At 42.4% G+C, this 70,231-nt stretch overlaps 3 protein-coding genes and 1 long non-coding RNA gene across 4 annotated transcripts in view; 1 reads left to right on the plus strand and 3 right to left on the minus strand.

The window, feature by feature from the left end:
• Positions 1-12,202: 12,202 nt before the first annotated feature.
• Positions 12,203-37,691, minus strand: prr12b (proline rich 12b). The gene is made up of 17 exons (XM_067233585.1): positions 37,609-37,691; positions 28,876-29,033; positions 28,263-28,424; positions 23,515-28,007; positions 22,973-23,176; positions 20,645-20,719; positions 19,102-19,891; positions 18,433-19,004; positions 17,266-17,382; positions 16,723-16,856; positions 16,170-16,457; positions 15,226-16,106; positions 15,015-15,134; positions 14,169-14,266; positions 13,869-14,000; positions 13,593-13,688; positions 12,203-13,336 (listed from the first exon to the last, which is right to left on the minus strand). Exons 1-17 carry the CDS (start codon positions 37,689-37,691, stop codon positions 13,202-13,204), a joined length of 8,538 nt encoding a protein of 2,845 aa, XP_067089686.1. The 3' UTR covers positions 12,203-13,201.
• A 1,403-nt stretch (positions 37,692-39,094) lies between these two features.
• On the minus strand, positions 39,095-42,028 carry prrg2 (proline rich Gla (G-carboxyglutamic acid) 2). The gene is made up of 7 exons (XM_067233246.1): positions 41,846-42,028; positions 41,311-41,406; positions 40,852-41,015; positions 40,456-40,489; positions 40,099-40,231; positions 39,812-39,952; positions 39,095-39,651 (listed from the first exon to the last, which is right to left on the minus strand). Exons 2-7 carry the CDS (start codon positions 41,396-41,398, stop codon positions 39,612-39,614), a joined length of 600 nt encoding a protein of 199 aa, XP_067089347.1. The 5' UTR covers positions 41,399-41,406; positions 41,846-42,028; the 3' UTR covers positions 39,095-39,611.
• A 215-nt stretch (positions 42,029-42,243) lies between these two features.
• Positions 42,244-47,791, minus strand: rras (RAS related). Its single transcript, XM_067232501.1, has 7 exons — positions 47,648-47,791; positions 46,985-47,061; positions 46,652-46,739; positions 45,773-45,875; positions 45,102-45,210; positions 43,861-43,979; positions 42,244-43,644 (listed from the first exon to the last, which is right to left on the minus strand). Exons 1-7 carry the CDS (start codon positions 47,658-47,660, stop codon positions 43,557-43,559), a joined length of 597 nt encoding a protein of 198 aa, XP_067088602.1. The 5' UTR covers positions 47,661-47,791; the 3' UTR covers positions 42,244-43,556.
• A 22,259-nt stretch (positions 47,792-70,050) lies between these two features.
• The window catches only part of LOC136940379 (uncharacterized), a 1,379-nt gene continuing 1,198 nt past the window's right edge, over positions 70,051-70,231 (plus strand). The window contains exon 1 of the long non-coding RNA XR_010876387.1: positions 70,051-70,231. This exon is cut by the window's right edge and continues 9 nt beyond it. This is a non-coding gene — a long non-coding RNA (uncharacterized lncRNA).

Below are 70,231 nucleotides of genomic sequence, written 5' to 3' on the forward strand. Positions count from 1 at the left end.
ATCATTGAGTCCATCCTCACCTCCTCCATCACCATCTGGTACACTTTTGCCACTGCCAAGGACAGCAGACTGCAGCGTATCATCCGCACTGCTGAGAAGGTGATCGGCTGCAATCTGCCTACCCTCGAGGACCTGCACACCTCGAGGACCCTGAGGTGAGCAAGGAAGATTGTGGCCGACTCCTCCCAGCCTGGACACACTGTTTCAGCCACTCCCCTCCGGCAGAAGGCTGTGGTCCATCAGGACCAAAACCTCACACCCCACAAACAGTTTCTTCCCATCCGCTGCTGGCCTCTTCAACAAGGCCAAGGACTCACACTGACCTGACCACTTATCACTTTATTTGCACAAGACACCTTGCCATGTTGCCCTATTTGTACTATAGCCATTTTATATTTTATTTCATTCTAAATCTGATGATGTTTCTTGGCGAATAAAACCCATTCTGAAAAGTATTAATAATTGAAAGATGTAGAAACAGAAAAAAGTTTGAACAGTGAAGAGAGTTGGCCAATCGGATTGGTTCCTTGTTTCTTGTAACGTAGCAACCGTTGGTCATTGGCAACATTTCTAACCTAGAATCTAGGTTTCAGATTCAAGATGGAGGCAAGGCAAGGCAAGTTTATTTATATAGCACAATTCATACACTGTGGTAATTCAATGTGCTTCACATATACACAACAATGTGCTTCACATACATAAATACACAATGGCAATACAATGTGTAAAAAATAAATAAAAAATAAATAAAAGCAAAAGGTGATCATCAAAACATGATCATAACAACAGTAAATTATAGGAAATAAAAGCATGAGAACATTAAGGCATAACAACAACAAAAAAGCTTCGTAAATTAAGAGTATTTACTTTTTATTGCCGATATTGACAACAGAGGTTAAGGAACGTTTTCAATTTGAAGCAGTAGATCTAGCTTACTGTAGGAAATCTCCCATTGCATCCTCTCTTTAGCTTCGCTTCGGCTGAAGATGGACGACGATGACGAAGCATGCATTATTCACGCCTACGGTGTTAATACAGTCTGTAAAAATACCACTTTGACACACTTGCAAGCAATGATCTGCTGGTTAGATGTAGCATGATCTGATGATTATTTACTACCCACAATAGTTCACCTTTTTTTGCAGCAGCATTTTAATATGAGTTAGAGTAGCTTTTGCAGTTGCACAACAAAGTCACGTAATGTGACGAGAATGAATTTAAAAGTATAAAAAACTCACCAGGGACAACGACAACATCGGCAACCCTGCACTATGGATTATTATTTTGATGTCATCTTTAAATTAAGTGTCTGAACAGGACTGGGTGTGCAGGCACACATGAGTAGTTTCTCCTCCATCTTGAACTTGAAACCTAGATTCTAGGTTAGAAATGTTGACAATGACCAACAGTTGCTACGTTACAAGAAACAAGGAACCAATCCGATTGGCCAACGCTCTTCACTGTTCCACTGTTCAAACTTTTTTCTGTTTCTACATCTTTCAATTATTAATACTTTTCAGAATGGATTTTATTTGCCAAGAAACATCACACAGACAAGGAATTTACTGTGTCAGGAAGGTGCACACATTAAACATATAATAATCTTAAATAAGAAGTGTACAAGTCTAACTAATACTAAGGGGCTAAAAATGTAAAAGATTTAGAATGAAATAAAATATAAAATGGCTATAGTACAAATAGGGCAGTCGGTGACGGTCTGTGTTTATTCTTAAATAACTGCTGGTGCACAAACGCAAGCATTGTCGAAAAGTATTGCTGCCCCGAACTGGAACTTATGCTTTTTAAGTGCAGGCCCTTCTACTTACCGAGGGAGTTTGGCATTGTTTACTTTGTTTATTGTGCTGTGTACATCCCTCCGGACGCTAATGCTAAACTAGCATTAGTGTAACAGACGTGGTCTTGCAAGCTCCGTCAGAGTCAAACGAGACCAGGTGTACACTAATGTTGTCAAGGCTTACAAAGTACAGTCTGACTCCCACCTTAGCTTGTTTGACCGCCTCTCGCTGTTCCTGTACCCCTCATACCAACAAAGAATCAAAGTGACAAAGCCTGCCACCAAGTCCATAACAGTGTGGAATGAGGATGCCATCCCTCAGCTACAGGACTTTTGACAGCACGGACTGGACGATATTTAACAGCCTGGAAGCTCCTGTTGACCCAAAAATGGCACTGGAGGTATATACATCTTCAGTTATGGACTACATCAACTTCTGCGTGAACAATGTCACGAGAAGGAGGACTGTGAGATTGTTCCCCTACCAAAAGCCATGGATGTGCAGAGAGGTGCGTACACTATTGAAGGCCAGAGACGCAGCCTACAGATTAGGTGATGCACCAGCGTACAGCGTAGCAAGGGCAGCACTGAGGAGAGGCATAAAATCTGCAAAAGCTAAGCACAGGCAACGTGTTGAGCAACTTTTCCACACTCACGCCAATCCGAGACAAGTATGGGAGGGAATAATAATTTACTACAAAGGGACTGCGTCATCCCCCCAAACCATCAACCCCAGGAAAGCGGCAGGACCAGATGGTGTGGCAGGCCGCGTACTAAGGAATTGCGGTGACCAGCTGACAGAGGTTTTTACAGACATTTTTAACCGCTCTCTAGCCCTTTCACATGTCCCCCCATGTTTCAAAGCATCAACCATCATACCTGTGCCAAAAAGACTGCGGTCACATGCCTGAATGACTATAGGCCAGTGGCTCTCACCCCTACACCTGCTAAATGTTTGGAAAGGCTGGTCATGAAACACATAAGAGGCATTACACCAGCTTCCTTTGACCAACACCAATTTGCCTACAAAGCGAACAGATCTACAGAGGATGCAGTAGCCTTGCTGCTTCACACTGCACTGGAGAACCTGGAGCTAAAGAACACTTACATTCGTATTCTATTTATAGACTACAGTTCTGCTTTCAATACGATCCTTCCAGGCAAACTCATCTCCAAACTTCAGGACTTAAACCTCAATGCAACATTGTGTAACTGGGTATTGGACTTCCTGACCAATCGCACACAGAGTACAACTGGGGAAGCACCACTCTTCGAATCTGACCATCAGCACTGGCGTCCCACAAGGTTGTGTGCTCAGCCCACTATTATACACTCTCTACACCCATGACTGTACTCCCTCCTGCCCATCCAACCATATCTTCAAATTAGCAGATGACACAACAGTGCTTGGCCTCGTCTCCAACAACGATGAGGCTGCCTACAGGCAAGAAGTGGGAAACCTGGCAGTCTGGTGTTCTGAGCACAACCTCAGTTTCAACTTAAAGAAAACAAAAGAGATGATCATTGACTTCCGGAAGTCTGCCCAGCACAATCAACATCTCCCACTCCACATTAACGGCGAAGAGGTTGAGCAAGTCACCAGTTTCAAGTTTCTGGGTCTAACGCTGACGGAGGAGCTGTCCTGGGACAACAACACATCTTCAGTCTTGAGGAAATCCCAGCAACGCCTCTTCTACCTCCGGAAGTTGAGGAAAGAACACCTTCCTCAGAGACTACTGAGCAACTTCTACCGCTGCGCTATAAAGAGTGTGCTGACATACTGCCTGAACGTATGGTTCTCCAGCTGCACAAAGGCGGAGCAGGCAGCCATCCAGAGGCTGATTAAAACAGCGGGAAGGGTCATCGGGGCAGAGCTGCCCAACATTTATTCCATCTCCTCCTCCCGATGCCTGCAGCGTTCAAATTGCATCCTCACGGACCCTTCCCACCCTGCCCATTATCTGTTCCCACTTCTCCCGTCAGGGAAAAGGTTCAGATCGACAAAAGCGCGCACCTCCAGAATGGCAAAGAGCTTCTATCCTAGTGCAATAAGGCTTCTCAACAGCTTACCCAAAACCACCCACCCACCTCCCACCCGCCCCGCCCCCATGGACTGTACTCTTAACACTATCCTGCAACTATTGATACAACTCAATGTATATTTATTTATATATTTATTAATTGTTATGTATTATTATTTAGCTGTGGCAGTTAATGTCCACAGCAACTTAAGTTTTTAGCTGTTTGTTGCTGCCTCTACTGTCTCGTTGTTTTTGTGACAATGACAAAGGAAGTACTTACTTACTTACACTACCGTTCAAAAGTTTGGGGTCACTTAGAAATTTCCTTATTTCTCAAAGAAAAGCACTTTTTTTCAATGAAGATAACATTAAATTAATCAGAAAAACATTATACATTGTTAATGTGGTAAATGACTATTCTAGGTGGAAACATCTGTTTTTAATGAAATATCTACATAGGTGTATAGAGGCCCATTTCCAGTAACTCTCACTACAATGTTCAAATGGTACATTTTGTTTGCTAATTACCATAGAAGAATAATGGATGATTTTAAGAATTAGAATTAGAATGCCAAAGGTCTCCAATGCTGTAATTGCTGCAAATGGAGCATTCTTTGACGACAGCAAAGTTTGAAGAACAAAATTAATATTTCAAATTAAAATAATTATTTCTAACCTTGTAAATGTCTTGACTATATTTTCTATTCATTTGGAACTTATTTGATAAACAAAAGTGTGAGTTTTCATGGAAAACTGTCTGAATTGTCTGGGTGACCCCAAACCTTTGAACGGTAGTGTACTTACTTAGGGCAACATCTAACCTCTGTTGTCAATATCGCCAATAAAAAGTAAATACTCTTCATTTACGAAGCTTTTTTTTTTTTTTTTATGCCTTAATGTTCTCATGCTTTTATTTCCTATAATTTACTGTTGTTATGATCATGTTTTGATGATCACCACTTATTTATGTATTTTTAATTTATTTTTTACACATTGTATTGCCATTGTGTATTTATGTATGTGAAGCACATTGTTGTGTGTTTATGTGAAGCACATTGAATTACCACGGTGTATGAATTGTGCTATATAAATAAACTTGCCTTGCCTTGCCTCCATCTTGAAACTGAAACCTAGATTCTAGGTTAGAAATGTTGCCAATGACCGACGGTTGCTACGTTACAAGAAACAAGGAACCAATCCGATTGGCCAACGCTCTTCACTGTTCAAACTTTTTTCTGTTTCTACATCTTTCAATTATTAATACTTTTCAGAATGGGTTTTATTCGCCAAGAAACATCAGATTTAGAATGAAATAAAATATAAAATGGCTATAGTACAAATATGGCAACATGGTGCAATATGGCAAGGTGTCTTGTGCAGATAAAGTGATAAGTGGTCAAGTCAGTGTGAGTCCTTGGCCTTGTTGAAGAGGCCAGCAGCGGATGGGAAGAAACTGTTTGTGTAGCGTGAGGTTTTCGTCCTGATGGACCGCAGCCTTCTGTGGCTGAAACAGTGTGCAGCCTGGGAGGAGTCAGCCACAATCTTCCTTGCTCACCTCAGGGTCCTTGAGGTGTGCAGGTCCTCGAGGGTAGGCAGATTGTAGCCGATCACCTTCTCAGCAGTGCGAATGATACGCTGCAGTCTGCTCTTGTCCTTGGCAGTGGAAAAAGTGTACCAGATGGTGATGGAGGAGGTGAGGATGGACTCAATGATGTCTGTGTAGAAGTGCACCATTTGGTTGAATTTCTTCAGTTGCCGTAGGAAGTACATCCTCTGTTGTGCTTTCTTGGTGAGGGAGCTGATGTTCAGTTCCCACTTGATGTCCTGGGAGAGGATAGTTCCCAGGAAGCGGAAGGACTCCACAGGGTTGACTGGGGAGTCGCACAGGGTGATGGGAGTGACTGTCTTAAGAGCATTGAGCTCTAACATAACGCTTTAACATTTATTAAATTAAATAAGATACCCTTTTCATCACTTTTTTGTCTCGTTTTTCAACCGTAAGAAAATATTGCAAGGCATAACAATGACAGACATGCTTTTAACATTTTGTCTCACCATTTTGGTTTCAAAGCAAATCTTTTTTTCACCTTCATACTGCTGATATACTTTTGTATGCTATGATATTGATAACTGTTATGCAATATACCCTTCATAACTATATTTTCTCATTTTTCTAACTTCAAACTTTTTTCTGTTTCTCAGTCTTTCATTTTTTAATACTTTTTACGCTTAAACACTTATGAAAGTCAATAAGATACTCTTTTCGTCACTCTTTTTTCTCCTTTTTCAACAGTAAGAAAATATCACAATGCATAACAATGACAGATATACTTTTAATACTTTTTCTCACCATTTTGTTTTTAAAGCACATACCTCTTTTAAAATCTTTGTAAAACCTTCATTATTCAAGCCATCAAAACAAAATCGTTTCAACTGCATTCAGCAAACACACATTTTCTTCAGGAAATGTACCTTTTTTAGTTTTTTTTACACTTTCAACTGTAATATCTTAAAACGTTTAAGTTATCAGTGAGAAAAGTAATAGCACACTAGAGCAGTTCAGACTTTATCAAATGACGTTTGAACGGTGTTTCTAGCTCAAACGGTGTACTAGTAGGCAAGCAAAAAAAGTGGTCGTGGAGGAAAATTAATAATAAGTATGCAGAATAACAATAGTGTTTTTGCAAACACAGTAAATATGGTTCGTGAGAACAACGCTATCACACTCCAACAAATACAAACTAGGATCCTGGCTGACCATGCTACATTCAGGAACGTCCAGACCGTCAGCCTGTTCTCTGTGTGTACCGAAATAAAACTTTTTTTGCTGCATATTTGTGTGCTGTTTTATGTTTGACTATGAAAAAAGTAGGCCTATACTGAGACATTTTACAAAAGGAGAAATGGCTCATTCTCCAGAGCCATTGTCATTCATATGGTGTGTTCCATTTCTATAATTGTGTTTTCAATTTTGCACTACAGTGTGCTGTGAATGCTTGGTAGTGTGCAGCAAATGCTTAGTTGTGTGTACTGTTATGAATGGTATGTGTGTGTCATTTGAAAATATGGCTGTGTGTACCAAATGAGAACACGAGTTCCATTTTGTGAACAGTTAAGAGATTTGATGGCAAGGAGTTATCTTGCAAAGGGCGTGTCAGATTTAGCATTTTGTGTGTGAGGTTTTCAGTTTTGTCTGTGCAGTTTTGAGAAAGCCGTTATTTTTTTGAGAAACGTGTGTTAACAATTGTGAAAAACTGTAAGATGCAGGGTTGGTCTCCTGTCACTCTCAGGAGGATGCTGTGCTCTATCGCCGCCTAGCTGCAGTGCTACGCCATTGCCTGCTTCTCTCTTGTGATGGAGAGGACCTGACTGAGGAATTACAAGGGTAACATCACTTCTGTTTCATTGTAGTAAAATAAATTGTAATGCACAAGTACACACACACACACACAATTCAATTATTTTACATATGGTTGACATACCATCCATAGACACACGGTAAACATCCTCTCCACCCTGCCCCTGAGATGTCTGGATGTCCTGCTGTCTGTGCGCCTGTCTGAGGGCTCCCGTGAGTGGGAAGGGGTCAACATGGACTGTGTCCACACCCTCCTGCTCTTCATGGAGAAGCGCCTGGACAGGGTGAGCCTGTGGGACTGGCTGGGATGGGAGGTAGAGGAAGCAAAGAGGCAAGCATCCTAAGAGGCTAACTCCTCTCCATTCTCTCTGTCATCTAAATCCTTAACTATTTGTCCAAACCTAGGAAAGTATCAAAAAGAAGTTTCATCAAAATTCTGCCTAAACTTGTCCAGCTTTTGATAAAGGGAAGTAAAAAAATGTTACTTACTTATTTTGAATGTTTTTGAGCAAAACAAGTTACTGTGTTGAAAACAATACTAAATCAGGAAGTGTTTGCAGTGTTTGCAATGTTCTGAATTGTTATAGAACAGTTGGCAAAGATAATACAGAATTTTCCCTTCATTAATTTCCATTGGTGTATCATTATAATATACGTATATCAAATGACTCTTTTAACAACAGGCAACACCTTACATTACTATAAGAGAACAGTAGAAAGAAGGGTCGCAAAGTTGACACACACATCTCTGTACTCATATTAAAGGCAGGGTGGGCAAGTTTCGCGAACCTAGCAATTGTAGCTCCAGTTTGAAAGGATTCAAACCAAAAGATCCTACCCCTCTCACATTTCAAAGCCACTCCTCCAAAACACATAAACACGCTACCTGACAACTGCCGGGAGGTAAGTAGACTAACAAACAAGTAATCATTGAATTCGGTCTGAATGCCGTCAAATCATTACTCTGACTTGAGCTGATTGGTCGTGTTCATTGCAGTCCTGCGACGTCCACAGATATTGGATTGATTTCATTTTACTGTCAAACCTTTAGATTTATTGGGATGTTTATTTCAACAAATACAACAATAATTACTTCTCAACAACATTACCTACCCTTCCTTTAAGGGTCAAAGGTTGAAGGAAAAACTGACCCCTGTGCTAAACTTGTTGACTGAGAGCTGCCGGGTCCACCAGGAGACGCGTCACTACCTCAAACAGCAGGTACTTCACCTCCTTTCTCTCGCATGCTTTTTTCATTTTTCTTTCTGCATTTTTTCCACATGCAACAGGTATACCTGAATGTGTATCATACACAGTAGCCCTCTTGACCTCCTCATACAAGCCTTTTTCATCTCACCAGTCTGTTTCACCAACAGCATTATTACTTACTTTCTCTTTCCACCACCAACATTTTTGTCAAATGGGCCTAACTAGGTGTATCTCATGTTTGTGTGATCAACCCCCCTCCACACACACACACACCACAAACTCAGATCTTACCCCCACTGAGGGACGTTGCCAACAGACCAGAGCAGGAGTCAACACTGAGAGGCTGTCTGGTCAGGCTGATGACCAACGTGGACACCGCCATCAAACACTGCGCCGCCGAGCTTCTCTTTGTGCTCTGCAAGGAGAACGGTACCCATGTGTCCCTAGAATGAATATGCAGTGTTACTTACATTAGTTATTAATTACTGTCATTACTGACATTCGTTATTAATCACTCCATATTGATGTGAACCTAACATACAGAGTGTTACTGTGACCATTATTCTTGCCTTAAGTGTGAGAAACAAATGTTACCAGACGTGTTTGTGCTCTGTGGCTTTGTTGTAATTTATGTCCTTGTCATTCGCAAATAACCACTTGATCCATCCTTCTCACAGTGTCTCGTTTTGTGAAGTACACGGGATACGGGAACGCCGCCGGTTTGCTGGCAGACTATGGTATGCTGGGCGGCAGTCGACCATCAACCAACACCCAGTACTCAAGTGATTCCGACTCAGATACGGAGGAGTACAGAGAAGCCAAAGGTCGCATCAACCCGGTGACCGGGCGGGTGGAGGAGGAGCAGCCGGACCCCATGGAGGGAATGACGGAGGAAGAGAAGGAGGAAGAGGCCCGGCTTCTCATCAGCATGTTCAACAGGCTCTCACAGTAAGAGTGTGTACGTGTGTGTGTGTGTGTGTGTGTGTGTGTGTGTGTGTGTGTGTCTGTGTATGTGCCTAGGTGTCACTATGTGTGTGTTTGTAAGTCAGAGAGAGAGATCTCTCACACAAAATGCTAATTTAACACAATATTTCTTTCTCTACCTCAAACCTCCCTCTCATTCCTACCCAGGGACAACATCATCCAGCCAATGGGATTGATAGCAGAGGGGAGATTAGCTCCACTGTGTGGTCAGATGTTGGGGTGTACTCTAGAGGAGGAGGAGGAAACCGAGGGAGAGAGTGAAGATGAAATGGAGCACTAGGCAAGGAGGGTGAAATGAGAGAGCAATATTAAAACCTACAAGATCTTGTACACAGGAAAGACAGGAAGTGTTTCATTTTGGCAAGATCGCTTGTATTTGTATTATATAGCCCCTTGTGTCTATTGTTAAAAAAGCACTTTACTTCTCTAGCTGTGTTTAAGATTTGAATCAGCTCCCACAGATTTGGTAGTAGCTTGACATGAAACAACACTTATAAGCCATGCATACAATATAACATATATAGCTAGGCAGCTTCCAACTGGAAAACAACTAACACTTTTGCAGCTAAATAAATTGGCACAAGATGTACTATTTTATTCTCACCATGGCAACCATAGCGTATCTTTTATTTTGTCCATTATCTTTCACATGCTGGTCTAGTCTCAACCCTGAGTGAATAGCACCAATTATGTTCAAGGCTATGTTACCATTTTACAGGAGAGAGGAATGTATTTTGCTTGACTAATGTTTAAAAGCTCTTATCAACTGTTTTATCAGTGTTAGGAACCTCAACACACCAGATAACAGTGGATAGTGATTTCCCATGTTAAAAGTGATTTTATTATTTTCTGTGGTAGGTATGTCAGACTTGGATAGGAGTTGTTAAATTTAACTTGGAAAAAAAGCATTGGGCCTCATTCACCAATATCTTCCTAAGTTATTTCTTAAATTTGTTTTTAAGAAAGCTCCTAAGAAAAGTCTAAGTGTGATTCATGACGTGTTCCTAAACAGCAGAATTGTTTGCAGGTGTTGTCTTAGAATGATGAATCCCAATATGTCATAAATTGAAAGCTCGTACCCCGTTGCTCTTATTTAGCATAGGTAAACACCCCGTTAATTCCCATAAAAGGACATGAGATGGCAGGGCTGTGTGCACACTCAGAGAAATGTCGAAAAGACGTGGTAAAGACGGTGGAGGCCTTGACTCCAAAAAAAAGAAAAACATAGTAATTATGTCCCAACAGGTAGCCTAATCGTCACTCTCTGCAAATAAATCGGTATGGTCACAGAAGATGCGTTCCCTCCTCAGGGCATGATCTGCAAAGTTTTGCAGCAGCAATAAATACGCCATTGTGTGGTGTAGTCCTAGTGTGCGGAAGAGGCCTACTTTGGGCCTATGAATACCGTGATAAGTCACTTATTATTGTATGGCAAGGTTTACCGTTAACATAATTGATGTGAATTGAAGGCAAAGCAAGGCTAGTTTATTTAAGGCCTAGCACAATTCATACACAAGTGCTTTACAAATATATAGAAGTGTAAGTGTAGTGTGTATTTATTAACATGACATGTTCACTTTCGGAGGTTATTTAACATTAATATGAGTTCCCCTAGCCTGCCTTTGGTCCCCCAGTGGCTAGAAGTTTCGATAGATGTAAACCAAGCCCTGGGTATTCTTCACCGCCTTTGAGAAAATGAAAGCTGAAACGCTCGGTTTTGAAAATCCTCTCCTTCTGTCGTCATAAGGAGGAAGGTTACCTCCCCTTTCTCTGCTTTGCCCGCACAGAGAATTTGGCCCACCAATGAGAAAATGAGCTACGACCGTGCGAGCACGATATTGGTTTTTCCTCGAGACATCGCTTGCAAACGACCGAAGCATGGCAGTTAGCCCCGCCTCTTTATTCCTCATAGCATTTAAAGCTACATACACAAAAACGGCACGTCCTGAGAAAAGCTCATTGTGGGACTGCTCGTAGTGGCTGTAATTCTGCACCAAGGCTGAATTTCGGGAAAGAGACTTCAGATACAGTATTAGGGGACCACTAAGGCCTATATAAAAGCATCCAAAAACAGCATGTCATGGGATCTTTAAAACAAACAAACATATAATTGTGTAAAATAATGACAATTATTAGTTGCAAAATTATAAAGGAGAGAAATATTCAATTTTAAATTAGAACGGACGAAAACGGTATAACTACTTATTTTGCACAAACACGTCAGCTCTCAATTGTGTGTAAGAGTGCTCTTGTGTGTGCGTAAATTCTGTTCTTACCTAAGAACAAATCCCAAATAAGTAAACATTGGTGAATGCCAGAATCTTCGTGAAAACTGCGTAAGTGGGGTTAAAGAACACATTTGTTCTTAAGAACATTTGGTGAATGAGGCCCAATGACTGTTTATGTGTTTTGTCAACATCTATGTCAAAATTTGACTCAACATTCCATTGTATGCAAAACTGCAGATATGTTTGGCAGAAGATAGGTCTCATTTGTTTTATTATTTTCTCTCAATATTCCTGTATCTATTGGATTAGCGTTGACTTCTTCAATGTCTTTCCTATTTTGTTTTCTTCTGGGGCCTTTAATTTCAACACCTCTTGCAGACTATTGAAGGTACAGCTAAATTAACTCATACTATTTATAACGGTTTTGAATTGGCTCTTATTAATTTTATCATCATCCAATTTGAATGTCTCAGAATAGCTTATAATACAAACTCTTCTTTTCAGGAAATACATTTAAATTCCAGTTTGTTCTTTAAAGGTGTAGGGAAAGCTAAATAACTTGCATGGTACCAGTTATTCACGTCATTTTCATACTTTTTAGCAGTTTTATTAGCTGTTGTCAAATACAGGAAGTTTCATGTACAGAAGAGGGAATGGGAATTTGACTGAAGAAGCTGTACAATATTTACAAACAAAAATGCTCTGTAAGAGTTTCAGCAAATTATAATTATCATAATTAACAACAGATAAAAAAGACATACAGTAAACACGCTTTATAATCGTAATTCCAACACTGACACACTTGCTTTCAGAAAGTGCACAGTTACTTTATTTTTATTCTGGCATAAAATCCTTTCTTATTGTCTTTTGAAGAACCAACAGAAAGAAGTTTGCTTAACTTTAAATACACTTTCCAAATGTAAGCAGACGGTAAATAAGGAACATCAAACACTTGTTTGTTTCGTACCACTCAACTCTGCTTTTCATAACTGTTCCCCCTTCAGCTGTCAAAGGGGGTTATAGCCAAGGATTGTGGTTGGGCCATTTCATGTATACCCAAATCAAATATTATCATTTAAATCAATAACTGCAATCCCATCTGGGGACAATAATGTTAAAAATGTCCTTGTATAAATAATACAAATCATAATTATTAATACATATTTATATATTGTGTGTATGTGTGCATGTATGCATGTTTGAATGTAGGTCAAAAGAGTAGTCTCTCCTGTAGTGCTAGCCGATTCACCATAGTGCTCCTGCTGCCCTCCACAGGTCAGGACAGAGCCCTTCACACATTCACAATTTTCACATTGCCTCCTCTGCTCGTCTTCTCTCATTGAGCCAAGAGATACTTTATAAGGGAATAAACTAAGTGTTAAAAAGAGTTTGTAGCACAAATTTAAGTTAAAATCCATCCTTCTTAAAAAAGAAAAGACAAAGAACACCGGCTGTTTCCTCGCTGGGCAAGGACTGAGTGGGTTTAGGACGTCCGTTTTTTCTGTCTTGTCTTGGTACAGTTCAGTTTTCTCCGCTTTCAACCTCTTTTTGTCTCCCAATACGGTTTATTATGTCTTCATTTCATTCCTGGCTAGTGATCTCCTGTTCAGGTGTTGGTGCTCAGAGTGAGCAACTCTATGAAGGAGTTGAAAAGGGTCTCCAGCCAGCCCTGGTTGGCCATACATTGCTGAACTACCTCCTCCTGGCCAGGGTCCTCGGTTGCCTGCTCAATACTGTCCGTCTGTCAGATCACAGAAGAGAATTGGGGCTTAGTATACATAGGTATTATGGTACCACACCAGAGGTTTATTATTATTATTACAGTGTATCATATCTGACTGCACTTTCCTTTGCTTTTTACTTTATTTTTTGCTTTTCATAATATCAAATGTTATTATTAAATGTGTGTTAAGACCACAATGTGAATTTGTTTATCAGTTAGCCAGTTACAGACATGCTTCTTGCAACACTTTCGGGCTCATCCACACTAGTCTTACCTCCTTCTTGCAGTGCAGGAAGGTGTGGTATTTGTAGTGGTGGAGGGAATGGTAAAGGCTGTAGATTCGACACGTCTCAGTAGAGAGCTTTAGATCCTGATGTTGAGAGAAAGAGAGGGAAGGGTGGATACAGTTACAACACACATTGTAGTTTGATAAACTCTTTAATTTCTTTGCATTTTCCACCCTAGCATCAGAAGTGGGAAAATGTCTAAAAGGACGTGAACACTGTCGAACTAGCTATTTGGTGGGACAACACACAGATTTGCTTCATACCTGTTGCTTGGGCATGCTTCTCTTGACCCGGTTTAGAGTTTTGCGATTGTAGCCCTCACCCCCAAGGTGCAGTTTAACTGCTCCAGAGTCCAAGGTATCAGCCGTCATTTTCGGAAACATGTGGAGAACCTCCTGCAGGGAAATTAAAAAGATAGTGGTTTGTTGTTGAAGATTTCAGAACATGGAAGGGACAGACTGTTGGAGGAAAGTAGTAGAAGGAGCAGAGTATAAAAATAATAAAATATAATTAAAACAGATTAGAACAAGTCTGTTGAAAAATTAAGGGGCGTATTAACATACCTGGTGCTGAGCACTCATGTTGACTCTCCTCAACAGTCTCCTCTTCTGTTCGTTGAGGAGGCTGTCAATTTTCCTCATGGGCGGGAGGTACAGTTCATCTAAGGAAGGGCAGACAAGAGGACAAGTCTGCGTCACTTCCTTGTATTCCCAGGACTGACATCAACTCTAACATCATCCTCAGTTCATATTTTCTCTCTGTCATTCAACCACAAGTTCCCCTTTTCAATTATGTGGCCTATGTGCAAATAGCGCATATAGTGCTTATATAATCCTCATAACGTTACTTACAGTGCCAATAGGGGATCTAATCGTGTGTATGTTCAGGCAACTTTTATAATGTTACTAAATAACATCATTAGGATATTCAGAGGCCCCCACATTTCTATGTCCTAAATACACTTGGGACGTAGCTCTCGTCAATTGACACCACAGGTACGTAACCATGACTTTGTGGAGACTAAAATAACATTGTGGTCACGTTCTGGAATGTAATTTTGTTAGCTGGGACAACATCTTATCTCAAATACACCATTATAAAAAGGTGTAGGTATAGTTTGTGTTTACAAAGCATTGCTAAATTTCTAACTGCACTAAAACATTCTCTGAAAGCTTCCAATCCATTTCAAACGTTTACAAAAGTTGCCATGCACACATACATCACTTTGCCTAACAGAAAACTGCCCATTTATATTTTATTAATTCATTTATTAAGACCCTTTAACCCTAGTCCACAAGTATCTCTCACACTATAGCACTTTCACTCTCTTTATCACAAACTCTCATGGTTCGCAGTATCCATGTTGCCCTTCTCTCCCTCCCCTCTGCCCTCTCCCTCCTTCCTCTGACCGTGTGTGTCCTCCAGGGCCTGGATCATGTCAGGGTCCAGGGCGGTGCTGACTAGCATCTCCACATAGCTCCTGAACATCTCCCTCATGGCCCGGCTGTTCATGCCACCTCTCACTGAGGCTGCAGGACAGAGAGAGTGTTTTATCACCATGATGTTGATATTTTACCATTAAATGCATTAAACATACATTACAATATCTGGGTTCCTCACCTTCATCCTCACTGGGTTGGTCAGGGGAGGAGTCGGACTCCGAGGAGGAGGGTATATCCTTCAACCACTTCTTCCTCTTCTTGGGCGGTGGTTCAGCTTTTACTTTCATAGGCCTTGCCCTAGATGGACGATCCACCTTCTTCTCTCCCCCTCTTTTCTCCTGCTCTCTCCCTAGCTCCAGTCCACTACATCTCCTCTCTACCTTCTCCACCTGATGTTTCTTCTCTTTCTCCTCCCTTTCCCTCTGTTCTTTTTCTCGCTCTCTATCTCGTTGTTTGTCCTTTTCTCTCTCCTTCTCTTTCTCCCTTTCCCGGCGCTCTCTTTCCTTTAGTTCTCTCTCTTTCTCCTTCTGTTCCCTCTCTTTATCTCTTTCCCGTCTTTCTCTCTCCTTCAGCTCTTTCTCCTTCTCTTTTTCCCTCCGTTCTCTCTCCCTTAGCTCCCTCTCTTTCTCTCTTTCCCTCTTCTCTCTGTCTTTCAACTCTCTCTCCTGCTCTTTTTCCCTTTGCTCTTTTTCCTTCATCTCCCTCTCTTTCTGCTCCCTCTCTTTCTCCTTCATCTCCCTCTCTTTCTGTTCCCTCTCTTTCTCCTTCATCTCCCTCTCTTTCTCATTTTCCTTCTTTTCTCTTTCCCTCAACTCCCTCTCTCTCTCCCGTTCCCTCCTCTCCCTCAATTCCTTTTCCCTTCTCTCTTTCTCCTTCTGCTCCCTTTCCTTCTCTTTCTCCTTTTCCCTTCTTTCTTTTTCTTTGAGCTCTTTCTCTTTTTGCTCCCTTTCTCTCTCCTTCAGCAGCCTCTCTTTTTGCTCCCTTTCTCTCTCCTTCAGCAGCCTCTCTTTTTGCTCCCTTTCTCTCTCCTTCAGTTGCCTCTCTTTCTGTTCCCTCGCTCTCTCCTTCAGCTCCCTCTCATTCTGCTCTCTCTCTTTATGTTCCCTCTCTTTTTCTCTCTGCTCCTTCTGCTCCCTTTCTTTCTCCTTTTCCTTGTCCCTTTTCTCTTTCTCCTTCACCTCCCTCTCTTTCTGCTCCCTCTCTCTTTCTCTCAATTCCTTCAGCTCCCTCTCTTTCTGCTCCCGCTCCTTCTCTTTCTGTTCCTTCTCTTTCTCCTTCTGCTCCCGGTCTCTTTCTCTCTGTTCCTTCTGCTCTCTCTCCCGCTGTCTGTCCTTCTCTCTGTCATCTCTCTCCACTCTGGGAGGAGTCTGACTGAGAGCAGGAGTTGTTGGCTTAGGGAGGGACTGGCGCCTGTCAAGAGACAATCAGAAGACTCACAGTTTAGAGCTAACTCTTGAAAGGTTCATTATATCAGGGCCTGACATCCAATTGTTATGATTTGGCTACGTAAATTAAATACAATTAGTCATTTATATTTCAAATAGTAAAAAAGCTACTCAATATCCATAGAACTTTCACAATGTTTTTAAGTGTATTCATAATATATAAACATACAATGTATAACTGTTACGGGTCTTATTAGGTTGTACGGGTATGGCCATTGAGACTGACATACCTCAAAGTGAGACCAGGTCTGTGCCAGGGCTTTCTTGAGCAGACTCGAACATAATCCTTTTTATTTACATTCTCTAAGAACTTCACATACAAGCGCTGGTACCGCATTTTTGCATCACCAAAGTAACCCAGATACTAGATGGAAAAAGAAAAAGAAAAAAAAAAGCCACTTAACACCTAAACACACAAAAAAGTCACTTTCAAATGAATAATAAAAAGCATCAGAATTGTATTTGTCCAATACAATGTTTTTTATACAAGATCTATTACCAGCCTTAAAGGGAAGCAACAAGATTGTGGTCTTAACCCTTGTGTTATCTTCGGATCATTGTGACCCTTCAGTCATTGTGACCCCCCCACGTGTTTCGACAACTTTACCTCATACAAAAATAAAGTGAAGCATGTTCTTTTAACCATCGGGCTGTATCACACCCCCCACAGCCCGAAGGTTAAAATAAAATGCTTTTTATTTGTTTTTGTATTGGGTAAAGTTGTCGCAGCACAACGATGGGTCGTTGGGGGGTTAAAGAGAATGTGGACTCACATTGCTGGTGGCACAAAACTGTCTCTGTCCATCTTTAATCTCTGGGCTGAACTTCTGTAGCAGGGCCTTTTGGACCCTCCAGATGGGGGGGGGTTCCCGGCCTGTCTGTAAGGCCATCTGGACACACACAAAGTAGTTTGTCAGTATGTGTGTGTGACAGTTAAACAGAACAGCAGCTAAAACATGATTCATTTGCTGTAACAGCTAATTCACCAAACCCTGTGTGGCGTGGGTGGTCTTTGTGCAGCCCCATTGCACAACCACTCACTTAACACGGCAGTCCTGTCACAGGAAGAACACCCAGTCATCTTCATCAACAGGAAATGGACCCCATACAGAATGCCGATATACGGCCTTCGAAAGAGAGGCCCTGGCCATCAAGTGGGTGGTCGATGAGTTGCGTTACTACCTCTTTGGACATAATTTCCTACTAATCACCGACCATGCCCTCCTGGAGTAGAAGGCCATGGCAAAGGACACAAACGCCAGAGTAACCCGATGGTTCCTGTCTCTCCAAGACTACCATGGCAATGCAGACAGCCTCTCCCTGATGCATGCCCTCTGGTCAGGTCCTCTGCGTCCTCCTTGGAGTAGCGCATCATTTTGTGGGCGAGAGACAATGACGTGGGTGGTCTCTGTGCTGCCCCAGCACACAATCACTCATTTATAACGGAAAGTACAAGGACCCAGGAGCGCAAGGATACATCGGCCAGAGGCGGATGAGGCACAGATGACCCCAATGACCCCTGATCAGCCATCCTATAACGTGTGCCAGAGGTGCATGAAGAGAACTGGTAAGAGGACAAACTAGAAATTGTATTCTAACACGAAGATTGTACAGAAGACAAACCCAACTGCCCAGGCACCACAGACAGTTAACAGCCCGTTTCCTGCAGCGCAACGTCTGATCGCTAGCTACCCTCTCTGAGCTCTCCCAATAAATCTGCCTCTCTGAGGCTTTTGTGTTCAACCACTGTGTTGTGCACCTCATATTTCGCCACACCTGTGACTCCAAAAAACATTTATTATATATAAGGTAATAATTCAAGGTAACTGTGAATGTGTAGATATGAACGAATCACCTATAACAATCTTGAAATGAAACCCACAACAATATAGCCAGAAGCACCATGCTACACTCAATAAGCCAGGCAGTCTGCTGCTCACCTTGAGTGTGCCGATATCTTCAGTCCGGACCACAAATTCATCCCTCTCCCGAAAGATGCCCTCCCCACCACTCTCGCTGTCCTCCTCCTCGCTCTCACCAGCAATGGCAGCGTTCGCCTGCTTCTTAGCAAGATGAAGCGAGGTGATCTGGGGGGTAGTTGCGTCCTCCGGGGTGGGGGGCGATGGTGGGCAAGAAGAAGGGGAGGAGGAGGAGGGCTGGGCAGTCTCTGGGTCCATGTCTGGGTCCTGGTCCTGGTCAGGAGGGGAGGAGGATGGAGGTGGTGTGGTGGAGGAGGAAGGGGGGAGGGCAGGCAGAGGTGGAGAGGACGGCGAGGGGAGAATTGGTGGGGGGTTGAAGGGGGTTGGGGAGGAGGTAGCACGGTCAGGGTGGAGCTGTAGAGGATGCAATGCTCCCTGGAGTTCCTGCTCCTCTTCCTCATGGTGCTGTGGGGGAAGAGGTGAGGGGAGGGACAGTGGCGGGGGAGGGGAGGGAGAGGATGAGGTGGGTGGGGAGAGGGACAGGGATGGAGGGGAGGTTGGCACTGGGCCAAGGGGAGGCCCAGATGGGGAGTCTGTGGATAGAGGAGAGGAAATCAAATATTAGAATATTAAGAAAAAAGGCTAGAGAGAAAGACCAAAAAGATGGACACACACAAAAATGTAGATCACCTTCCACTTTAGGAGCATCTAGCATTGCAAAGTCATGGTCTCTCTCTTCTTCGTCCTCCTCCTCTACGAGTCTCCTTTCTACACTCTCCTCTTCCCTCTGCTCATCCTCCATCTCTTCCTCATCCTCCTCCTCTTCCCTCTCTTCTCTATCCATGGCCTTAGGCTGATTCTGCTCTGGGGACTCTATATGAGGCTGTGTGTCGTTGTGGGTGAGAAGCTGTGTGTGTGTACGTTCGTTTCCCTCAACCTCCATATGGCCCACATAAGTCTGTGCCTGTGCAGTAGGGGTGACTGGCATGGATGGGCTCACAGGCCGAACTTGTGGACTGGACGGGGAAGGTGTGCGCAGGGGCGGAGCCACAGCAATGGCAGCGACCAAAGAGTGGGGCGTGTCGTAAAGGGCAGAGATGGCCGAAGAGATGCTCTTCTGGAGGTCCTGGTTTTTGCTGACAGAGTCCTCCTCATCGGAAGAAAAAGAGGGCAGTGTCTCCAGGTTCCTCTTCAGTTCCTCATCCAGACGCTTGCAGGGGCTGGGGCAGTTGCCAAGGGCTAATCCCCCCTCTCCTTCCCCTTCCCCAAAGGCTGGTGGTGGAGCCAGAGGTGGTGGAGGAGGCGGGGATAGCGGGCGGATGCCACCCTTCAAAGAGATGGTGTCGGTGGACTGAGCCTCTCCCACTGGGCTCAGGCCCTGCAGGCCTGACCCTGGTCCTCCAGGCTGCTTCTTTCCTGTCTTGAGAAAGTCCAAGAAGGAGGCCATGAAGCCAGGCTTAAACTCTGTCTTGTCATCCGCCTGGAGCATTATGGCAAGAGGAGAGGAGAAGAAAGCAGAAGAGTAGATAGTAGAATATTGAAAATAAAATCAGAAAAAGGATAAACATTCGCTTGTAGTCAAATAATTTAATACTTAACATAATCTAATAATATTATAGCCATAGTATCAACTAATGGATTTTTCAATCTTCATACAATTATCATTGTGGGGGTTGCAACATTTCTGTTGACCTAAATTGAGGAAGTTTACTATAACCAACAGCAGGGGGAGTCCAAGAGCACCAAACTATAATTGAGTAACCGTGGCAACAGATACCCTGGCAACAGCCTTCTCTCCTCTCCCCCTTTCTCTTCTTTTGTCAGTCAGAAAGGTCTGGCCGTCAATCACTGCTCAAGTTTTAATTTCGCCCTCTATTGGCATCTAACATGCACACACAAACCCTCCTCCCACCCTCCTTAAAACAAAATATTAACAGGTTTTATCTTCTGTGCAGTACATGATCTTAATATTTTTTTGTTTAGGAACAAATATCACCAACTCCCTACATGTATCTTTAGTGACTGCCAGTGCAAATTGTTATTCAGAGATATATAGTTTCAGAAGCTTTTTGCCCATCTCTAAAGATTGGGCAAAAGATTAAGGTAGAGTCTATGGGTTTTTGCTGCACAACTGAAGGCACCTCTGAGTTATGACTTGCAAATATATGACTTATGAATTATAAATGGTACTATGAGCCGGGTTGTGATGAGTTGTAGGATTCTGGAAACTTACTGAACTGGACAGTTTCTGCATAGCAGCCCAGGCTTCTGGTGTGATCTGGTCCTCAATGTCTCTGTCCCATGTCATCTGTGTTGAAACATCAAAGGAAGACTGCTGTACACAAACTGCATTTTTTTTTTTTTTGCTAGCTATGCTGATTGCATGGTGGAGACAACAAACAATACAAGCATTGTCCATTTCAAGATATGCCCAGTTCAATTCAATTATAACTGAAAAGGATAAAAGGGGGTTACCCTGTTCACATGACTATACTTTTATGTACCTATATTGGAACAATATTCATGTGGCCTGCATGCTACAAAAAGCCAAATTAAAGCCCCTGCAGCATATAAAATGTTTAGGACTGATGTAGAAACACTGGTTTAGTATTTAGTGCTTGGGTAGTGGCTTGATTAAAGGCAGTGGTTTGATATTTAAACTCACCTGTTACAATAAGCATATTCAATCAGATAATAGAAAGACAGTGAGGTGAGTGTGGAGATATAAAAGAGGAGGGGACATGTTTCCCTTCTCCTCTTTGCCCCCTCAGCCTGTGCAAATTGCACTCACAGTCCACACCTCATTTCACTGGGCACTTTCCTGCATTCACATTCTCGCTGTTGCTGAGGCAACTACCTACCGCCATCTTACTTTTACTGCAACCAACTAGGAGAAATAAACAGATGGAAATCAGAACATCTACCTCAGACAAAAGACTGTCTCGAGCACCACTCAATACCTCCATGATAGACAAAGCAAAAAGGACATGTCAAGGAGCAACCATCAAGATTTCACTGATGTCTTCGATTTCCAGTGAAATTAAAAATAATTGTTAATAATTATAATAATAATAATAGTTTTATTTTGTGATTTTAAATTATATTATACTTAGTCTACTACATATTAAACAACAAATGTATCTTTTAGGCAATAAATTGTAAGATTATTTTTTTAGGAAAGGTGTTTCCTCCGAAATAACCCTAGAACTCCCTCCAAAGTGTAGGTATAGGATATTCTAAAACGGATTGTTCCAATCCTTGATTGTGATTGGCTATATCGCGTTCCATGCCGTTGTAAAATCCAGCATTACCTTTCAAGTTGTCCTCATAACAGTCTATTATAACATTCTATATTACTGTGCATCGAATATTATTAAAAAAGACGTTACAAGGTAGCAAGCAACCTAGTCGTAAAGCATTCTTAGGATATGTAAAGCAGCGAAGCCGCGATATACACAAATCACTGCTTGCGAAGCACCACCGTACAAAAACTCCCTGACGCTGGCCTAGAGGGGAGAGAGATTATGGCAGTGATGGGACATAGGTGCGAGTCATCACTGAAATCGTACTGGCGTCCAAATTACAGTGAGAGGAAGGAGTGGAGCAACATCCTTGCAACAACATCTGGGACACTGAAGCGTCAACATTAAGATACCCCTGTCGCTGTACCAGCAAAGAGGAGCCCGTTTGAAAACTATTTCAAAAATTAATGGCGATATACAAATTAATGTGAATAAATAAGCACCCTTTTTTGTCAGTAGCGCAAGTGTTCCATCTGGCTGTTGCGTTGCAACGATTTATGTAGGAACTATACTTTGTAGTGGCGGAAGAAGGATGGTTTATTATTAAACTATTTTGTTTCTTAAATGTAATTGTCTTTATTTATGAAACCATATCAAATATTTGCAGTAACAGTTTTAGAAAAGCAATAAGCCCCGCGAGTCCGTGTTTGCCTAAAACCCCCTTACCTGTTCTAAAATCAGCGCAAAAACACAGCCTCTTGGGGCTTATTGCTTAAGTGTGACATGGAAGATGACACACAACATTGTGATAACCCTCCCCTTTCTTGGACACCCTTAGTGCCATTTCTATAGAATCAGCAGTGAAATTAACATTAAATTGACTTTGACAATATATTATTCAAAAGTCAGTAAATAACCATATTTGCCAGACAAACAAATAACATTATATTTGTAAGCAGAGACTAATCTAAGATCCCCACACATCCCCACAGCAGAAACTGTAAGCAACTGTGAGAAGTATACACAAATACTTTTCCTGCTAGTCAGATAGACTCTGAAGTCAATGTTTCGTCAAACAACAATGTGAGTTGTGCGTGGACATACAGAGAACAATAATAAAATGAGAGTAAAAAAAACCAAACCATATTTATATTATCAATGTCAGATTATACCGGTGAAGCCTTCTAATCGTTGTGACTGAAGAAATAATACGTCTTGCAGACACAGATAGTATCAACTAGGCATATATAAAAAAATAAAATTATAATAATCCTACTGTAGTCTGATAACATCCCACATTACACCCGGTTGCATCTCACCTCTTGGGCTTTCTGCTTGATCTTCTCCTGGGACCTATTCATGTCGCTTTTGTTCATGTCAATCCCAGCTGTTGGTCCAGGACTCAAGCCAAGGGACGGAGCGGAGCCCACCGAACCATCAGACAAAACCGGATCAGTGCTGGACAGGGAGTCTGTCCTCAACAAGGAATCTGAAGGAGGTATCAAGGGGATAGGAAGCTTTATCTGAAAGAGAGGTAAGAAAACGATTATGGGGGATAGGGGTAAGGATACGTAAAGGCGGATATGACTAGCAAAGCAGCGTTTTGATGGGTAAACATGACTCAATGGTGCTCAATTGTCAATTAATGAAGCTCCTGTCTCCACTCTTTACCCATCTTATTTCATGCTTTGCATTGTTGGAGTCATTAGCTACCCAAATATTATGCAGTAAGCTCGCTTGACAGCTACTTAATTTTTAGATTTGTATTGTGAAAAACATAGCAGGCAAAACCACAGGGACACACACAAATAAAGTAATGCATGGATTTTCCTAATTGATTCAGGTTCAGGAAATAAATTACCTTTATAGGCCTAATGGGCTCTTGATGCAGGGGCTGTGGTTGTTGTTGTTGCTGTTGTTGTTGATGGTGCAGATGTTGCTGTTGGAGGTGTGAGTGTTGCTGTTGCTGCTGATGCTGGTGATGCTGTTGTTGGTGGTGGTGTTGGTGTGGGTGGTGTTGAAGGTGTTGCTGTTGGTGGAACTGCTGATGTTGATGATGATGTTGTTGTTGATGTTGTTGTTGTTGGTACTGAAGGTTTGGTACTTTGTTCATGTCTCGGTGCATCTCCATCATCCCTTCATCTCTCCTGCCACGACCCCTGCCCCGCCCTCGCCCCCTACGACTTTCACCACCCACTGCTCCCATCAGCCCCCTGCAGTAAGAGGGCTCTGGGAGAGGGCGGATGCGAGGTCGCCCCCGTGGCCGTGGTGGACCTTCGCGTTTGGGTTTGGTTGGCTTCCGGCCTCTTTTCTTGGGGCCGTCATGAGGAAGAAGCTGCGGAGGGGGGCCTAAAGAGGCGTATCCTGTGTTGTGGCAGAAGTCCATGTCACCCATCAATGGGCTGAGGCCACCTACGCCAGATGCAGCACCCTTCCTGCAGCTAGACACCAGGTCAGGAAGCAGATCAGGGAGGCGGCGACTGTTGAGACGAATGTCGGCCGGCACATTGGCCTTGTCCTCATCATCCTCAAACTCGTACTCCTGAGCGTAGTTCTTTTTGGCCTGGGGCTGCGGTTCACGCCGCTGCTTCAGAAGGTGGAAAGAGCTGGTCTTTAGCAGTTTTTTGGGCCGTGATGAGCAGAAGATTGGAGAAGTTAGCCCCCCTGCCCCTCCACCCTGGCCTACTATCATCTTGTTGACAGAGCCATCCGCAGGAACTCCAGTTGGACCGCCCATACCAAGGCCAGGGGTTTGAGACTGGATCAATCCAAGCTGTTCAGTGTTTACAGTGGAGGGTAGCTCGTGGGTCTTTAGAGTGTCCAAGTCCAGGTGCATGGTCCCATTTCCAGCTTCTGAAAGACCGTGGCAGTACTGACCATACCCTTGGTCGCTATGGTGACCCATCATGTCATAACCACCTCCTCCACCACCTGCCTTGATTGCTTCCAGGCCCTCTTGCCCCTGCCCACGGACTTGAGGGATGCCCTCTTGCACCCCGTGGCCTGCCCCAACCCCACCCGCACAGCTAGACTTGTATTCATCGGAGCAGAACATGTCTTCCATGCCTGGGAAGAAGGATCGGTCTTCGTCCTGGAGGAGGGAATCAGGGAAACAGATGGAGGTTAGAGGCACAAACCTCTGCTGCTGCTGTTGAGCTTGGTTCTGGCCTCCTTTCCCCACTGGGCTCACTGTGTCAAACTGGTGATCTTTGAGCTGCTCCAACTGGGATTGTGAGAGCTGAGCCTCTTGGTCCCTTTGTTGAGGCTGCTGCTGCTGTTGGGACCCCACATTGGGCGTTAACTGGTGGGCGTGTGGGTGGGCATGGGGATGTGGGAGCTGGTGGTGAGGGTGGGCTTGCTGTTGGTTGTGGACATGGGGATGGGCATGGTGCGGGTTGAGGTGGTGCAGGTGAGAAGGGGCAGAAAGGCCCAAGTCGGGCTCAGAGAGGAAGTCATGAAGCTCTGACGCCGTTTGTTGGGGATGGTGATGGGCTGGCAGCCTATGCTGCTGCTGTCTATGTCTATTGCTGCCACCCCCTTCCCCTCCCCCAACCCCGACACCTCTTTCCGAAGCACCTCCACTGTCTCTACTGTTGGCCCGTGATAGGGAGCGCTCCAGCATGTCCAATGGGGAGACTGAGTTCTGGCTGGCTTGATCTCTAGGCTGGGCTCCCCGGCCATAGTGGGCCTCCAAAGCCTGAGACTGGAGTTGGAGCTGCAGCTGAGAGGACTGGGACTGAGGGTGGGTGTCGACACCGCCTGGCCCTGTCCCTCCAGATGATCCCAGCAGAGCTTGCTGACTCATTGGGTGCTGCTGCTGCTGCTGAGGAGGAGCTTGCTGGGCGTCCATCTTGTTGCGGGTGGTATGGGACAGGACAGACTGGAGCATGTGTGCGGAAGGCGGCTGCTGGGGTTGGTCAGGGGAGGCATCCATCATTGAGAGGGAGGACTGGGACTGCCGTGGCTGCTGCTGGCCATCGGGAGTCTTGCGCAGGTATGGTAATTCTGATGGATCAGGGGGCTTCTTAAGCTCCATGTGGGGGTGACCATGGGCGTGGGCATGTTGGTGAGTATGTTGGGAGTGCTGGCCATGCTGGGCATGCTGTTGGTGCACAGTGTGATGGGGGTGTTGCATGTGTGGGTGCGAGTAGGGGTCACCCCGTCCATAGTGTACCACTGAACCCAGCGAGTCATGTTGGTGTGTGTGGGGGTGCTGGAGGGAGTCACCGCCCACGCGACCCGAACCTACACTAGACAGCACCCGCTCGTTCTTTGATTGCTGCTGCTTCTTCATTGACTCCAGGTGGCTCTCCAGCCCGCCACCACTGCCACCCACACCTGCAGTTACAGGTACCGTGCTGTTGGTTGCACTATTGGTGCGGATGACACTCTGAAGGTGATAGCGCTCTTCAGAGGCCTTGTTCATGTCGTAGGCCAGCCCTTTGCCGGAGTCTCTGGGCTGAGACATGGCCTGAGGAGGTTGCTGCTGTGTGGGCTGCTGCGTGTGGTGCTGGGAGGGATGGGGAGAACTCTGGGCGTGTAACAAGTGCTGAATCAGAAAATCATCGTCATCATCTTCATCCTCGTCTTGGGAGCGCTCCATTCCCAGCATGTCAGAATCTGGTTTAGGCTTGGGGGGCGTGGGGTGGTAGCTTTGCTGCTGCGGAGCCCGAGTATCGGGGTATCCTTGTGGCGAAGATAGGAAAGCAGGCGAAAGGACAGAGGAGAGGAATTTGCTGCCGCCCGGTCCCCCAGGAGACTGGGCAGGGCGGGCCGGGGCGGGGGAGTGTAGTCCAGGTCGAATAATAGCAGAGTTGTTGGATGGGGAGGGGCTGGAGTCAGGCAGGTGATAGGAGCCTGCACCCCCACTCCCTACACTGCTAGCCGCACCTGCCGATCCTGCAACCCCCCCTCCTGCGGCACCTCCGCTGACCCCTGAGGCAGGGCCGCTTCCCGCTGACCCTCCAGCTCCTCCAGATCCCAGGATCGCTGGGGAGTGTCCTTGGCTCCCGTAAACCAGGGAGGGACTGCCACCTCCTCCGAGGGAGGACGGCAGTGAGCCATACCCTGAGTCTGTCCCATAGACTACTTCAGCAGAGAAGGAGCGAGCCCCTGGCCCTAAGCCTCCATAACCCTTCGCAGAGACTCCCGTTCCAGAGCTCAAGTCCTGGGCCTGAGGAGAGCTGAAGCCTCCATAGGGCTGGCTGAGGTGTGAGGGAGGGGGCTGGCTGGGGGAGTAGGACTGTGACTGAGGCTGCTGCTGCTGCTGGGGAGGAGTCTGGCCAGGGACGCCTGGATTGGACTTGACGGAAGCAACAGGGGAGCCATAAACAGAGAGACAGGGCTTGGGTGGGGGCTGTTGGACAGGGGTGGAGGACACTGGAGGGGGTGGCAGTGGTGGGGGGGGAGGAGGCGGTGCAGACTGGGAAGGAGCCTGTTGTCTTGAAGGGGCAGAAGATGAGCTGGAGGCAGGGTTGGGGTTGGAGTTTGAGGATGAGCTTGAAGAGGTTGAAGAGGTGGAGGATGCTGAGGGGGGGGTGTGGGGGGTCCGGGAAGAAGAGGACGCAGATCCTGAGGAGGAGTAGCCGCTACTGGAGCTTGAGCTTTTGGCCCCCTTGGATCCTGAGGAGGAGGCCGAGGAGGTGTAGGGTGTCTGGATGATGGGACGGTACACCTGCTCGGCCCGGGACGAGGATTTGGCATCTGAGGACGGACTCTGGTCACCCAGAGGACTGCAAGACACTCCTCCATGCCTGTGATGTGCCATCTGTTGGTACCCAGTTGCCCCGCAGCTGAGGTAGTGCTGCAGGGGGTGGGGTGCCGAGGAGGAGAGCTGTGACTGGGCTGGAGAGGAACGCTGGTAGTGCTTGATGACGCTGTCCTGACGCGGAACAGCCCTCTCCTGCGGGGGCTGTGGTGGCGGGGCCGGCGCAGAGGAAAAGACAGAGGCATTGTACAGCTGAGATGACTGGTCTTGAAGCTGAGAGGACAGCAAGTTGAACTGGGGAGGGGGCAGGTGACGACCGGAGGGGTTGGACGGGGCCTGTGGTGGGGGCCCTGTAGGGTCCTGAGTCCCTCTGTATGCAACACTTTGCGAAGAGAGCAGCCTATCAAAGCCTAAGCTGGACTGGGAGGATGTCTTAATGTGCAGTAAGGGGTCATGGGGGGACAGGAGCCCGTTGGTAGTAGGGTTGAAAGTGGGTGTGTCCTGTAGGGAGAGGGATGGGGTGAAGGAGCGTCCGGAGAAAGAGGCCGGGTGCTGATAGGCAGACAGCGCTGATGAGGAGGGAAAGGAGCCAGAACCAGGGAGGGCACCAGAGATGAAAAGTTCAGCTGGGTTCGGTGTGTGCATTGCTGTGGGAAACAGAAAGGGAATGACAAACAGTAGGTGGCAAGAAATTCAAAAAATGTTTACAGATATTTGTTTATGTGCAATGTCAATTAGCAATTGTTTAAGACCTGGATGTGTAATGTGTTATGTTTGGTCCTTCCTATGATGAAACAGATCAATAGATTTTTTTGCACTGTAACTTCATAGAACAACACCAATTAATGATCGATTGAAACCCCCATCTACATTCAAATGAACAGACACATACACGCACTCACCAGTTTGCCAGGAGGGTGTGCGGAACTGAGAAAGGAGAGAAGAGGCCGAGGGGGGGGGCTGTGGTGTCCGGGACTCCAGCGCAGAAATCAGGTTCATGACAGACGGGTCGGGGCCAGAAGCACTGGCGTGGTGTAGCCCTGCATCAAACAGTCCTGACAGGCCTGAGGGAGAAGGTGCCAGTACAGTCAACCATAACCACCTGGACAGTCAGTCTGAGTAGGAACTGATTATTCAAGGAATGAGGCTAAATGACAGGTAAATGACACTCACACAGACACAGTTATAGCAGTCCTGTACTAAATGATTGTACTTCAACCATCATTTGACTTGCGTTGAATCAAAGGTGACAATAAGTACCACAGGAAAAACACCTATTTTGTAGTAAATATCATCATGTATTTCTTATTTTGTAAAATATTTATGTGATCACTTGAAAAAATATATCACCATATCTAACAGTGATGGAGAAAAAATTCAGAAAAAAGATCACTGGTGTACACTTCTAGTGAAGCATATGGAACCAAACAACAATATCAATACCTTCTTTGACAAGCTATAATAAAGGATGGAACCCCCATATATTTCACAAACCCCTTGGGTAGTTGACCTTACCTAGGCTCCGTCCAGCCGCTCCCCAAGCTCCACCCTGTCCAGAACTTCCTGGGTGGTGATTGGTTGCATAGCCCTGCAGAGGGTGGGGTGTGCCATAAGCCTGGCGATGGAGGAGCTCGGAGTCTGGATGGGAGGACCTGGAGCTCCCATACACCAGGCTGAAATAAATTAAGGAGAGAGAATAAGAAAATGTTTCATTTATTTGATAAATGGCTCAAAAGCGCCTATATGGAAGGGGGTCAGCTATATCCAGATTTTGACTCCAAGGTGTGCAGTTGCATCAGATATATTTATTTTCCAAAATATGAAAATTCCTATTCAACTTCCTTATATCTATGATATTGTACTGGAGTGATACTGTTTTTCAAACTAGATAAGAGTCCTTTTTTTCACAGGTCCCTTCAGGGGCTCCATAGAATTCTGATTACAAGTTTGATATTAGTTTAAACAATAGGTTTGGAGGTGAGATAGAACATACACAATTTCCCCAGAAATGTACCCTCTCTAGTTTCATTCATGTAGTCAATTTCTTTGGAAGCTTTTTTCTACAATTAAATCTAATTATACCATTACTATATAATAAACCGAGGTAATACATAATACACTGTTGTAATACATTCTAACATGTCTCTGATGTCACCTGCCCAGTTTTCTGCCCCCAATTTCAATAAATTATGGCTGTGGCCAATTAAATATCAACAAACACGATGCACTGGTTCCTGTGTCACCCAGGCCATTGTGATGGATTGCCTCTCTATATACACTCTATACACTAAGGGTATATTATTTCCTCGTAGAAACTCCGTGCTATGAAGAGTAGGCTAGCTACTATATTGTCCTACATGTCGCATGTTTATAAAATGTTATGTAATTGATCCTCATATCCTATCCTTTTCAGTTTTTTAAGTTTAACATTTAAAGAAAAGCATTGATGTGTCTGCGGTGCCTTTATCTCATCAGCATGACAAGCAAACATATTACAAAATGTGAGTTCCAAAACGACTATTAAGCTACAGTTATTTGGGGGTCTCATTTTGGTGTTTTTTAAAACAGTCTCTATAGTGTTAGACAGAAGGGCCAATTTAAAAAGACACACTAAAATCGTAAATTTAGCGAACATAGAATTGCCTATAGTTAACATAGGCTAATGGCCCTGGCCAAAAAAGTTGGGCTGCTGGAGTAACTTATAAGTGGAAATGGCCTGTTGGTAGAATCATTGTCGTTTTGGCTGTTAGGGCCTAATAAACTTTGAATTCGAAAATGTGATCAACCCTTGTGGACTGTCCGTTTGTGATCTATTAGGTATCAAGTATCGAAGTTTCAAGCAGGCCTATAGTTTCGGTATCAAGTATTGTGATACTAAACTTGGTATTGGTATCGAAGTCAAAATTTTGGTATAGTGACAAAACTAGGGGAGAACCAGGGCGAAAGTAACATGGGACAAAAGTAACAAAGCGATTTTCTCTGAGCCCTGACTACATTTGCATTCCAAGTTATGACAGCACCTTCAGCACGCAACCATTGATGGAACTGCCAAATTTCACGTGATGTCGTCATCGTTTGACGCGGTTAGGTGCGGAAAGCACTTTTCGAGTGCGAAAAGTAAATTACTGAGGCCAAGGGCGTAGGTTTGCATAGGGTCCAAAGGGCCTAGTCACGACCAAAGTTTGGGAAAGACACAATTATCCCCACCAATATTTTGTTAATTTTCGAAAAAAATATTTTGCACAATATATTTGCAAAACTCATTCAGATTATTATCTATACTATGTACGTATATCCTGGCTCTGCCCTCCTACGTACTTCCGCTCAATTTTGATTTTGCTTCTGTACTAGGTCTGGCCATGAGGTACGAAAGTCAGATGTCTCCGGTTAATTTTCTACCGGCCAATCAGCGAACAGAGGGAGTGGCTGAGAACGATGACGTTGTTGTCGTGCGCTAGTTTGCGTGGCGGCGGAGAAAGATGCGAGCAAAGCCATTCGGTCCGTTGTGGCAACGCTGCCGAAGATCCATAAGCTAAAGCCAGAGCAAGAACAAGTTTTGTTGGTGGCCATGATGTTGTGGCCCTCCTCCCCACAGGGTTCGGGAACAGTTTGATTTTCCAGCTACGGCAGCTAGCTCTGTTACAGTAGTGGTGAAGGAATTGGCTAAGGCGAACGCTAGTGATTGGTTATGGCAGATCAGAGTGGCTCTGGGCAGATCCAATAGTTTTAAACTTCAACAGAGTACCCGCCTACAAGGAAGTCAACGCTTGTCAATGGAGCGAGGCCAGACCATAGATATATATATAAAGACTAGGGGTGTGTCTACTACCGAACACTTTACGAAGTACACTGCAATACAGTGCACTGCAATACAGTGCACTTACATCTGTAGTGCACTCCGTCGCTGATTAGTGCTGTCTCAAATGGAACACTTACGTTAACCACTTGGCAGAAGTGACGGACGCAAATCTGCTCGCGGCACCCGCGAATCTAAGGCGGAAGTGACGGACTCAAATCTGCTAGCAGGTCATTTCGTCCATAGATATATATAAACACTAGATGTCTTACGGCGGAGTCTAGAACGTCCGCCCGTGGCGGCCATCTTGCGACAGTCAACTCTCTCACCCATAACATTGTGTTGATGCTACATGTACTTTTTAAATGACCATAACTTTCTCAATTTTCAACCGATTTTGAAACGGTTTGGTTTGTTATCAACGTCAGAGATGTCGTTATGCCACTGCATACTTCTATTCTATTTTTTTAAGTATGCAGTGGCATACCGACATCTCTGACGTTGATAACAAACCAAACCGTTTCAAAATCGGTTGAAAATTTAGAAAGTCCCCTGTTCTCCCCTACCCCCACACATCTGACACACAAATACACAATCTTCTTGCCTGCTCCAAGTTCTATATATAGAACAATTGATCATTTATTTTAAAAAAATACTTTTGGAGTGTATAAAAAGGTATACAAGCTGCTTTTCCTATAGCCCTACACTGTATATTGACACCCAAGGAAAGGCCTATTAGGTGAGAATAAAGAGATCATGTAGATTGGTCGACCCCCCATTGCTTATCCAACTACAGGCAAGCTTTCTAGTCGTTCACATTCCATCAGCAGTAGCAGTCAGTTATAGCCAGACAACAAAACCACAAGACAAGACCGAGAGTTTTTTCATTGATAAAAGTGTGGTGAGCTGAGTGCGTATCTGACTCCTCTTCAGACACTGTGCTAAATTTAGCCACAGCACTGCTAGCATATGCCACTCTGACTCAGACTTCAGACCAGCCAGCACTGTGTGTGTGTGCGTGGGTGTATGTGTAATTGGTGTGTATGTAAAAACAGCATGTGTCCTCATATTTGAATATGTTTCCAGTACATGGTGGGGAAATATTTGTTGAGCTATAGCCATAACTGTATAAATGGACTTTAGCTGGTGATTTATTTTAGTGATCACCTTACTTCATTCACACAGACAGTTGTGGCTGGCCTGAAGATTGTCCCTGCATCTCAAATTGCATAATTTCTTTTACTTTTAGAATACTGCAGCTGCCCTTACAAAGTACGTACTGTTGCATGCAGGATGCATACAAAGGGACCAACTACTTTATCATAACATTGCGCCTTGAACTTTGACCCTCTTGCTTATACAGTACTGTGCACAAGTCTTAGGCACAATAAAAAAAAAAATTTAAGTAAAGCAAAAATTATTTAGGGAATAATGAAATGAGACAACTAAACACAAAAATTGCACTTTCATACTGCTGCACGAATACCGATCTTGGTTGCCTAAGACTTCTGCACAGTAAGGCTTCCGCACAGTGCTGTACAGTGCTGTAACACAACATTTTAATACATTGTTGAAAGAATGATTGGTGCAATATTTTTACCTTGAAGATACAAAAAAAAACTTGAGGCTGACCAGAGACGTGCATATTGTCAGTGGGCAACCAGGAAAGCTCTGCAGTTGTTACTTTGTACAACTGAACGACATATTCCACCGTGCAAAGGATCGTTGATCAGAATTGCCAGTAAAACACATAGGGTATGTTGTACTTATACAGCACAGCATTTTCAAATGAGCTTCTAACCTCTCTGTTGCTCTTATCCATCTCTTCTCCCTGGTCCTTTACGCACCTTATTTTTCAACCAGTAATCTCGTTCTTCCCTTGTTCCCATCCACTCACTAGATGTTCCCCACCTTTGCTTGTCCAGCCCACTCTTCTCTTTCCATGTCTTTTCCTCCTCCATAAAAACACTGTCTTCTCCTACACTACCACTAACTAAATGTCAACAAAGTCATTTGTGGAAGCTTAATCATGCAGCAAGATAAATGACCCCTAGCCAAGGTAGCCTAATATCCAGACCTAAATATAATTCAGCTTGTCAAAGAAAGTCATTTAAAAAAATCATTTTAAACAAATTTATCTGCTAGATATTAAGACCTGAAGCTATATTTGTGTGCTACAGAGTAGTGGAATTTCTGTCTATTTGGTACTATGAGAATTAATTTATGCCAGGTTCTTAACTCCAGGGGCCAAATGTAAGAAGGCGCTTACGCGTGAAAATGGGTGCAGAAACATGTGTATGGGTGTTTTTACACAATTTCAGATTTATGAAAAAACATGTGAGAATCTGCGTACCTCTGCGCACTTTAGAACCCATGCGTATGTATATTTTTTATGTGATATAGCGACACACTGACCGAAAGGCAGAGAGAAAGTGCATGCATTACAAATGACAGTTTTACGTGATTTACAATAGGAGAAAATTGTAGGCTATCTAGGCTAAAATTGTAGGCTATATTACAAATTATGCCAATTATCTTGCTTTAGCCTATTTAGCCAGAAAGAACATGTATGAATTGGGGCCACAAATGAGTTATTCCAAATGTGATATAGATAAGGATAAGGATACATTTATTGTCATTCCAAAAACATGGTACATGAGCTGGAACGAAATTAGGTAATGAGGTCCGGTTAAAACCACTCACAAATAAATAACTAAACTACTCATTATAAATAAATACAATGGATACAGATAACCAACCATACACACACATAGATACATACTTAAAGAACCTGAGAAATTAGCAGCATAGTAAAACAATTTCAGTGTAACTTTTAGATCAAAAGTTCAGTTTGTCTGTTCTGGAGTGTGGCAGAGTTAATAAGTCTGACAGCTTCTGGGAAGAAGCTGTTCTTTAACCTGGTTGTTCTGGTTCTGATGCTGCGCAGCCTCCTGCCTGAGGGGAGAGGGACAAATAGTCTATTGGCAGCGTGGGAAGTCATTCATAATGCTGGTAGCCCCAGTACTGCATCTGTTGATGTATGTGTCACCGATTGCCGGGAGACTATTTAGTTTATACTATATCCAATAATACTATATCCAATAATTTTCTCTGCCGTCTTGACCACACACTGCAGGGACTTCCTATCTGTATATTTGTCATATACTATTGGTGCACAATGCTTTAGCGCTTTTGGAGGACATTGCCAATGGGAGATTAAGGCAAGCGGGAGTTCAGGGATTGTGCCGATTTATTGGCCCACAATTATGACTGGTTGATAAACCGTTCTAGATATCCTCCAGCTATTCTTTTGAAACTCTGTACTGAGTGAGCTGGGCCCTGTGTTGGAATGCCCAACAAAAGTCAAGCAAATCGACTGTAAAAGTTTTATAATATATATATATAGTTCGATATATATAGTGCCACAAAGTACCATCCCATTCTTATTCAAACCATTTTTAGCCCTTGCAGCCTCTTGCACTCAAGTCACTTACAGGTGAAGTCCATTAAGTCTGTGAGGGTTCATGGTTTAGGGGGGACATTGAGATTGGACCGATGAAAACGAACGTGTGATATTGGTCGTGTATGCAGTGTTCATAAATCTGAGAAAAACGTTGCGTAGGCTACGTAGTTTTCCGGTTTTCTCCGTGGGCGTACTTTTACAGATGAATGTACAGAGTTTGATACATTTGACCACAGGTCACTTGGAATAAGTGAATTTTTTATAAATACATTTTATGAAATTCAAATGTTATTTCAAGATGTGTTGGATTTCACAAATATTTTGCGTCAAAAATATTTTCCACATCTGATTCAAATGCACAAAATATATATTGTCTGTGGCACTGGGGCGTGGGATGCAATAAGATACCTGGACCACATCACTAAGCTTCTGGGATTGGAGATGCCCTTGACTTTGGGCTTTAGCCATAAAACAACTGGCGGCTTGTTTGGGTCTAGGCCTACTCCAACACAGGGGATGTGACAAAGGAGGGGCATATCTGATGGGGAAAGGCTGGATGAAAGTAAATAGCTATTTCAAATTGACAAATGGAAAACATGTTATATTTTATCATGGCAGCAAGTTCTTTTGAGTTTATGCTTTGAAGCAAGCACACTTGAAGCAAAATGAAGCAAATGTTTACACATATGGATACTATGCATTTTCTGTGTTAAATGATTGGGTTTGTGAGATGGTGTATGAGTAATCTACACATTGGCACACATTTAACTTAAAAATCCAAATTCAAAACGTATGTAGGCCTATTGATTCATTTCATTGTACTGTAATAATAGACAAACCATAGGCTATATAAGAATTAACATTTCAATAAATTGTATTGTATGCATTTGTTTTAATGTGTAGCCTATAGAGTAAGAAAATGACATACAATGAGACGTCTATGTGGTGCAAGATTGACAAGTTAGGGTAGGAAATAAATAATAATAATATGTCAGATAACAATAGGGAGCCTTGCTGAGAGCAATCGCACCTAATTATGGACACTCCATTACTAGAAGGCCTATTAACTGTCAACTCAGCCGATAAAGCACATGTATCCACGAGGCATTTATCCAAATGAATATTTCAAAGAGTTAATAGTAAAAACACAAAACCCTGATTAAACCAACTGTGGGCTTTTTCTTTGGAATATGGAAAAAAATTCAAATTAACTAAGGCCTTGCTAAACATTGCCTTCTCAATGCTTTATCAAGGACGTGAATATCAAGCTCAAGCAACAAAGTAGCTAGGCTAGGCTAGCATGGTCTACCAAGATTGATTTGGTTGTCAAGGCGACTGGTAATGTGCGTGGCCAGGTCGCCTTCTTTCAACCGTAAGTAGGCCTCTATACCAACAGACTGGGGCATTATAATTAACTGCTATTTTAACTTGCAACATTTTAACAATAATTAACTAATGTTTTGTCAATGTTGGTTGTTTTCTTAAGATGCCACTTATTGATGCCCAATGAAAGACACTTGTGATACTCCTTACAAAGTACCCTCTCTGCTAGCTTGCTTGTCACTTCATGGTTAGGCTACAGTAAAGTAGCTATGCCAGCTAAGCTAGCTATTTATACCAAGCTAGATGGTAGTACCTGCCGATAGCAAACATGATCTGGCATGGTTTGCTATGACTTTAATTAAACCCTAATCTGAAAACTCTCAATGTCAAGAAATGAATGACATTCGTTTAAAACGATTCACATCCAACATGCTAGTTTAGCTAGAGATTCTCAGTGAATTGGCATTAACTTAATGTGTCTGCAGTATAGTACCCAGTTTGTTGCTTTTGGATTAGCTGACGTTAGCTTGCTGGTTCACTAGCATTGCTAGTGTGTACCTAGCAATTATGGTTTCGCTGGCTAACGTTCGAGTGAAAATGCATAGAGCTACTTAACATAGCAACACAACACAGTATGTTTTTATTCTTAATATGGGTACTGTAGCTACCTTGCAAGGTATATCCTATATTAAATCATCCTGATTTAGTCATTTAAATGTCGCTGGAACGATATTTCATTAATTACATTTGATAATTATTAATTCAACTATGCAGTCCATTAATTGTACTACAAGTACTAGTAACGATACTGTCAAGATTGCTTGTATGATAGTCTAGCTACTGGGTTGCAGTCATATTTTGAACGCGTTTTATACGCAATAATGCAAAGATTATATTTATTATTACATGTTGGCTATTTTGTATAGTAAATACCAAAACCGTCGTTCAAGTTTATTTCATTGGGTAATAGCTAGATATAGAAGACGCTGAACGGTTATACGACGACAAAACCACCACTGCACCATACTTCGACTCGACTTTGCAGCACTAGAGCCATTGCATTTCTGAACAGTGAGTGAGCTAGACTAGTAGCTACTTACAGTAGCCATGCAAGCTGCCGACAGTAGCTAGCTTTCAACCATCACATTACGAAATGTATTTGTTTTGTAGGAGGTAGCTAGCGAATTAGCAACCGTCATTGTTTTGTAAATATTATACATGGAATAATTTATAAGCAATGTTCAGTCTATTAACATTAAATAGCTATTTAAATTTAATAATTTATTTTCAGCAGACAGGCTTTTTTCTATTTTTATTTATTTTTGATAATACGTTCGATAGCAAGCTGTATACTCAAACCCATCCCCCTCTTTTCGCCCTACTCCCCCCTCTTTTCTGTCTCGGTCTACCTTCAGTATCACGCATTAACTCTCAATCGCATTCCTTGCATTTTCAAGACACCCCTTCCTTGCTAATGCAATACAAATGGCTGTACCTGAGACTTCCAAACAATTGAGTGAGCAGACCTATGTATATGAATACAGTGAGAGCGATAGAGGGAGCACGAATTGCAATGCCTCTATCGGCATGGGCATTGTTACAGCAAGCAAAGCATGTTTATGCATCCAGTGTATATGGGTGCACATGCAGGGGTACAAATGCTTACCTTGCCTTCGCCGATCTCTCGTAACTCCATCCCGTTCCAGCGCCCAAATCACCGAATCCTGTACCAGGATAATTTCTATCCATTAAAGAAAAGACGAGGGATGAAGATGGAGAGATTGTGAAGGGGAAGGGGAGGGAGGAGATGTCTTAAATTATCGTAGCCTACGCTATCACTCCCCGTGTCTTTTTTTCCTCTGCTCAGTGTCTGTTTATTTCTCCCGTTTCACGAGCAAGTCCTCGAGACTAGGACCAGCGCGGAGGGGGAGAGGAATGGAGGGGAGGAGGAGGGGGAGATGGAGGATACAGAGGGGAGGAGGGTGTATATATATATATATATATATATATACAGAGAGAGAGGGGGGGGGGGGGGGTCACACCAACCACCACCACAAAAATCCGGTTTCTTCCTTCCCTCCCTCTCCAGCCCCCTATATATTTCAATGTCTATTGTCTTCTCTGGCATAGCCAGCGGTTCTACTGATGCCAGCGCATAAACCAGTCTTTGAGTTGTACAAAATGTATGCTCACATTTCAAACCATTAGGATGTGCGACTGTGTGATAAACCACATAATTTCATACAACTTTGTTCACGTTGTCATTTAGAAAATATGATTCTACAAACTATTACGCATTGTGATATTTTTTTTTCTAATCATGCCCAAATTAATTCTAAACAGCAAAATACAACGGCTGCTTTGCAGGGCTGGTGTTTTGTTACTGCAGAAAGGCGATCAGGCGAAGATGGCAAATGTGTGGTTTACGGGCGATCTGAAATCTTAATCCAGGCCTTTCACATAAAGGCCCCGTTACAAGAGCTATTTTCGGTCATTTTGTTCAGAAGACGCCATTTTTGAGAGCGAATGACTGGGCTGGCTGGCTTACGCATTTGTGCACTCCCTCTTTCTCCTCACTCACCCACACACTCACTCACTTTCTCTCCCTTCTTAGCGCACACACACTCGCACCCGCAATCCGTCTATAACTCCTATTCTTGGTGTCTCAGTTTAGTTAGAGCAATGAGCAGTGAAGATTAGGGCAATTTTCCAACCATGGTGTGAATATGGAAATGATGTAGTCAGGACTACTATCAGAATAAAATGTGCATGGATTCCACTCCACAAATAGCACCGCCGAGATATTGCAGCTGCATCCAGACAGTGACGAATGGAGTGATGCTGAATAAATGTTCGTTTTTTGCAGCATGTTGCTAACACATTTTTTTTGTAGGCCTAATTCTGCAGTCTTATTTGGAAACAGGCACATTGTATATGTAAATATTAGCCCAATAATGCTTGTCAATTAAAATATCTGACGGTTTCATAACTTCTTAAAAAAAAAGAAAGCTAATTCACAGGATCACTTAACTATATGGCAAAAAAGGAAGACGGTTAATAAAACTAATCAAAATTAAATGATATAAATGACACATTTTCCACAATTTTATAACATACCTAATTTAGGTTGACAATGGCACATGAACACATAATTAGGAAGTTTGAAACATAAGATTTTAATTTAAAATGTATCAATATAAAAGTGGCAGAACACTCTCTTAAAACAATGCGAAAACTGAAACATTATTGCAATTGACTTACCCACAAAAGCAACACGTTTATTTATTTTTGTAAATGCTGTCCATCTTTCACAGTCGGCTGCCTAACTAAACAAATTTCTATTCCAAACCTCTAAGCATCTCATATCTAAAAGAAATAAACAGCATATCTAAGAAGGCACAACCCTTGCTTTATAATAGACAAGAAATTATTCATATGGCTTTTGCCTTGTCAAGATTCTCAAAGTTAACCCATTCTAGGTGTCAATGTGGCCATTTGGATTTGAGTATTTGTGGATGTATACATTCACCATTATACTTTCCGGCTCTATATTGTACACCCACCTGATGTGGGAACTCAAACGGTTCAAGGGTATTCTTATCTCCCTAATAAAACAGTACATCCTGACTTCATTCATACTCATGTAACATGTTTGGAAGTTGTTCCACTTCACTCATTAGCTGCCTCGGGAGGTTCTGATGGCACCCCCCTGTGGAGAAGAAAAAAAGAAGAGAGAAGTGCATGTGCCATCAAAATAAAAGAATACAAAAAAACATGCAGGCACTCTCTGTGTCTCACACATACACACAGTATTCATGGAGAGGGATGTCATTGGATTGCTTGCCACATATTTAGTCATTCTCACATACCCAGAATAAGGTGGAGGGGGGGCATCATGTTGCCCACTGCGGTTCAAAGCTTCATTGTAGGATGGCAGTCCTGCAATGATCCCTGAAAGCGGCACTGTCTCTGGGGCCGGACGACCATCTACAGCCAACCTCACTGGAGCGCTGGACCAAGAGACGTAAAAATAATATCAAAGGAAAAGATAGAACTTGAAATGCCTCATTACACCTAATCTCCATCTTTAAGTGTCAGGTAAACCAATGCACCAATCAAACAAATCTTTCGCAAAAAAAGACGCTGGGGCTCTTACCTGCCTGCCGTCCGCACATTCTTTCTCCTGGCTTTGTAACAGTAGATGCCCAAAACAATGGCAATAATAGCTGACACTACAGTGGCCAGTATTCCTGCCACCAGAGCTGAAACATCCACTTTTGGTGTAGAATCTACTGAATAATACAGTCAACAAGTTAATAAAGCTTATTACAAGCAAGGTCTTATATGTTATTGTGTTCAATACATTAATGACCTGCCCCAATCCCCCCCCAAAATATGACATGTATTCTGATTAGTCCAACAATATTTCTCTGAATACTCTAAACTCTGCTAAATGAATATACTATGTAAAATGACATTTCTGAGAATATTCCCAACGGTAATCAAATATGACCTTGACTGCTGACATATGCACTCCAGAATAAATCCTGTAAAACAAAGAACAAGATCATAAGTAAAATATTAGATTTCCATTCAGGCATCAATAAGTCTTCTGAAAGAGCACAAGTCCCTGTGATCACACCCTCCATATGAAAAGCTCTGTACTTGTGTTAAATGGATCTGTGTGTTAAATGGATTATCAGGTTGAAAGGTAATCATGGCTCATTTAAAGAATCTTCAAGTTTCTCTCTCTGTCCCCTCTTTCTCATCTCCACAGATGAGAAAGAGGTTCAAGTCTCCACAGACTTGAACTTTACATTAATCTGTGTTTCTTTGAGTGAGAGTAAAGGGAAAGACAGGACAAGCAGGAAGAAGTTTCCATTTCAAACTTGAACACTCTCCATCATACCGTTTGTGTGGTGTCCTCAAACACCTCCCTGGCTTCCTCGTAGCTGCATATCTCCTCCTTACATTCCCTCTCCAGGCTGTCTGGCACAATCAGCTCAAAGTCCCAGCTGTTGTAGAGCAGTGACCGTGACAGAAATGACAATGCTGACCTGTCTCCTAAGAACACTGACCCCATCCATAGAAAGTAGTCAAGGAAAGAGGTGTACATGGTAGTTCATAAAATCAGAATGGCCTGGAAGTTCCTTAAGGATTTATAAAGTCAATAAAATGTAAATAGATCATCAAAAGAGGGAGACAGATGCAAATGTTAAGAGACAAACTGACACACTAAAAAAGAAAACACAAACTACAAGCAGCAAGGCATAAAGATGACATACTACATGGACTGCCTCAGTGTGTAAAATGAATCAATTACTTGTTTAAAACATTAATCAGAGAGATGTTTACACTGGCTGCTTACCACCATTGTGGTTGTTGTAGATGACTCTGGCCCAAGCGACATGGAGAAGCACAGCCATGCTTAGACATACCTCTGACAATGCAACCATTTTGAAATCTGAAAAGCAATAACAACTATTCACACCATGAACATGATGGTCTATAAACATCCTTGCTAAAATACTGTGATTTCTCATCAGATTTTTCATCTGAACATCATTTGTTCGTGTCGCCACCTTGTGTCCAAAATAATTTCACTCCATTAGATACATTTTGAAATGTTCATTAACAAAATGTGTTCCACTTGCAATTTAAATTCTGTCACATTATTACAGGAAATTGTGAGAAATTGTTTGGATTAACGGAAAAATGCAGGAATAATGGGTTATTATTAATTATTAGCTACGTAGCCTAATAAGGCATAATTTAAGACGGTAATTTGGTGTACGTTACGTTGACAGAAAAATAGTTAAAACCCGCTTGAGTAGCTTGATCCAGTAGGCCTAGCCTTTTTAAATTGAAAGTGAATGAAGAGAAAATCTCCGCTACTTCCTTACCTGGTTCGTCCGCCTTTCCCCCCAAATCAATTAAATATATTAGCCCACTTGGTGGTATTCAGTCCCACATCTAATAAGTTGCGTATTCGTCTCAATTATTTACGTTTATGGAATAGACGACCAATTCCTTCACGGGTTTGTGGCTCGTAAAACAGCCTACACAATCACCTGTTTTCCTATCAACTTCCTACCCAGATTACGTCACAAGACATTCCAGTTTGACAACATACGCGCTCGCGGGGTGTGGGTAATCGGTAAGGGAGTTTCCTAAATGTTGAGGAACAATTTAAAACAGTGCATGTTTACAGCCATGTATGATTCCGTTATTCTTTAACCCAATGTGAAGTACCGGTAATAGATTTCCACACATTTTTTAATGAATTAAGTTTCATCATTCATTATGGTAGTAATACAAAAAGTCTTTGGCTTTTATTTCAATACAAAATACATTACTGGTGGATTACAGGGTGCAAATTAAATACAGATTCATAATGAAAGGCAAGGTGTCACCAAGCCATCTTATATATTTAACATAAGAAAGCCTGGTGAGGATTACATTTCAGACAAAGAGTCATTCTTTTCAGCCCTTAAGTACAAACATTTAGTAAAGACCACTAACATCAAGGACTGCTTTGTACCAAGAATGTGAGTATTCCAGATAATTAATTTGGACATTGGCACCACCTAGTAAGGATTTCAGTTTTCATATGCATTTCTTTAAAATGTATTTGATTCTGTGAAGCATAATTGGTAGCTGTGTGTGCCCAAAACATTGCAAGCGGCATTCAAAACTGAAATGTTAAGTTAAAAAGGCTTACATTACTACATGCATAGACAAATGTACCTGGACAAACTTTAACCTCCTCCCACCCCCACAAAATTAACAGCACTTTAGTGTCAACCTACTTCTACCTACCAGTCCATCTCTTGTGCAAACATATAACATTGTGGTCATGAATACTAAACTGCTAAATAAAAAAGGTACCAGTGTTATAAACACTTACCAACTCTCAAGTCTCTCAATGTAAAAACAAATCTGAATGAATTCTCGTCTTTTAGTTCCCATTTGTGCCATCAGCGTGTCTATATCTTATATAAAAATCCTGAACTAACCACAAAGACTACTGTTGTTGGTTCAAATGACCATAAATCAACTTCCATCTCCTTTCCCCCCAAACCCCTACCCTCTTGCTGATCTTTTCTCTCCCTGCCCTCCACTTTTAAAAAGAAAAGAAAAAGGTCTGGTGGCATATGTTAGATGTGCCATTGCGCTGATCCAGTTATTTCAAATCAACTCAAGGTGTCACTGCTGGACTGTCTTACTTGAATGACACACAATACATCAACTATCCACCCATACAACTCAAACATAATTTCCTTTTACAACCTTTTTATAGACATGACAGAATACCAAATATAAAATAGCATACATAGAAGAAGAAATAGGAAAATGTTACACAATCACTTGGAAAATGTTACACTATACCAAATGCTTGCCACTTCTTTAAGCAACCCCAACACTAAAACCTCACCCCCTAGCATTACACACATCACATGCAAACACGTACACACACTTTTTCCACTCATCTTCACCATAACATATCGCCACTCTCCCTTCAGGTAAGCAGGACAGACTCAAACGCACATCAGCAATGAATCATGGGTTTTGGTCTCTATGGCAACAATGCTGCAAAAAAAGGGTTGGGGGCATTTAAAGTAGGGTGCAGGGGCAGCCTCTGTTCTGCTGTTTTCCTGTGTGGTTGGCTGGGAGAGGAGGGCTCTCAGTCTCCTGAAATTTCCTGTGTGGGGGAGAGATAGGAAGGGTGTTTACATGTGGTGAAAATATGGAAAAGTATATCAGTGTTTGAGACAGGAACAGAGAAGGTAGGAAAGAAAATACATAATTTAAAATGTTTTATTCTAACATGTACAGTGTAGTGTACATGGCATAGACTAGCCTCTTATCTTGCTTTTGTGTAAAAATCACAAGTTACTCATCACTTATCAGATGATACCTTATAGCTCGCACAACCTCCAGGAAGGCCTCATCCACATTGTAGCGGTTCTTGGCAGAGGCCTCCATATAGTGGATCCGGTTCTCTCTTGCAAACCCCTGAGCGTCTTCTCTCGAGATCTGGGGTAAGGGAAGAGCAGACACGCCAATTGAGAAAACTTGTGACATTTACAATTATCCACCAGTGATTTGGGATGCTGTTGAAGGATGCTTGTTTGAGAGTTCAGGTCCGAAAACAATCATATTATTTGTGAATTGTCAAGCATACACTGTTGAGGAATGTCCGTTTGAGGAAGCTGAAATACAACAATAAACTGCCAACTGAGTAATGATAAATGCCTTATTTTATATTTCATTGACTTGTTGAGAAGGCACATCCAGGTGGCATCCCAACAGTCTATCCAGTCCTTCTCTGCCCCTTCCTCTTCATTATATGCACTAATCCTGGCCTTAAAAAGTAAAGCCTAGTACGCAACACAGATGCTGCCCATCTTCACCAGTCTGACTCAAACTAGGCCCTTCTGTACACACAGAAATGAGACCAAAAGATGGAGCTATGTCAAACCTTTGGATTTGACACAGCTATGTCAAACTTTTGAATTCGACACACCTTCAACCACTAACTTTCACTAACCTTTTTTCTACCAAGAAATCACTATGAAACAGAGAATCACTTCTATAATGGAGAACTAAGAACTGTCAGCGACTGGGATTCAAAAGAAAGCAACACTTGTTTTTGAACACTGGGCTTTTAAACATTATTTCATGGGCAACAAATGTACAATTTCTTCTTTCTTTTTCTTCTTTATGCATTTAGCAGACGCTTTTATCCAAAGCGACTTCCAAGAGAGAGCTTTACAAAAGAGCATAGGTCACTGATCTTAACAACGAGATAGCCCCAAACATTGCGAGCAGCCAAAACATGAAGCATACATTGTGGAAAACCAAATAAGTGCCAAAGGGAAGAACCATAAGAGCATGCAGTTAAACAAGATACAATTGAACAACATGTTCATCCCCACAAGGGTGCAATTTCACCAACAGCCTTATTTCCCCCCTAAATTGTGAAGACACGCAGTGTAAAAGTCGATGCCATGTAATTCTCGCAGATCTACACATGGAGAGGTCCCAACCCTTTCTGGTTAACCTTTACTAAACAAATATGCCATCTAGGGTCCCCAAGATCCAAATGTAGAAGCTCTATGATCCTTAAATCTAACTGAAAAAAGAAGGGCAACGTACCACTCTCTGCTGGTCCAGGTCTGCCTTGTTACCGACCAGGACCATGGGGAAGTCATCCCGGTCCTTCACACGCAGTATCTGGGTGTGGAACTTATGGATCTCATTATAACTGTGGGAAAAGGGAGTAAGGAAATGATCCAATCTTAATAAAAAATTGTATTGTGCCTCTCACCACAACTGATTGAATGCTAAATTGGAGTTGTAATAACGCCCTTGGATTAGATAAGTGTATTTTCTTATCTCTGTTTAGGCTGTGTTGTTGGATTGAAGGTTCCAGTTTTTGTGTGGACCTAGCCACTTGTGATTTTGTATTTCAGAGTCAGATGGCTGAGCGGTTAGGGAATCGGGCTAATAATCAGAAGGTTGCCGGTTCGATTCCCAACATTGTGTCCTTGGGAAAGGCACCCTACTTGCCTCGGGGGAATGTCCCTGTACTTTCTGTAAGTCGCTCTGGATAAGACTACGGCTAAATGAATTAATGTAATGTATTTGTTTTGCTGTCATGTTCCTTGACTAACCACTGAAATAATGTTACAACTATGCTGTTCTGATCCTTGATTTCTGCTGTACTTTCTATATGCACCATGTGCATGTCACTTTGGATAAAAGCATTTTCTAAAAAAAAAAAAAAAAACACGTGTCATGCATGCACATACATTTATCACTCTCACCTGCCACTGTCATTTAGGGCAAACACCAGCAAGAAACCCTCTCCTGAGCGCATGTACTGCTCCCGCATAGCTCCGAACTCCTCCTGACCAGCTGTGTCCAAGACTAACAAAGACACAGACAGTTAAGCACACTCCACACGGATCACTCCAAGCTGGACACAATACTGAGTGACACAATTACACACTGCCATAGTGAGTCAACAGGACAGCAGGCGGGCTCGGGCCAGTTTAACAGTTGACACCTGAGTCAACCTCACTTTTATCTCCATTACCAAATGGGTCAGGCAAGCTAACAATAGAGTATCACCTCCATGTGCTTCAAATTCAGAGGATGTTTTTTCTGGGCAGTGACTGGTTAAAGTGACCAGTAGTGCGTGTACTCTGCCTCCATTGGAAAAAAATTTGGCTGTTTCTACTATTACACTTCTGAAAGCAACACATGCCTGTCAGTGACATGTTAATTGTCTCCATCTCTGTATACAGTATCTGTGGCATTTGATAAGGGAGTAGCTGCACCCACAGACAAAACATTTTTCTGTTTGAAAGGGATAACCAAAGACATTTGGATGAAGACAGAACTAGTTGTTTAACCCTGAAACACGCAATATTAATGGGTTTCTGTGCATGCTACCCACCTCTATTAGCTTGCAATGTTCCATTAACATAAAAACTAAGATGACACGCCATTTTAGGCTCACCCTTAAGACAACACCTTGGCTTAAAGCATCAACATTTGCCAAATGCAAGTCATAACAGAGCAGAGGGAGATGAATCATTCGGACTCAGCTCTTTTTGTTGGCTTTGCAAACTGGCACCATTCAACTCTCCTTCTTAGTATCAGGGATCAGCACGAACTGTGGAATACATAGCAATACTTACTGTCTAATCGTGTCTCCTTCCCATCCACTGTACAGATTTTTGTGTAGGAGTCTTCAATGGTAGGGTCATAGTCCGACACAAAGTATGACTATGGGAGATTTAAAGTCTACAGTTAAAGAAGTGTGTATCACCGAGCTGTTCATTTTTGCCTACTACCTACCATAACACAATATGCTCTTAAATTTAACGTTGATCTATACCATGTATATCCTATTAGTGTACATTTTATGTAGTTAATCAAACATGGACTCAACGCATCAAATAACCAAGTACACTGCGTTCCCAGGTTATTTCACCGACAAGGTTATTTCATGGAAACATTGTAACACTCACCTGAATAAATTGTATGGTTAAAGCGCTTTTGCCCACACCGCCTCCGCCCACGACAACGAGTTTGAATCTCTCCTCTTCTGCAGACATGGCTACTTAAGTCTGTGGTTTTACCTTTTTTATTCTTATGAAATAAAACACTGACTGTAGCCTAGGTCTAACGATACAGGTTGATAAAGTCTGTGTAGAAATGTTTTTAAAACCCCGTCTTGAACAAAGCTTACCAAGTAGACTACTAAAGCGTAAAATAAGTATATATATATATTTAATGTTCAAATAACCTGAACGGCTGTATTATTGATTAGGTTGTTCCACAACATCTATAAAACAACGATATATTTTAAATCAAACACAAAAAGAATGGTCTGGGAACGTTTCAAAAGACCCCGACTGAATATTTGGCCCTGTAAAGCCTAACCCTAAAAACAAAGTATCCAATCCTCAAATAAGTGTGTAGACTTAATGACTGCTTCCTGTTATAGAAAGATTGTCTATATAAATAAGGAAAGTCGACAGAGGTTACATGTTATAATAATTCTCATACTTTAGTCCGAAGGAAAGCGTCTTCCGCACCCGCCTTGAGTAAATTAGGCTACCGATGCCAACTTTTATGACTCGATTAAAGGTTGATAGACCGTCAAAGCAACAGTAAAGCTTTTCTCTTACTTTCGACGTTCATTATTATCTCAGGATTTCCCCTTTCCAAACAATAGGTAAAACCATAACCCGACTATCCGAGGCGACTAGTGGATCTTAGCGATTTCTTCATTTTTTCTCGTTGACTTCTTTTTTTTCACCGCCTCAGGCAACTTTTTTTCTGAACCCAAGGTTTCTCGAAATCTCATGCGTATGACCCGGTGGGCGTGTCTGATTATTCCGTTTCCTCTTGTAAATTCAGTCGAGTCTATTTTCCAGGCTATGATGCTAAACAGTAAATATCACACAGGGGTAACTTGATGGTTCGTTAAAATTATAGGAGACCAATCTAACTTCGTAAGAATGTATTGTTTAGGCTGATTTCGGAAAAAAATAGCCACCTTTAATAAACCCCAGCTGTTCACTTCCTTAATTGGCAATACTGCCAGTTGTGGCTGGGTTTGAATTCTACACGGATGTTTGATAGGCCTACTCCTTTTACGCTTTTAGCCTGTCACATTCAAACGCACATGGGCTATCCCTATAAGAGTAGAATCTGGACATTAACATATGTTGGTAGGCTACTTTATAATGTTTAGAAAACCATTTAGCCTACCTACAGTAACCTGACCAAAATACTGTATGTACGGCTACTCTCAAACCATAACACACCTTCTCTACAGGTGAAGTAATTTGAGCTGCAATTTTTACATTGTATTTTGTCATTTGTATTTTGGTGGACGGAAACTAATCAGATGCAATCTGTTACAAAATACTTGTATTTTGTGTATGTAAAATACTTCAAATGCTTGATCAAATCTGACATTTAATTTTCTAATATAAGACAAACACTTTTTCCAGGCTTAATAGAACTACTAAATATAGCCAATAACAGTTTTTGGCTAGATTCAAGTAATTCACGTCAGACATCCTGTTGGGTTCAGCGCGCTCATTGTAAACTGTTTGTTTTCCTCATGTGTGACCAGTATAAGAAAAGCAGCTGCTTTCGTGCCCGATCATAGAATATAATAACTAGACCAAGCAAATGAGCTTTTAAAAAATGGGGGCCTATTCATTTCTATGGAAAGTGCCCAATGGCGCAGTGAGGCAAAAAAGAGCGAGAAATGGACCGTGCCATCTTTTAACTTCCGGCTCTTCCGGTCTTGCGCAGAACAGTGGCTCGCCATGCTCCTAGCTCTGACGGGGCGTGTCCACTGCAGCGATGCGAGCGACGCGATGACATGCTTTCCATTCATTTTCAATGGAGCCAGGCGATTCGAGTTGCGATTTTCTCAACATTATGCAAATGAGGAGCGATTTTTGCTAGCGATGGCCAATCGAATTGTTTTCAGTACAGAGACATTAACAAAAAGAATGATGCACGGTGCAGGGTTGCCAAAGTTGTCTGTGCTCCTGTTTTTTTTGTTCTCTCATATTCAGTCTCGTCACATTAAGTAACTTCGTTCTGTGGTAACTAGCTAGCTAGCCCGGCTGGGACTCCCTAGAAGTATAGATAGATTAGCAGAGATTTCAAGAAATATAATAAAACGTTTTTACACATGTCAATGCGTATGTCTATTAAACAGTTTAGTATTTTGTACGTAAGTTATTGATTTTGATCAATATTGCAAGTACGTAAACCCAAGTCTGCACCCTTTGCCATGACGTTATACGAACTACAACAGAGATTTTAGAGGACTACAACTCTGCATTAAAGCTCCCATGGCATTCTGTTTTTGGATGCTTTTATACTGTATCTGAAGTCTCTTTCCCGAAATTCAGCCTTGGTGAAAAATTACAGCCACTACGAGCAGTCCCACAATGAGCTTTCCTTAGGATGTGCCATTTCTGTCTGTATCTTTAAATGCTATGAGGAGGAGAGAGGAGGGGCTAACTGCCATGCTTCGGTCGTTTGCAAGCCATGATGTCTCTCAAGGAAAAACCAATATCGCAAAGCTCATTTTCTCATTGGCGGGCCAAATTCTCTGGGTGGGAAAAACAGAGAAAGGGGAGGAAACCAGCGGGGAGGTTCCAGATTGGACCGTTTGAGTTTTTATTTTCTCAAAGGCGAAGAAGAATACCCAGGGCTTGGTTTATACTTAGCAAAATTTCGAGCCATTGGGGGACCAAAGGCTAGGGGAACTCATATTAATGTTACATAACCTCATAAAGTGAAATTTACATGCCATGGGACCTTTAATCTGTCTGACACGCCCCCGGGTGAACTGTCGGAAGGCAAGCGATGGCAAGTGATTTGCGTCGCTGCAGTGGACACACACCGTGAGGCTCGTGCATGCTCGCAACCAGCTGTACATGTCATACTTTGCGACAACCAGTCGCAAGCATGCAAACTAAGGCATTGCAGTAGAATCCGAAAACTGGCAGAATGGGGTACCACGTCGATCAAGAAGCAGATACATCATGTGATACGAAAATCAATGCTATCAGCTATTTAGTAGGCTATTCCTTTCACTTGTTTTTTAGAAACTAGTGCACAGTGCCCGTGATGCAGTCAGTGATTAAGATGTCAGTGAAACACACAAATACAGATTCCTTGAGCTATAGATAGTGTATAATGCCCGTGATGAAATTGGTGGCACACATACAGATTCCTGGAATTATGGATAGATAGTACAGCTGGTAATGACAGTTCTTCTCAGTGGTTTTGGTATCTATTTCTCAGATCACAATTGAAATTCTCTGTCATCTCTGAAGTACTTGTTCAACCTCCACATCTTTTCTAGTCAAATTGCCTACCACCCCATAAGTCCAAAATGTCTGGAAATTGGCAAACTTTGCTTATTTCTCATGGGACCAAAAGCCATTGGTGATTGACCTCCTTGGTAAAAAAAAGTTTAGAAATTTGGCATATTGATAAAACAGGCCACGGCCAACTCCCACCCCACAAATGGCCCACAGTCAAATATAGGTGGCGCTACAGGCACTGCCCAAAGTCTATGGGATGTTCCCACCACCCCATAAGTCAAACATGTCTGAACATTTGTGCCTTATTTTTCATTGGGAACAAAAAAGCCTCAAGGACCCATTAGGTCCACCATGATGGATTTTCCTGTACAGTGAAAATTTGGGAAAACTTTCTTCTCTTGAACCGTAGGTCCAATTGACTTGAAATTTGGTAAACATGGGATGAATTGATGTCTTTCAATTTGTTATTTAGCTAAAATGAATACAATACAAAATGTCTGAAAGGGGCATAATTATGTGAATATGTACACATTGCCTCAATATCTATGTGTCAGTAAGTAATCAAGTGTCATTGAGACTGATATTTTTTTAAACCTAACAGGCTTCAAGATGACATCACTCCGAAGTACCGTGCACAATTTCACATTGTTTTTATTTATTTATTTATAACCTTTATTTAACCAGATAAAAAGCCCATTGAGATCAAGACCTCTTTCACAAGGGTGACCTGGCCAAGAAAGGCAGCAGCGCACGCCATAGTGGTCAAAACAGACAAACAACAATAACACACAGGCAGTAAAAAACAAACAACAAAAAACAAAACAACATTTAAAATCTTAAGATCGAGAAAAATAAGAAAATTAAAGTGCAGAAGTTATCGATACAGTAACAATTTAAGAGCATAGGCACTGTTCAAAAGATTTCCATTGTCTTTTTTTTTAAATAAAAATTGAAGGGCATTCCAAGCAGACAGGGCAGAGAAACTGAATGCTTTTTTTCCCGTTTCAGTTCGGACTCGAGAAGCAGAAAGATGCAGAATGTCATTTGAGCGTAGTGCATAACGACTTTCAGTTTTCCGAAGGAAAGTGCATAAAAAAGTGGGAATTAGGCCAAGAAGAGCCTTATACACCAGAGTCATCCAGTGTGTGCAGCATCTCATTTCCAAGGAAGGCATGCCAGCTTTTAAATATAGTTCACAGTGATGGGTGAGGCGGCTACAACCAGTGATGAACCTCAGAGCACAGTAATACACAGGACTCAGGGAAAGAAGGCAGCTGGTTGACGCTGACATATATACAACATCGCCATAATCAAGAACAGGCAAGAACGTGGCCGATATTAAAAGCTTCCGAGCTCTCAGAGAAAAACATGATTTATGTTGGTAATAAAAACTGAGCTTCACCCTTAATTTTGATATCAAGTTTTTAACATGTAGTTTAAATGAGAGCTCCTCATCAATAATGAAACCCAGGTACTTATAGCTGGTAACTAGCTCTAGAGTTTCACCACGGGCAGTTCGGATTGAAGGGATCTTTTCCATAGGAACAGATGAATTTGAAAAAAACATTAATTTGGATTTATTTGCATTCAAAAGCAGTTTCAGTTTCTCCAGACGGATCTGTATTGCATCAAAGGCAGACTGTAAAAATTTAAATGCCTGAGTAATTGATTGTGAGCAACAATAAATGACAGTATCATCTGCATAAAGGTGGTATGAGGCATTTCACATGTTTGGACACAATTCATTAATGTAGATTGTGAATAGAATGGGTCCTAATACTGAGCCTTGAGGTACACCTTTTGCAGTGCCGTTTTTATATGTAAAAAATTGGTGGGGCACAAACCATTTCGAAATATAGGATACATACCATTAAAGCTACAAAACTCCCTCTTGCTACTGATGTGTTTATTTAACATATCAACAAACAGCGTGGCTCCACGAAACACTTTTAACGACAGAGTGGCTTGCTTCTACCAGGTGTTGTAGTAGCCTACACAGGCCTACTTGAGAGACCTTCTTGTGTAATTGCTCTCCTTCTCTCACACACACACATGTAAAATTACCACTGTCACATTTGCAAACCTAAATTAGGAATGCAACCAAGCTCAGAACCAATTTGCCTACAGGGCCATACCCGAACAGCAATGAGCTCAACACTACTGACAGCCCCAACAAAGCGGTTTTGACTAAAGGTTCAATAAACACTAAAATAAACACTAAAACACTAAACACTAAAATTACAAAAAAAACTGCATTTTCTGTCTATTAGTTGATGTGTCAGGCTTCACAGGGTTAAGCATCTGGGGGCTTGTTTCAATAACTATATGGGGCCCTACCCACATAAAACATAATAGAGCAGAAAGCGCAAGGATTCCTGTTGGTTTGCAGCAATGGTTTATTATTTAATTATGTGCACTTTCATCTTCATGAACAGGCAACTAAACATAGAAATAATCCAACCTTATTTGATTAAAACGATATACATACAGCGTTTTATGTTGGAATAAGCCTCGCCCTTTCGATAACTTCACTGCTTAGCTAATTGATTAGCGCAGTATATTTTCAGCTGTCTGGGCTGACTCAAACATCCCCTCAACTTGAATTATTTAACAAAAGCAAAGAAGAAAAAGTGTCTGACTGACACTGGGCTCCGCGCTTCAGCACGGTGGACATGCAGGTCACCGGGCGCAGGGTTAGAGCTAGCTCTACAGATACTGGACCACAGAAAGAGGTCACTTTTGGTAGACTGAATAAGCTTTTCTTTTGTTGTCCGATATGTTCAGCACCACTGGCATATGTACGTTTCATTTCTTTTCCTGCTCAAACTAACATTTTAACCTTCAGATCGCTTAAACCGGTCACGGGGGTGGTAAACGTCGCCATGGTAACCGCGAGTTCGACCAATCAGAGATATCAGTGTTGTTTTGCTTAGGATTTTGGGTAGTGTAGTATTTCAACAGAAGATAGCAAAAAAGGACTACTCGCTCTTCTTCTTGCCGACTAATGTTGGCGCCAGACAGCCAGACAGCCAATCAGGTATGAAATACAAGATGACGCTGTTGTGGGGCTACCGGCTCTCTGCCCCACTTGGCATCAAATTCGTGTGATCTACATTGATGGATTAGAATTCTGAGCATGCGTATTAATACTTTCCCACGTCCAATGTACATTGCATTGTGAGAGAGCGGCTAGCCCCACCAGAGCCCCACCTTCACGATTAGCCTCTGCTAACTCGAATCGGCAGAACGCAGTCTGAAGCAGCAAGGCAGGGACCAATAAACAGGAAATAAAATCCTAACACAAACGAATGAAACGAAACAATATAGGAAGATGCTATATTCATAGATAATAAATGATTCGAAGTAAACGAAAAAAAATAGAGAAATAAAAAATAAAATTTTGTTGCAGTTCTTTCTGTTGATAACAGGTAAAGGGTGGGGCACTGCCCCACCTGTTTTATACAGAAACTGAACACTGAAACGTTCTGCACTGTGAATAACTCACTTGGTTAAGACATTGCACTAGTAAGTTAGGGATGAGAGGTCAAATCCAGCCACAGCCATTCTTTTTCTTTTTGGATTCTGCCAGAAAGACATGTTTTCAGGATTCCTCTGTCAGGAAGATAAAACCCCAACCCCTCTACTCTTAGAATCTTTTAATCATTTGTCATATTGAGGCGGAATCCGCATTGCTGCTTGCACCTGTATTTAGGGTTCCTCCGGTAGGAGGGAACCTATTGTTTTTGTTAGTATTCTTATTTTTCTTCTCCATGAAATGGCTCAATAGCTCAAAAAGTCCTTGATCAGATGTTGTCAAATTTGGCCCAATGATACAACATGTCACTCACTACTCCCAGACCGCTAAAGGCCCATGTACGCCCATAGGTGGCGCTATAAGCCACGCCACATGATTTCCCCAGCACCCTATTTCTCCAAAATGCCTGAAAATGGTTATTCATGCCTTATTTCTCATGGGGAACAAAAAAGCCTCAAAGACCCATAGATAGATTTTGCTGTACTGTCCAAATTTGGTACAACCTTCAAAACCATACTCCTCATGAACCATAGATCCAATCGACTTGATTTCTTTTACTGATTTATAGAATAAATGTCTTTATATAGGGTAAATTGGAATAAGAAATGCAATACAAAAGGTCTGAAAGTGTTGTTTTTATGTAAATGTCCTCGGATTGTTTTCGGAACGGATTGGAAAATTGAGTATAGCCTAGGCTACTTGACACAAAAAGCTTTTGACACTTTTTCCAAACATAACAATTATTGGAATTCTGTTCCAATGTACAACCATGTGGACGACAAAGATACATTGTCTCAAGCTGGTGGTCAGCTCAAGTCGATCTCTCACCAACCCATCCCTGGAGCCGGTACTTGAAGCCTCAAGCCACGCCGGATCCAGGTGTGTCCAATCAACCCAATCAGCATGGTAGTGCAGGAAAGGGGAGGGCCGTCACAAGACGTTGGTAGCCTGGGTGCCAGCCAAACTTAGCCCGCCCTCAACAAAATTTGGTCGGGAATTGGGTCTGGGGTCGCTCGATTGGGGAAAAATTATGCCCGAACAAGAGCTGTTCGGACCAATCAAATTGTCAGGGTGGGCTTTATACGATGATGGACAGATGATCAACAGTAACGTAATCAACCACATCACCAAAGAGCGCTTGGCTTGAATTAGTTTTCAACAAACAACATACTACGTTGCTCTGATTGGTTGTAGGTCTATCCAATTGAGTGAAGAGGCATTTTTTTCCGGGTTCGGTTGAAACACACCCCATACTCACAGCCCAACGGAGCGGTATCAGACTCATATTCTGATTAGAATTATGTTGACGTTGGTCAACTGTCAACAAGAATCGTCCAGCCAGCAGACCGTCTGTATCTGTAAGTTAACACTTAGTTTAATGTTGCTTTAATGCCAACAATGTATTTTCCGAAACAATGTTACACAAGATATTACAAAAAGCCACCTATAGAGCAAGATTATTTCTTTTAATTCATGTACAAGACTAAATGTAGGGGAGAACCGTTTTAATTGGTTAAGGTAAGATAAACCTGTCCACCCTCATGTACATAACAAGCACAGAAGGCTGAAAGTTTGTTCTTGTTTTTTCTTGTTTTTTTTTAGAAATGAATAGGAAGACTGCACCGGTGTCCACCTCAACTTAAAGAAGGAGGGCACATGTAGACTGAGATAAAAGACTTGGACACATTAGGGATGACTGTACAATAGGTGTAACAAAAACAGGCCTAGGTGGATGTGATAATTCAGTTACAGATAGTGTCAATGACCCCATAGATAACTCTGACCTCTCTGATTTTGAAGACATGGATACAGATCCTGGTGGTTTTGATGCGTATTACGTAGATGGAGATGTGAAAATATTTGATTCAGATCAAGACATGATGATCCAGAGTTAGAACATCCAAGTACCCTCATTGATAGGTTATCAAACTGTGCCCTTACTTTTGGCATCTCAATAGTTGCATTACAACAGCTGTATTGCGTTTCTATCACCCAGATCTTCCGAAAGATGCAAGGACTGTTCTAAAGACCACAACTCAGTACACCATTCTTGAAAAGGCTGGAGGTCAATATCACTATTTTGGAATTCCCAAATCTCTGAACAAAGCTATTTCCAAAACGATAACGTCTGTTGTACATGGTTGTACTCTCCTTTTACAAATCAACATTGATGGGTTGCCATTGTTTAAGAGTTCCCGTATACAGCTTTGGCCCATTCTAGGACTGTTACTAAGTGCAAACATGAAAGAACCAGTGGTGATTGAACTGTATTGTGGACATGTTCGGCAGAGGAATTCCTTAGATTTTATTACAAAGCTCCAAGAATTAGAACAGGGTTTTAACTTTGAACAAAAAAGGCTATTTTTGAAGTTAGAAAGTATCATTTGTGATACTCCTGCTCGATCTTTTGTGAAAAACACCAAGGCTCACAATGGCTATTCAGGCTGTGATAAATGCTCTCAACCAGAACTCTACATAAACAACCGCATGACATACCCTTTAACTACTGACTACCTACATCGGACAGATGAATCATTTGCACAGCAAATTGATGATGCACACCATAATGGCCCAAATCCATTTAGTCCATTAAACATTGGTATGGTATCTCAATTTCCAGTATATGCATTTGGTTTGTTTAGGTGTTTTTCGAAGACTGCTTAACCTTTGGCTTAGAGGTCCCTTGAAATCTTGTTTGTCTGCCAAAGTTGTGGACAGTATATCATCCCAACTCGTAAAAATGTGCCCTAACATACCTGTAGAATTTTCCAGAAAACCTAGATCCCTCAGGGAAGTCGATGGTGACTCGCAAGCGATTTTCGCAAATAGCTGAACATGAGCTCTGCCCTAGCCCAGTTGCCCTCATGACTATTCTTTCTTGTGCATTGACTGAGATTCTTGAAAGAGATCAACTCAAGAAGACTTTAAATATCCGCAGTTTTCAAGCCATCTTTGGGTTGAAAACAGTGTCGCGGTTAAAATGTGTCTATTGTGGGAGGCATGTTTTTGGGCTACTTCTAGACCTCATGCAGCCGCCGCATTTCTGCCTTGGAGTGACCTGCGCTGGGAGAGGGAAACACTATGGATGGGGATCGTGTGCGGGCAGATGTGTCTTTATATAGGGTGAAATGGAATAAGAAATGCAATACAAAATGGCTGAAAGGGGTGTATTTATGTAAATGTCCACATTGCCTCAATATCTGTGTGTCAATAAATCAAATATAATTTTGACTGATGCTTTTTCAAACCTTATTGGTTCCAAGATGACATACACTCTAAAGTTTTGGTTTCCAACCCAGCAGCTGGCTAAATATAGGACAGAACACACATTGCACAACTCACCAGTGAGCAGCGTCTAAATGTTATTTAGTTGCTATTCCAATTTAATCACACTTGCATTTATATAGATTTGAAAATGACAATATCTTAAAAAAATAAAATAAATGCTTTTATTGATAAAGGTTAAAACCAGTAGTGTGTGCATGACAAAACTTAAGCGTTCGTGGAGAGCTGGTGGGCGCAGCGAAGATGGGGAGCTGAATGCGGTTTCTTACCCCACAAACATGGCAGGAAAAATAAAGAAAACTTATAATGTTCACAGTGAATGGGAGGAAGAGTTATTGTTACTTATGTGAAAGAAAACTGTATCTCATTTGCAGGGCGAATGTGGCGACTGCAAATCGGCTCAATGTGGAGAGACTACCCATCGGGCAGAAAAAGTAACATAGTTCCTGATTGGTTAAAAGGGTTTGTCAGTGGCTAGTGAAAATGGGACATTTTTCCTATGAAATGTTGTAGAAGTGATCATCTGAAAATGTAAACAATTGCTGAGATTAATAGAAATAAAGTGTTAAATATTGATATTATCTGTTTCCCACCTTCTTAAGTCATTGTTAAGAATTATTGTGAGAAATCATTAACGTGATCAGTTTCCTCACATGGATGAGTATCATTAATAATAATATATAACTAAAGGTAAACTGAGCAAATTTGTTATTTCAGAAGAGTGTATCAAACTGGTAGTTCTTCGTATGACTCAGTACCCATGAAGTAGCCCAGTTTCAAAAAGGTTGGTGACCACTCGTTTAAACCAGAGAATGTCAAATATGGGGAGAACTGTTACTCTCGGGAAACTTCCGGATTCTGAACTGGTTGCAGTTCCACTCTGGTTCCATATGAGGACGCTCACCAGTGAGGGCAGAATGAATGGAGGTCTATGGAGCTATATCCTTCAAAAGACACTTTTCTCAGAATATAATTTTTGGTCTATTAATTTGAACGTTGCATTCGAAAGGGGAGGAAAAGAAAATACACACTGCTGGGTGTTAGATTTTTTAAGTCGCTTTTTTGTTCTAAAAAGCCTTTTAAAATGTCAATGACATCATACAATCAGCATTCATTAGCAGAATGCTAGCGTGTTATGGGCAACAACGACTCACCCTGTAAGAAATCGAAAGGACATACACTACCGTTCAAAAGTTTGGGGTCACTTAAAAATGTCCTTATTTTTCAAAAAAAAAGCACAGTTTTTTTCAATGAAGATAACGTTAAATTAATCAGAAATACACTATACATTGTTAATGTGGTAAATGACTATTCTAGATGGAAACGTCTGGTTTTTAATGAAATATCTACATAGGTGTATAGAGGCCCATATCCAGCAACTATTACTGTATGTGTTCGAATGGTACATTGTGTTTGCTAATTGCCTTAGAAGACTAATGGATTAGAAGGATTAGAATTAGAATGCCAAAGGTCTGCAATGTTGTAATTGCTGCAAATGGAGCATTATTTGATGAAAGAAAAGTTTGAAGAACAAAATTAATATTTCAAATAAAAATAATTATTTCTAATAATAATAATTAACCTTGTAAATGTCTTGACTATATTTTCTATTCATTTTGAAAGTTATTTGATAAATAAAAGTGAGTTTTCATGGAAAACACGAAATTGTCTGGGTGACCCCAAACTTTTGAACGGTAGTGTAAGTACTTATTCATTAAACTTTCGATCTATAATCCATGTTGAACTTGCAAAAACTACAATCAAATCTGAGATTTCTAAACGACAATCAGACGAACGAGACAAATTTAGCCGTCTAGCTCCATAGACTCCCATTCATTTTGCACTCATTGCCTCAGCCGGCGATTGCCCCCAGTGGAACTCTGGTGGAACTGCAAAAACTAATAATTTTGCTTTGAAAGGTTTTTCAGAGATTGGGGCTGTTTTCCCAAATATATTCAATACAAATTACAGCATGAGAAAGAGCTGCTGGAAGAGTAGTAGTCTGTTTGTCTCCTTGGTTGGCACCGGGAAATACCACTCCAGACAAAGGTTGGTTACTCGTGAAGACTCTTCCTCCACTCAATTCTTCCTTCAGCAACTTCAACAAAGTAACATTAAAATACACATCAGTTTGTGGACATGAAACATGAATGACGCTGATCTTGTGACAGAAGTTATTCTTTACTCACCAGACCGATGGTTTCCCTGTTGTTTATATCTGAGCAGTCCTCTAGGCAGAGCTTTGATGTGTCCGTTTCCTTTGAGCCATATCTCAAGGCATCCACCACTGCCAGACTAAGACCTGACAGAGTAGGACCGCCATGAATTGCGGAGTGACCAATCATCCTACCAGCCATAAGGAACAGGTCAATGAGGGTTGCGGACAAGGCAGGCACATGGTGGTCTGTTTGTCCTTCAAACATTGTAGTCACTGCTGCATTTCCTGAACAATTACAGATAAATACACAAGCAAATCAAAGTTAATTGAAGAATGTGACAGGTACTATAAGGGCAGTTTGAAGATAACACATTTGAGAAATTTAGTGTCAGGAAATGTGTTTACATTGGTATCCATATCTCTTTCCAGCCTATTAGTTTATGTTTGAATAGCAATAAATGCCAAATGTTAGTGAAAAGTACAAACCCAAGTTCAGTTTAAACCCATGTTTTAATTTGGAAATGGTTGATGACAAGGTATGTCTAGTAACCCCCACACCAACTGCAGCATCCCCTGCAATAAAAACACTTATGTGAGACAAGTATTTTACTTCCTTCTCTAACAAAATGGTCATATTTTGTCACTCTGCTCTTCAAAATCTTCCACCTACTGGTTAAAACAAAAGTAAATGTAAACACAGATGTGTCATTCTGAAATAGATATAGTTAAAGACCATGGTACTAACTCATCACATAGTTTGGGAAATGTCCCAATTCATATGTGAAATGCTAAGTTGCTGGATTTACTGTACAACTATTATGGGGGCATTACAGAAATTTGATTGATACAACATAGGCATGATTTCCAAGGCATCGGAGTCCATAAAAACCGTATGAATGCTGATTGCACATTAACATGTAGAATGTTTAATTAATGTGTTGCATCTGTCAAACAATACCTAGAATGCGGCACTTGAAAGGTGCTGTCCATTGGCTCTTTTGACGCATTTCTTTGTAAAAAGAAATAAGGGCACTCTCCCGCTCCTCATCATCATCCCTGGCATCCAGTGACAGCAGTAGAGGTGGCTGGTCTTCTCCTCCTTGCCTCAGTTATTCTAGAAACAGATGCATGGCTTCTAGGGGGGTATCTGCTGTTTTCCATGCTTTTTCTGAGACAAGGATGGAATGTGTGTAATTATACTTCACTGATCATGAACAGTTTCATGATCAGATGATTGTATGAGCAGTTGATCAGGTCCAAGAAAGCTTTGGTGTCTCCCTATACCACAATAGTCTTGCTTTGTTACCTGTTGCTAAAGAAGCTGTCAAACGAAGGGCTGATCGAGCCACAGAGGAATCTGCAGATGAAGGGTCTGGAACCTCCATATCAGGCTCCACAATTGTGTTGTTGCAGAAGTATCTTACAACAAAGGGACATAACACAAAACATTATGGCACATGTCACTCGACACTCTATGTCCCCTGTCAACCAGGCCTGCGCAATCTTCTCCCTCCTGCCCGTGGTTCACGGATGTGATTTGTGAAGAACGGTCCATCCTTCGGGCAGCTGAGAGGAGATGGCGCAAGTGCAAAGACGGTCTGGACCTCGATAAGTATCACTCCCTCCTCAAATCCTTCTCTGCCCGCATAACTGATGCTAAAACCCACTACTTCCTGAACAAAATAACTCTGCCTCAAACCCTCACAAACTGTTCTCTACCTTCTCCACCCTTCTTAACCCACCTCCCCCACCCTCCCCCTCCACCCTGACAGCAGACGACTTTGCCTCCTTCTTTGAGAAAAAAGTTGCTGACATTAGCAGTCGGTTCCCTGAACCCACCTTTCCTACACACTCACCCTCTATGACTGACCCAACTAAATGTCAAAAACGCTTTCTCTCCCCTGTCCGAGGCAGAGACCTCTGACCTCATTCTCTCTCATCGCCCCACCTCCTGTCTCCTTGATCCAGTCCCCTCCCCTCTCTTTCAAACCATCTCTCCCTCCATCATAACTTTTCTTCTCCATGTCCTTAACTCTTGTCTTACTTCCGGCACTTTCCCCTCTGCCTTCAAACAGGCCAGAGTTAGCCCTCTACTCAAAAAACCCTCCAGTAACCCAGCTGTCCTCCAGAACTACAGACCAGTTTCACTACTACCCTTCTTTTCTAAAACAATTGAACGCGCTGTATCTAACCAACTATCAAACTTCCTCTCTCAGAACAACCTGCTTGACCCCAACCAATCGGGCTTCAAGACTGGCCACTCCACAGAAACTGCCCTCCTGTCAGTCACCACGGCCCTCCAGTCTGCCAGAGCGGCTTCGAGGTCATCCGTCATCATTCTGCTGGACCTTTCTGCAGCGTTTGACATGGTTAACCATCAAATCCTGCTGGCCAGACTTTCTGAGATGGGCATCACTGGCACTGCACTTCAGTGGATCTCATCCTACCTGTCGGGAAGATCCTACCAGGTCTCCTGGGGAGGCAAAGTGTCAGGCCCCCGCCAGCTCTCCACTGGTGTCCCACAGGGATCCGTCCTTGGACCCCTCCTCTTCTCCCTCTACACCACCTCGCTTGGACCAATCATCACCTCCCATGGCTTCTCCTACCACTGCTATGCTGACGACACGCAGCTGTACCTGTCGTTCACCCCGACTGATCCGGGGATCTCAGCTAGGATCTCCGCCTGCCTCGCAGACATCTCCGCCTGAATGACCGAGCACCACCTCCAGCTGAACCTCGCCAAAACAGAACTCCTCATCATCCCAGCCAAACCATCAATCACCCACGATCTCTCAATCACCCTGGGATCGGCGACGGTGACCCCTTCATCCTCTGCCAGGAACCTTGGGGTGACCATGGATGACGAGCTCTCCCTCACAGCCCACATTGCTGCGGTCTCCCAGTCGTGTAGATTCACCCTCTACAACATCCGGAAGATCAGGAGATACCTGTCTGAGCATTCCACCCAGCTGCTAGTCCAAGCACTTGTCCTCTCAAAGTTGGACTACTGCAACTCGCTGCTCGCCGGTCTCCCAGCATGCGCAACCCGCCCTCTCCAGAGGATTCAGAACGCGGCGGCCCGTCTGGTCTTCAATCTACCCAGACGCTCCCATGTTACCCCGCTCCTCATCTCCCTCCACTGGCTTCCCATCACGGCCCGTATCAGATTCAAGACTCTGGTACTGACCTTCCGAGCGGTGAACGGGACTGCACCCGACTACATCAAGTCTCTCCTCCAGCCTTACACCCCCCCCCCCCCCCCGCCACCTACGGTCTTCTTCTGACAACCGTCTGGTGGTCCCACCACTCAAGAGCGCCCAGTCCCAACACAAGCTCTTCTCCTGTCTGGCCCCCCAATGGTGGAATCAACTCCCCACCTCCATCAGGGACACTGACTGTCTCCCCACCTTCAAGAAAAGGCTCAAGACGCACTTGTTCCTTAGGAATGCTTGGCTGGACCTGATGTTAGTTTCCTCCAGAGAGAGAGACTTGTTGCTCTTGTTGGTTAGTTGTAACGGTTTCAAATTTTTGTACTCGCTGTGAAATATTTTTACTGTTGATTGTTTTTTCTACAGGTACACTCTTGCACTCTTGTGGGGAGTTTCATGTTGTTCAATTGTAACTTGTTTAACTGCATGCTCTTATGGTTCTTCCCTTTGGCACTTATTTGGTTTTCCACAATGTATGCTTCATGTTTTGGCTGCTCGCAATGTTCTCGTTGTTATGATCAGTGACCTATGCTCTTTTGTAAAGCTCTCTCTTGGAAGTCGCTTTGGATAAAAGCGCCTGCTTAATGCATAAATGTAAATGTCAATACCACCGTAATTGTGTACAATAGCTTGGATCCTCTTTCGTTAACATACACTGCTTACCATACTCTTACAATCATTTCACAACCTTAAACCTTTAAAACACATTTTATTCACCAAGCACAATTGTTTTCTGTGCCATTTCTGTTTGTACACTTCCTATGCTATAGCTGGAAAATAAGTGATACTGCATTAAAATGAACAAGTTGTTTTACCTTTCTACACAAACACTGCCATGAAGAGGGTACACTGAAGTAGGAAATACTTGTTGGCATATAGGGCACACCTGTACAGATGACAATATTGACAAATAGGAAACCATATATTCAACATCACCTACAACAGAAAACACTGATGACAACAAGTATAAAAAAATTAAGATTTATAACAAAGTACATTAATCGCCATTTTCCATAGTTTGTTTCAAGTAGGTCAAATTTGGCAACAGTTACCCCTTGCTCCTCTGAAGTGCCAATGGCATCATTCTCCTCCTCTATGACCACCACATTACTCTGCTCCTGTTAGCAATGTTGTTGAGCCATGTTACACAATGTTACACAATGTAATAGTTTAAATAGTGCACATAATACGGAATACAGTTTAAAGATCAATTAACACAGATGATCAAAGATGGTCACAATGTCAATTGTGCCCAATTGACATTGTGACTGCAATTGACATTGAAACATCTTATCAACATGACATCCAATCAGAGATCACACAACTCACCTCTGTTGTTGGTTGGCAGTTCTCTGCATGAAGTGCCAACATTTGCAGGGGCATGGTTGTATTGCAAGTGAGGCAAGGCACCTGTGGCATCCTTGCAAATTCTGCTGCATTGTAGGGAAGTGGCTCTGTGTCCGACTCCTCTTGCAGGGGAACCAAAAACAGAAATGTTTTCCCATTGTTTGATGCAGCGCAAAGCTGCCGGACAGAGTAGCCTTCTGTGTCCATGGGGACGATAGAAAGTTTCCTTTGGCCACTGCCTCCAAATCATAAAATAAAATTGTCGGTATGAAGACAAAGGGCAGTGAAATCCATAATATATAAAATAAGGCCTACGTAAATGTCATTATCATTTCATAGCAACATATAACATCAATTAAGACCTCTTTATGTTTGCTGTCCTCTGGCACTGACACCACTCTTTTACCTAGCCCTGTCTGGGCTAACTCGAGCTCCTTAGAACCTGTGGGGGTCCGATTGATGGGTCCTGCCATAACATTTATTAAGAAGTCAATGTTCTTGACAGGAACAGACCGGGCCAAGCTAGAAAACCGTCCTTTTCCTCTCTTGTCTGTTTTAGAAAGAAACATATTTGGAAACTGCCTACAAAAGGAGACAAACAAGATAGCATTTACAAGAATAATGGAACTCTGGAAAAATTGAAATTTTTATTCATAACAGAAATGTAATTGTTTCCCACTGGATGGCCATATTGTCTAATGTTTGCCATCTTCAGTCTTACCTCTTTAATGACTGGTTAACACTGGAAGTGATGGTGGGGGTCTGGCAGGTAGTTGTACAGTTGGGGAGGATGCCGGGTTGAAGAGATGGAGGAAAGCTTGAAGGAGTATTGGCTGCCCTAGTTATAGCAGTCAACAAAGCCTGAGCCATGGTGTCCTCCATTTTCTGTTATTTAAAATATGGTACAAATTTCCATTCAAAATGTTGTTACGAGGAGATATGGAAATGGAATCATTATCTTTTCAGTGTAATCTAACCCTAAAAACAGGGCTGCAAACTAGGGCTGTCAAAAATGCTGTGGTAAACATGGAGATGTAGCCTCAAGTTTCTAGTTGTTGAATGGTAAGCTAACTCTAGCTTACACACTACTTTAGCTGTAGGCTCAACAAGTTTACCATCAACTGACCAAAATCCGAAATATTTCCAGACATCACTCTTTAGATTTTTGGGGGTTACAATCACTTTCTCTGCTGCGGTCAAGCTGGGTTCTGCACTTTCTGCCATCTTCCACTCAAGTCAACTGTCAGCAGTGACGCTGAGGCGCGCGCCCACCCGCAAAGCAGACAGACACGCCGCTGCTGCCGCGGTTGTGTTTTATTTTTATTTTTGTAACTTTTTTTTTACATTCGAATATTAATTTTCACTTTCGAATTTCTGTTTTTAACCACTATTCGAATATATATTCGAATATAGAATATTCATTGACAGCCCTACTGCAAACTGGAATTTAACTCCAAAGTTAACATGCCTATTTAAAACGACTTAACCCACCTTTTCAGCACTTCTAAGTTAACATATTTGGAAGTCATCCAATCTTTACTTCTTAAATTTCTAGTAAGAGGTGTTGACATTTTCAAATTCAAAGACTTTAATAAGCTAACTTGTAGTGCTATTTACAACAATGAGTGACTTCAATATTTATTTTAACCCTTTACTGCCTAAGCCAAATCGATCGAACAACACTGCCGCCTATCATGTCACTGTCGAAAGCTAGTGAGTTAGCTAGCTCCATTGTTAATGTTTGGTACAGCTAACAGTAGCTAGCTAATTAACAAGAACCAAAGTAGTAAGGTAATGTTTTTATGAGCAATTACAATCACTTCTCTTAGCAAAGTTACACATTATTAGCTAGCTAGCTGGCTTGCTATCTCGCTGTTAAGCGAATAAGACATTTTCAAGCGATTTTTACTTACTGTCGAAGGCACACCATCAGGAGGCGATCCTTGTTCAGCCATAGCTTTAATGATCCTGTAAAGTAAATTCCATGTTTTGCTTCTAAGTACATTATATTTGTGTGAAATGAGTTCCTGAAAGCATGTGCAAAGCGCTAAAACTTGAAATGTGGAGTTAGACCGAAGAACAGTTTCTCCGTTTTCAGATCAGGTTTTAATGGGCGGAGCCAAAAAACTACCTATCTATGTCATTTCGACCTATCTACCTATTATCTAGGTCCGATAATATCAGCTTTAATGCAGCAGTTGGAAATCAACAAGTACAGAGATCTGGGGTTGTCTACGTTTTTCCTACCCGCAACAGAGTTTGGGTTGGTTCACAAAGTCCAACTGGCTCACACAGGGTGTCTGCCCCTGCCCCAGCCTATATTATACAGTGCAGTAAAACAAAAACACAAGAAGAGGATTGAGCTTGTTCTCCTGTGCAGCAGGGAGTTGTTCTTGCCTACGCGTCCCACCTCATCGGGTGCCGTCTCAGCACGGTTTCAAGGTTGCTTCTGAAATGGAGAGATTAAGACACAAAGTACAGCCTGCTTCCCACACCCTGTGTGAGACACAATGTTTACAATGTTTAAGCCTCAGCACACTTCATAAGACAGAACTTTAATAAGCACAATGCAAAACTTTAATAAGCGCAATATATTCTTTACAGTTTTAACATGGACCAGAGACAGACGGGGTTCACCCACACACGGCTTGTCTTGCAGCGCGGAGCCGTACCGAGCATCGCGCCCCCGGCCGTTCATCCTCAGGTCGCACCTGGACCATCCACCGCCGCCAGCAGTTCAACTTTTCCAGAGGTATCTCTGCTATGAGTTTGCGCAAACCGCTAACTTGATATTAGGCTACTCGGTGTAGAATGATGGTATTTTGGTGAAATGGTAGCTAATGTGCTAGAAGTAGTTGGAGAGCTCACTGTCTCTGGTGTCAATTTGTACTTCTGTGTTACAGCTCAGGGAATTTCATTTATATGCATCTGTATGTTTCATTCATTGAACAAATAAATTATAATTCCATACTGTTTTGTTCAGCTTGACGTAGCGTCCATTATCTGGGTCATAGGTAGCTTACTTGAGAGAGGTGGGGCCTTCCAGCGAGGGGGCCGAGCTTCAGCTCCTTCAGGCGACACGCCCCCCCCACCCACCCAGTCTCGAACAGAGAAGACTGCTGATTTTCTTAAGATTTCAAAGCCTAATTTAACATAGGCCTACTTGTCGGTGTTTTTTTTCCATTCAAATTTGGATGGGTAGTTAATAACACATTATTATGTGGTGTGGTGAACTTGAAACTCGTTTTTAATTCCACTTTACAGGATCTTTAACCCAACATGTTGTGTTGATCATTCAACGCCTCAATGCCTAGCTAGCATTAGCCTACCTGAACAAGCTGTATAGCAAACATAGAAGCACATTCAACTATTTAAATGGAATTATACAAACACAGAGAAAACATAACGTTGTTATAAACGGTTTTATTTTCTGTTTAACCCTTGTGTTATCTTCGGGTCATTCTGACCCATCAGTCATTGTGACCCACCGTCGTATTGCGACAACTTTACTGCATAAAAAAACAAATTTGGGTAAACACAACGGTGGTTCGTTATGAACCTTTGGGTCATGTGACCCGAAGGCAGCACAAGGGTAAAGTACTGTAGACTACCTTTTCTATTTGTATCATCATCCACTTTTGGCGCCTTCACGAACGAACAGCCAGTCGTTAGCTCTACTTAGAGCTATGGTAAACAAAAAAGCATCCAGGTGCAAATAAAAACTCCTTAAAACAAATTGTTTTTAGTACAGTACGGTGGGGTTCTTCTGTATAGTTAACATTTGTCGCTGGCTAGACTAGTAAATGTAAGTTAGCCGGTTGCAAACTGAGATGACGGCTAAAACAATATCCTCACTAGGACTCGGAGAATCGCACCATTCAGTTGCTGCAAGAAATTTGGCTACACCGCCGGACTAGTATTTTTGCTGTCCATAGTCTTGGTAGGTACAACAGCAGGGCTCGACCATAACGATGGCCCGGGGCCAGTAAAAAGTAACTCGGGACAGTTAAACTTGCAACTCACTGTCCCGATCGGGCCACTGCAAAGCATTGATTGATTGTAAAACTTAAAATGAACGAATCGTTTCTGTTTCCTCTTGTTACCAGTACTGAGCCTATGCAGGTCACGTGAAAAATGATCCAAAGACTCATACCCGGCAGATGAACGAATCATTGATCCGAAGACCCGGTTGTCAGAAGAACGAAACATTGATCCGAAGACATAGTTGGAAGGTGAATGATTCGTTCATCTGCCGGTTACGAGTCTTTGGAACGTTTTTCATGTGACCTGCATAGGCTCAGTACTGGTAGCTAGCAAAAACAGAAACGATTCGTTCATTTTGACTGGTTCTTTGGATACGGATCTTTGGATCGTTTTTCACGTGACCTGCATAGGCTTAGTACTGGTAGCTAGCAAAAACAGAAAGGATTCGTTCATTTTGACTGGGTCTTCGGATACGGATCTTTGGATCATTTTCCACGTGACCTGCATAGGCTCAGAAGAGGAAACAGAAAGGATTTGTTTCGTTCATTTTGCTGAATGAGTTTCAAAGAACCGAATCAGTAAAATGATCCGAACTTCCCATCACTAGAAAGCATATGCAAAGCGCAAAAACGTTATGGCACTGAAATGTGGAGTTAGACCGTTGAACATTTTCTCTTCCGTTTTCAGCTCAGGTTTTGTAGGCGGAGCCAAAACCCGACCGATCTAAGTCACATCTACCTATCTAGCCTACCTCAGATCACTGACGGTTGCATTCTGTTACTCAGATGGTACGATGCAAAGACAAAGTAATTAATACATAAAACACTCAAAGACTGCAGGTATACAGGTCTGTTCTGATATCTGCAATTGATTTAGCTAGTGTTGCTGTTTTTGCAAAATTCCATAAATTCGAGGGGGCGGAGATTCAGCTCTTTCAGGCGACACGCCCCCCCCCCCCCCCCAGTCTCAGCGGAGTGCACCAGCTGGGCGTAAAATAATTGTTCTTAACTCCTACATCGGTCTTAGCTACATCCGACTTTGTGATTTGAATTTACACCAAGTGCACCAAGCTTGACAGAACACGGTCGTAGCTACGCCTGGTTTTAAGATGCGCGTCCTTGTGAAAATACGAAAGCGTTGATCGTTGCCAAGCAACACATTTAAGCCTATCCAAAGCGCACTCTATTTCCCTTCAAAACAAGCCATGGATTAAAAAAACAAACGAAAAATATATTTTACTGATAGAGAAATTAGAAAACTTATACTAACTTAAAGTTACGACTAGTGCACCAGTTAGACTTAAGCCCTTTATGTGCTACACCTGGGTGTACATTTTACGCCTAGTGGGGAGCAGGCGTAAATTGGAAAATCGGAATATCCATGGTAGCCTAATTATAATAATGTACAACAGTTTGATCGCACATGCAGGGCATCTTGTTTATAGGCAACATATGGAAAGGGCATTAAGGCGAGAAAGATTCGTCCGTCTTCGCACAAATCCACTGTTAATTTTATTGGTGATTGATTTCCAAGCTGATTGTTTCTGTTTGTGTTGATATTATAAAATTTCCACGTGAGCACGCTTCTATTCTGAGTAAACAACTACCCAGCTAACAAGGGACGTCCTGGGGACGTTCGGTGACGTTCCTATTTGGTCCCCTATAGGTTATACCGTGACGTTATCCGTAGGACGTCCTTAGGACGTTATTAAAGTTCCTAAAAAGGTCACAATTTAGTCAGTTATAGACATTTATTATTAAACTTTCAGGGGACGTTCCAGGAACGTCCGTGGTTGGTTATGATATGACATTATGTTAAAAACTTTCGGGGGACATTCGTGACGTTCCAGGAACGTCCCTGGTTGGTTATGATACGACATTATGTTAAAAAATTTCGGGGACATTCGGGACGTTCCAGGAACGTCCCTGGTTGGTTATGATATGACATTATGTTTAAAACTTTCGGGGGGTTCCAGAACGTCATTCGTTGGTCATAACCTAACCATCTAAATACCGAACGGATATTTTCGTTTGTGTGTCATTCTGTGATGTGACTTGCTCGAGCTATAGCCTACTGTCACTGTGGAAACTGTACAGTATTAAATCAATTGTTTATGTATGGTACCAATAACTTGCATTTGAGCGAAGTATATCATTAGTAATAAATAATTTGGTGATGTACCATCACTGAAACAACATCTAAGCTGGATCCAGCCTATCCAAGCACCAGCTGCGTCTCTAGAAATGTTCCATATAGCCTATTACAACACATCTCTCGCGGACGTCACCGCTCGTGACGTGAACACTGTTGTTGAGTGAAGAAGTCGTTGAGAGACAGCAAAACTTTTTGATCCCGCATCCTTCATTTATAGCTATAATACCGTGTGATAA

This window comes from Osmerus mordax, chromosome 3, assembly GCF_038355195.1.
Source record: "Osmerus mordax isolate fOsmMor3 chromosome 3, fOsmMor3.pri, whole genome shotgun sequence".
Lineage (NCBI taxonomy): Eukaryota > Metazoa > Chordata > Actinopteri > Osmeriformes > Osmeridae > Osmerus > Osmerus mordax.

Excerpts from the sequence above, each read along its gene's own strand:
- prr12b (XM_067233585.1), bottom strand. The coding sequence starts at position 37,691 with ATGGATAGAAATTATCCTGGTACAGGATTCGGTGATTTGGGCGCTGGA. Across the intron at positions 17,383-18,432 it reads AAGATATCGGCACACTCAAG|ATGGCCTTACAGACAGGCCG; the intron begins GTGAGCAGCAGA and ends GTGTGTGTCCAG. Across the intron at positions 13,689-13,868 it reads GAAGCATGCCCAAGCAACAG|GATCTAAAGCTCTCTACTGA; the intron begins GTATGAAGCAAA and ends TCTCAACATCAG.
- prrg2 (XM_067233246.1), bottom strand. The coding sequence starts at position 41,398 with ATGGTTGCATTGTCAGAGGTATGTCTAAGCATGGCTGTGCTTCTCCAT. Across the intron at positions 40,232-40,455 it reads TGCATATGTCAGCAGTCAAG|ATTCTACACCAAAAGTGGAT; the intron begins GTCATATTTGAT and ends ATTATTCAGTAG. Across the intron at positions 39,652-39,811 it reads CCCCCTCCACCTTATTCTGG|GGGGGTGCCATCAGAACCTC; the intron begins GTATGTGAGAAT and ends TCTTCTCCACAG.
- rras (XM_067232501.1), bottom strand. Across the intron at positions 45,876-46,651 it reads GAAGGAGACACGATTAGACA|TCTTGGACACAGCTGGTCAG; the intron begins GTAAGTATTGCT and ends TGTCTTTGTTAG. Across the intron at positions 43,980-45,101 it reads ACCTGGACCAGCAGAGAGTG|ATCTCGAGAGAAGACGCTCA; the intron begins GTACGTTGCCCT and ends CCCTTACCCCAG.